The sequence below is a fragment of the Mobula birostris genome, chromosome 19, assembly GCF_030028105.1.
Source record: "Mobula birostris isolate sMobBir1 chromosome 19, sMobBir1.hap1, whole genome shotgun sequence".
NCBI classification, from domain to species: Eukaryota; Metazoa; Chordata; class Chondrichthyes; order Myliobatiformes; family Myliobatidae; genus Mobula; species Mobula birostris.
The window spans coordinates 41,962,079-42,034,167 of record NC_092388.1 but is presented as its reverse complement, the minus strand read 5'-3'; the positions used below and the strand labels follow the sequence as shown (position 1 = coordinate 42,034,167).

Here is a 72,089-nt window from a genome sequence, read left to right as displayed (position 1 = left end):
GGTTAACCTCCAGGTTGAGTCAGTGGTGAAGGCGGCATTCATTTCTAGAGGTATAGAATATAAGAGTGGAGATGTGATGTTGAGGCTCTGTAAGGCACTGGTGAGACCACACCTGGAGTATTGTGTGCAGATTTGGGTTCCTTATTATAGAAAGGATATACCGACATTGGAGAGGGTTCAGAGAAGATTCACGAGAATGATTCCAGGACTGAAGAGGTTACCATAAGGAATGTCTGGCAGCTCTTGGACTGTATTCCCTGGAGTTCAGGAGAATTGGGGGGCGGGGAGATCTCATCGAAATATTTAAAATGTTAAAAGGCCTGAACAGATTAGATATGGCACTCTTCCTTCAGTTAGTCCTGACGAAGGGTCTCGGCCTGAAATGTCGACTGCATCTCTTCCTACAGATGCTGCCTGGCCTGCTGCGTTCACCAGCAACTTTGATGTGTGTTGCTAGATATGGCAAAGTTATTTCCCATGGTAAGGGAGTCCGGGACAAGAGGGCACGACTTCAGGATTGAAGGACATCCATTTAGAACAGAGATGCAGACAAATTACTTTAGTCAGAGAGTGGTAAGTCTGTGGAATTTGTTGACATGAGCGGCTGTGGAAGCGAAGTCATTGGGTGCATTTAAGGCAGAGATAGATGGGTTCTTGATTAGCCAGGGCATCAAAGGGTATGGGGAGAAGGCAGGGGAGTGGGGATGACTGGAAGAATTGGACCAGCCCATGATTGAATGGTGGAGCAGACTCGATGGGCCAAATGACCTACTTCTGCTCTGATGTCTTATGGTCTTAAATATTTAATTAAACGTACATTCCAAATAGTGAGGGATGATAACCACTTTGTTTTCATGCAAAAGCACATGACCCAAGGTTGCAACCTGCTTGACTTCTGATTTAGTGCAATGGGACAGAATGGCTGAAAAGAGTAACATAATACTGGAGGAATTCAGCAGGTCAGGCAGCATATATAGAAAAGAATAAAGAGTTAATGTTTCATATCCTGATGAAAAGTCTTGGCTTGAGAGGTCAGTTGTTTATTTCTTTCTATAGAAGCTGTCTGTCCCGCTGAATTCCTCCAACATTTTGTATGTGTTGCTCTGGATTTCCACCACCTACAGAATCTCTTGTATTTATGGCTGTTAAGGCACTGCAGAATCAGTTTCATCTTACTTGATGACTTTTTCTTTAGAGCAGAGACAATTAAAAAAATCAAGTTTAATGAAGCTTTGGAAATTGCCAGACTTTCAGCATTCTCAGATTGTACTTCTATAATCTGAAGAAGTATATAAATCATGAGGATTTCCTGATAACCCAGTAACTGTTTCCACTGGACTGCTATATTGCATAGACTCACCTGTTACAAAATTATTAGACTTGCAGTTACTAAAGATAATTGCAAAGTAGATGGTGGAGATGAAAAATTCGGGAGAGAGGAAATGAATACAAATACCTTGTAAAACATGAGACCAAGCAGGACACTGCCAACTTTTTCCAATGTGGAAGCTGCCTTCATCAGCAAGATCCTTTATCAATTAAACCTTTTCATCTTTTTATTGTATTTACAATAATTTGTTATATTTTCAACATTCTCATGAAAGTATTTACAAACCTTTTAAAAATAAGACTGAATTGACAAAAATGTGTATAATTAAATCCAGTTTTAAAATTTTACAGCTGAATCAAATCATATGGTTCCATTGTTGACCTTAATCTCCTATCCACTCTGTTAGTGCACCTATTGGCCCATATAATCTTAGTAAAGTACAGAAATATATTTATTCATTTATTTCCCCACCACACCTGGTTTCACCTATCATCTGCCAGCCCCTGTCTCACTCCTCCCTCTTACTTCTTTAGGCTAGCTATCTTCCCTCTCCTAGGCCTGATGCAGAATGTTAATCTGAAACATCAAAATCTCTTTGCTTCCACAGATGCTGTTTACCTGGTGAGTTGCTCTAGCATTTTGTTTCTTACTCCAGATTCCAGCATCTGTAACCTGTTCCAAGGCTAACATTTGTTTCCCATTGGTAATTGCCCTTGAGAAGGTGGTGTTGAAATTTTATTTTTAATCACTGTAGTCCTTTCAGTGAAGATACTCCACTGTGCCCATGAGTGGGGATTGCCAGGATTTGTACACTGTGATGATAAAGTACTGGTCTTTTAGCTTGCATTGGCTCGCACTCTTCTATATTAATTCTGTTGGTAGCAGACACCAGCAGAATCAACAAACTCATTCGTAAGGCCAGTGATGTTGTGGGGATGGAACTGGACTCTCTGACGGTGGTGTCTGAAAAGAGGATGCTGTCTAAGTTGCATGCCATTTTGGACAATGTCTCCCATCCACTACATAATGTACTGGTTGGGCACAGGAGTACATTCAGCCAGAGACTCATTCCACCGAGATGCAGCACAGAGCATCATAGGAAGTCATTACTGCCTGTGGCCATCAAACTTCACAACTCCTCCCTTGGAGGGTCAGACACCCTGAGCCAATAGGCTGGTCCTGGACTTATTTCCTGGCATAATTTACATATTACTATTTAACTATTTATGGTTTTATTACTATTTATTATTTATGGTGCAACTGTAACGAAAACCAGTTTCCCCCGGGATCAATAAAGTATTACTATGACTATTTCTCATCCCTCTTAGTTGAGGATGATTGCGCAGAACAAATTTTTTGTTTGCTAGTTAAAGATGAATTATGAAAACTTTCTGGGATTTGCAGACTCTGGAAAAACTTGTACATATATCTTCAAGTCGGCTCAATGAGCCTGGATTGCTCACTGATATATGAGATTTTTGCGTTCATATGTTTCTGTCTGATTTTGCCACATGACTTCAAAGTGTCAATTCTTGGAACAGACTTTCAGTCTGTCTTCAGATGTCCTGTGTAATAGTTCCCCGAAGTTGATTTCTAAGTTTGTACTTCTTCAAGTTAGACCTGAGGATGTGTGTAAAACACTTCCTTTTCCCTTTATTTAAGGGGATTCCCCGACTAATATAGGAGAAAAGGAACTTGATCTATGTATGACATGGCTGCTGAACAAAGAATGCTTTGTTGATGATTTCATTTCAGAAAAGGTGCTGGTAGGACTTGTTTTTTTTATTGATCAATGAATGATTACATTGATGCTGATAGGTTCTCACTGATGAGAGAAACAGTAAGTTTAATTTCCACTCCTTAAGTCCCACTCGCTTCACTAGTGGACTGATTAAATGGATCAAATAACATCAAGTTTTATTAAATAAAAATGAAGGTCTTCTAGACTGTTAAATGTTATTGAAAACTTTGGCATCTATGAGGAAGGCAAAGAAATTTAACATGTATTATTTTACGAGTTTATCGAAAGATCAATTGAATGATAGCAAGAGGTCTTTCTAGCTGTTAGGATAGCAGCAAACAAATAAAGCTCACAATCCTCTGTGCTCCATTCCATAATCAAAATGAAACTAGACGGCATCCTTCAATTTTTTTCTGTTTTCAACAATATCTATGGGAAGACCTTCCAGAAGTTACAGAAATTCCTGCTTAATACTGAAAGGTGTAAAGCAGGCAATTTATCTGTCTTTAACAATCTTTAGCTTCTATTTTAACAGGATACAGTAGATGCTGTGAGAATTATACCCCTGGTGGGATCAACAAACAAAATCAGAGTCATAGTCTCAGAACAAAGAATCACCATTTTAATGTCACATTTCTGAAGAGGAATTTTGTTTTTTGGAGCATCATGAATATTTGGAATGCTCTTCCCAGTGGGCTAGATACTGAGTCTTTAAGCAAGTTCAAATTGAGGTTATATGGACCATAAGGAAATCAAGAATTTTCAGATTAGGCAGGAATATGGAACATGATGAATGGTAGAATAAGGGACAGTGCACTGATTTCTTATGTACTTGTATTCTTGTGAAAATTTGTTAAGGGTTAGCACTAATGTGACCTTCACCTCTTGCAGGTAATATTTCAGGTAATGTGATATGAGACGGTGGGGCAATAAAGGACAAAATAGAGTTTACCCATGTGACAGACTGTTTTATACTGTTGTAGTCCTGTATATTGTAGTTCTGTTATACTTTCAGCATCTACATTGACTCACCACACTTCATTTTTCTTGCCTAGCATGGCAAAGTTTTGAAAATATTTTTGGAAATTAATTAGTTGTATATGGGATCATGAGGATCATTATGATCACTTCCCTCCCAAATGGGAGCATATCTTTATCAGGTAGTTGGAAGCCATGGGAACATTCCCATAGTGCTTCTTGCAACACTATATTTTCATTGCACCTCTGAGAATCAATATAATGCATTGATCCTGCACACAATGAGATCATAGTGCTCCTTCTGTCATTACCTTTTTGTATCCGAGTACAGTTTCTGCTTTTCTTCTTTTCATCACTTTTTCTCCATTTTAATCTTCCCTTTGATCTCCTGACTGAAATTTCAGCATTCTTTCAACTAACCGTGGAAACGTGCAGGAGTGGCATTTTCTTGGAAGTCCTGTACCTTGAATATTGAATGAGAATTTTGCCCCATTGGTAAAATGTTGAACTGGTGCACCAATTTAAGATGAGGTGTATTCAAGCCTTATGGCGAGGATTCCACAAGTGGGCAATCTTGTTAGAACACAGCATTTAAGATAGTGTCTCACACTTCAGTATTGCTTATTTTGTAGCTGTAAATGAACTCAAGACTTATGAATACCTCATATTAAGTTTTTTTAAAAGGCAATTTAGCTTTACAGTTAGTGACATTATCTTGTAGAGTTAAAATCTTGAATAGATTACAAGAATATCATCTATAACTATTCAGGTTCACTTTGCTAAAGAATGAATGTTTGGAAATTGGTCCACAAGAAGAAATAAATTGCCTGCTACAGAAACTTGCAGTATTTCACCATTTTACAGCAAGTTCTATACCTTCTGCTGAAGTAAGTACTGAACCACAAGCCTCAAAGTAAGGCATGTAGTTTCTTTATCAGAACAGTGAGGTGTATTGCACCTATATTACGCTGCATGATAGTTATTTTTAGTTTTAACTGATCTAAATTTAGAAATTAAATAAATCCAAAACAATTGCATTTGAACCTTAAATTATCTGTAGTTTTGGATTTCATTTTAACGTTGATATTCTGCATCACCTGTGGCTCATTCAGTAGCACTTTTTCCTGCAAAATCAGGGTGGTAAGACATGATCCAGAGGCAAAGCACAGAGGTCTATGATGTTATTCTAGTGTGCATTGACTTGCACAATTGCATATTGTGTAATTGCAGCTGCTGTTTTTCTAATTATTTTAAACTCTAGAATCTGCCCGCCAACTCAAATGAATGACAGAGATCATGTTACACTAGTTTGAAAGACAGAACATATTCTAGTGAATAGTTAATATTTATCAATCAACATCAATCAAGCATAATGGTTGAATCTGTTGAGCCACCGACTTCCATGCAGCAGCAGCAGGGCTTTAGGCTGAATGAAATTCCATGTATAAGACTACAGCTGTATTATGTTTGACTGTTCAAAGATGCTATCTGGTAGTCTAAGTGCATTACAAGTATTTCATTGCATGTACTTCGGTGGTTGGCTTATCCTCACATTGGGGCTCTGGAGCAGAAGCTGTGTACAATTCTGCCACCTTGGGAGTTGATGCCTAAATTATCCATTGCTGATGCTTGAGAGACTTTTAAATCAACAGAACTGAAATGTTAATATCTGAGCTCAAATATGGTGACAGATTGTGACAAGTATTAACATAGGGTGAAAGACACAAGTGTGTTACGGTGAAAGGAATGAGGGAAAGTGAGAGTTGCATTTTATATCATCTGCTGCTTGTATTCAAGAGATTAAGATAAACATAATGGAATAGGAAAGATTCAGTTGTCAAATATTAGGTTTGAACTCTGACAGATTATTGGTAGGTGGTAGTGTGGTTTGGGGGACAGAATGCAGTGTACTGAACAGTGTATGAGGCTAGTGTTACAGCTGTTAGTAAGGGACTATGAAAATAATATATTAATTGATCTTCACCACACATTTGCAATTAGAGAATTTCTTTTGGCATTGAACTTATGGTATTGCATTCCCATCACTGATGTCAATCTGCTATGATTTGTTGTGGGCTTAAAGGGCTTCATAGCCTCTTGAAGGTGTAGAGCTCCCTCCTTTCTTCTTCCCCCACCCCTCTTCCAAGCCTCTAGTATTGCATCAGATATTTTACCAAAATTTCTGGGAAGGTTTTCAATGAGTGGTTCTAATCACAAAGTCTCTCTTTTATAGGTGTAGGTTGCCTTGTTCAGTAGTTAACTTGAATTGCTGCTAGCTATTCATGAAATACAATACTATAGCAATATGCTGCCACAATAAACACTGGCTATTGTTGACATTGTGAATGACCAGCATTCATTTTTATTATCTCCTAAATAATGTTAATTGGGTACAGGGTAATCACACAATGATTCCAGTATCTGTTATGCCAATGCTATCCAGTTTAGTGCTGTCTTCATTTTTGAGATTTCTTTCATTTGCACATTATTTTTGTCAGCCTGATTATAGATTTGTGATCTAGTTCTGAACAGAAATTACTTATGTAAGTATTAGAAGTCTTATCACGTGGTGTAACATTTTTGGTACTTAAATTTTTATCAGAACATTGATGGTATTTAACTAGTGCAACTTTAGAAATGTATTATATGTATACACTCATTGACATTAGATAGATACAATGCAATGTGAATGGCCTCAACATAGGAGCAAGCTTTAAATGGAAGCTTGAAGCCTGCTTTCACTGGTTTAATATCACGGACTCCAAATTGATGTTTATTTTCTGGGTGGACTCGTCCTGAGTTGTTTTTTTTTAATGTTCACTCTCATTCATCTCACAATCTTTTTTATCCCACTGTCTCCATCCTCAGTATCTCCAATCATGTCTCTGCTAGAATCCCAGTCACTTGGCCACCAGACACTCGATTGCTGATTGTCTAATTGATCCCAATTCTTGTTCAATAATTATTTAATCTCATTTGCTAATTTCTGATCACTTGTCTAGATGATTGCTCTTTAAAAACGTATCTCACTAACTCTTACGTCCAACCCAGGCCCAATGATTCCTGTATGATTGCAGCATGCATCACGGGTCAAACGTGCTCTACCTCCTCTGATTCTTTCTGCCACACATCTATTTATTTCCATTTACTTTTAATAACATCCCAATTGGAATCCATTATAAATTTATATACAGTATTAGAATGTATTTGGTTAAAATAAAAACAGAATCCACAAATTTAAAGTGTCTGCATTGTAATTGTTTGAATATATTTTGTTTTAAATTTAAAACATTGCATTTTGCCTTTCAGGAAAAATTGTGTCTTTTGGCAGTCTCACTTCCAGCAGACCAGCTCCTTAGACTCCCTGTTCAGGATGCTCTGCTCTTCGTTGTGGGAAGTATTTTCAAGTGCTCTTCAAAACATGTGAAGCAGTGGTTCCAATATAGGAAACTACACTTTTCACTTATGTGCAAGAATCAGTAAAGAACAAACTTTTGTCAGTTAAAGTAAAAGATGTTTTTTTCAGGTAGAAACATGTCTATTAAAGTACATTTTTCACGTACAAGAGACTGCTGCCACACAGGCATTATCATTATCAAACTATTACTCTTAAGTCCACACAGAAGACCAAGCAGTCTTAGGAGCATAAGTTGATGCTAAAGGATTAGAACAAAGTATGGAGTGTTTTATTGATCACCGGCAAATGCAAATAGTTCATAGCTGACCCATGTTGCTACTCAGGTATCAACGAGTCCATGTAGCACATCATCACCCTCGTGTGGCAATGTCGGGAAGTTCAACTCTGCAAAAATTAACCTGCACAAGTACGTTTTTACAGGCTGGCTGTCATTTATTTCTCATCCCAAAGTGCACCAAAAAGTAATTTACTGCCACTTAATGTAAGAATCACACACACACACAGCTTTATGCAACAAAGCAGAAAAATCAGGTGTATTAAAATAAGCCATTTTCAATTTCTTTTGAAACCTTTTGTTTACTAATCAAATCAATTTGAAACTGAAGACCATTCAAGAGAAAATATTTTGCTTCACATCTGCCCTAAGTAGGCAATTCCCTATTTTTAATTATCTCTAGTTCTAGATTCTCTAGGAGGAAACATTAACACCCTCCCCTTCAAAGCAGCTCATGTTTTGCATCAGTCTCCTCTTGGTTTTCTAAACCCCTGTGTTTACAAGCCTAGTGTTCTCCATAGGAAAACACACCTAGTTCAAGTACTAGTCTTGCAGACTCTGAATATGAAAAGCAAAACTGTACAATGTACTCAGATATGGTCTCACTTGGGTTCCATATAACTGAAGCAAGATATCCCCATTTTTGTATTCAAGTCATTAGCAGTAAGAAATAATAGTCCGCTTTCGCACTTGCATGTTGTACCTATATACTAGCCTTTTCTTCTTGGATATCCGTAATCTTCTGCAAAGTCTCTTACTTTATATTTTTCCAGCACATTTATTCCTATTCTCTGCTTTGATGTGCAAGTACTGTAGGAAATTAATCCCACTGCTGTTTGTGATATATATCAACAACTTGGATGAAAATATAAAATGGATGAATTAGCAAGTTTGAGGGTGACACCAAGATTTATTGCAGCAGGATAATTACATCTAGTCCTGATGTAGGTCTCTGCCTGAAACATTGATTGCTTATCGTTTCCATAGATGCTGCCTGGCCTGCTGAGTTCTTCCCAGTATTTTATGTGTACAGGATATACAGCCGATCAGTTAAGAGATATGGGCAAAGAAATGACAAATGGAGTTTAATATAGTCAAGTGTGAGCTGTACTTTGGGAGGACAAATGAAAGGAAAAAGTATAGAGTTAATGGTAGGCCCCTTAATAGCATTAAAATACAGAGGGATCTTGGTGTCTAGCTCCACTTTCACTGAAAGTAGCTATGCAAATTGGTAAGATGGTAAAGGCAGCTTGTGGAATGCTTCCCTTCTTTTGTAATGGTGTTGAGTAAGGGAATAATGCTGTAGCTATACAGGTCTCAAGTCTGATTGCATTTAAGGTATTGGATGCAGTTCTAGTTACCCCATTATAGGATGGATGCAGAGACTATGTGAAGAGTGCAAAAGTGGTTTATCAGGATGCTACCTCAAATACAGAGTATATAACCTACAAAGCAAAAGATGGAAAAGTTCTCCCTAGAGTGTCAGAGGTTGCAGGGAGACCTGTTAAGAGATTTTTTTTTAAACAGAGGCATAAATAGGATAGACAGAACTTTTTCCCCAGGGTGACAATGTCAAACACCACAGAACATGCTTTAAGGTTAGAGGGGGAAGTTTAAAGGTGATGAGGTTTGTTTTTCAAAATACATTCAAAGTGGTAGGTGCCTGGAATAGATTACAGGGATAATAGTGGCAGCAGGCAGTTTGATGGAGTGTAAGAGGCTTTTAAAAAGACACACGAATGTGAAAGGAATGGAGGAAGTGGATGATACACAGGAGGGCATTTAGTATTTATTAGCTTCAAGATCAGCAGAACAGAGTGGGCAGCATGTCTGGACCAGTGCTGTACTGTTCTATAGATTCTATCAATGGATAACTTGGTGAGATTTAGCGTACTGCCAACAAAGTTTTGGATGACCTCAGGTTTATCTGATGTAGATTGAAGGAGGCCAGTCAAATGCAAATCGGAAATATTCATGTGTAGCAGAAGCTTGGGTGTGAATTTCTGTAACAAGAAAAGCATAATGCAAGAGAGAGTCAGATGGTTTAGAAACTGGCAGCCACTTTCCTCCAGGCCTCTTGATGATTAATTAGTGAGTGACATCTGCAGCCTCAGACACAGTTACTTAATCACCACGATCCCACATTATTTATCTCCATCTCATTGCCCTCTGTAATTCAAATATTAACACTCCCCTCTTAGGTAGACAATTGCAGATTTATGCCTCCATTTAGAGTGTCAACATATTGGTACATTTTTCCAAGACTGGCAGTTCTATATGATTGAAACCGCAGTCTTTTGGATGAGACACTAAAACATGGCTCTTGTCTGCCTTCTCAAGTGGTCCCAGAAGATTCCATACCATTAGTTCAAAGTAGTACAGAGGAGTTATTCATTGTCCCATGAAACCAGTTATTTCTCAACCAATATAAGAAAAACATTATTTGGTCAACAACACAATGCTACTTTGAAGTTTTACAAAATTAATGTGATATATTCATGATTCTGTTAATTTAGTGCTTCTCTTCCATGCACCTTTGCCCACCATAGTACCTAGGTAAGATGCTTCTCAATGGCCACAACATAGCTGGAGAGATGTTAACTTTAAGCAAAAGAGCTCAGAGCCAAAAGCCTAGTTTCATATCATACTGGCACTTACAACATGCTTATATTTTTAAGGACCAGGTATTGCTTGTGCTCTGTGGGTCGTGGAAGTTGCAAGTATTCTGAAACTAGTAGTGGATAAAAATTAGGTAAAAACAAGTTGATTTTATTTTTCCAAGTAAAACCACCCCAACCCTTCCATGGTACATATCATACCACTTCTTCTTGCAGCAAAAGTCCTGCTGCAACTATCCACTGTCTTCTAACCACAAGTCTACAGTAGGGCTGCTAACATATTTCAACAAACAAGCTTAAGGTGGGAAGTGGTAACTGGAAGAGAAGTCGATGATGCTGTCAGACTGGAGACTACCAAGACAAAATAGGATGTGTTGCTCCTCCAATCTGCACCTAACTTCAATATGGAATTAGAGGAGACTGTGGCCGGACATGTCAAAATGGGAAGTGTTATTAAAATGGCTGGCTACTGGGGCAATCCTAGCTATAAGGGGCTCCTCCACCACCCCTTGCATTTTCCACCTGCCATCCACCAGCTCATACTCAACCCCTGCCCTTTTATTTGGGCTCTGCTCTTCCAGTCCTTATAAAGGGTCTTGGCCCAAAATATTGACGCTATATTTCCCTCCATACTTGGTGCCTGACCTGCTGATTTCCTCTAGCAGTTTGTGTTGCTGTAGATTTCCAGCATCTGTAGAATCCTTTGTCTTCTACTTAACTCACTTATCTCCTTTGTGCTTTCCCCTTGCCACCTTAAAGCTAAGTTCTCTAGCAGTTAACATCTTAACTGGGGGGGGGGGGGGTGGAAGGACCACCTACCCTATCTACGCCTTTCATAATTCTATCTAGTCTCCCGTCAGTCCCTCACACCTCACGCTCAAGGGAAAACAATAGATGGTCATCTAATTTCTTCTTATGGGTAATATACTTCAATCCTGGTGACATCTTAGGGGAACCTTTTCACCCCCTCCTACCACGGTGACAAGAACTGCACACAATACTCCAAATCTGTCCTAAATAAAGCTTTATAAAACTGCAGTATGACTTCCTGACTTTTATACTCATTGCTCCAGCTAATGAAGGCAAGTTTGCCCTACTATCACCCTAGCTACTTGTGTTATTACTTCCTTAGTTATGGACTTGCATCCCAAATACAGTTGTACATGAATGTTCCTGCCATTTACTGTATATTTTCCTCTTGCATTTGATCTCCCATAATACATCACCTCATTAAGAAAAGATGTTAAGCGTCTAGATTTTGAAAAAGAAAATGCTACAACTAGTCTGTAAGCAACATGGAAGCAGAAATATTTTAGAAAAAAATGGGAGAAAGCAGAGACCTCAATATAAATCACCAAGGGAATTTACCAGAGAACATGTTCAATCTTGAGATCAATTATCAACAAAAAGCAACAATCATTGGAATACATGAACAAGTGGCTTTTGTTTTTGAACTACACTAGTGGCTACTTTATTAGGTATCCCTTGTACTTAATAAAGTGCTACTGAGTGTATGCTCGTGGTCTCGTGGATGTGGCCCATCCACTTCACTGTTCAATGTATTGTGTGTTTAAGAGATGCTCTTCTGCATATCACTATTGCAACATATCGTTATTTGAGTTGCTTTCCTGTCACCTTGAATCACTCCTACCATTCTACTCTGACTGCTGTCATTAACAAGGTGTTGTCACCCACAGAACTACCTCTGTTATTATGTTTGGTATGAACAACTGAACCCCTTGACCATATTTGCATGTTTTTATGCATAGAGTTGCTGCCACATGATTTAGCCGATTAGTTATTTGTATTAATATATAGGTGTAACTAATAAAGTGGTCACTGAGTTTTTTTTTAAATCACATTTGAACAATCTGAACAAGATTTAAGAAAATCTTGTACGCACTTTTTTGACAACCAGGCATGGTACAGGCCAGTTACCAGACCTATTAGTAAATAGTCGACATCTTGGAAGCTCATTCAAGGAGAATTCCTTCAGAACAAAAATCAAACTTTTTTTAAACGAGGGAAAATTTTCAATTTCCATTGATTCTACTTGAAACAAACATTCCTGTTTAGATTATTGCACAGCAGATTTGAAAATATTTCCAGCTTCCTGACATTACCTGTTTTTAAATATTTATAATGTAACCAATATATCATGAAAGCAAAACAGGACATACAGCTTTTTAGCCAGAGACAGCAAACTGTATTTGTTGTTTAAAGAGCCATGTACACAATTCAATAAGTCCAGGATGTTGGACATTTACACAGATCTGAGATATTATTAGAATGGAATTTAATTTGAACCAACTGAAAAATACAAAAACTAATGAAAAGCACTACCAACCAAATTATATAATTTATAAAAGTGATTGAGAAGTTGCATATTCACTTTGTTAAATGGTCTCCTTTAAAAATTCAAAGTACCGGGAGGAGGGGTGGGTGGGAAACGGGGTACAAACTGAAGGGGTCACAAAAAAACAGATCAAAAACCTGATCAAAACCTTTGGATATGTATCTTTGCTGACACTGATGTATTCTACATGCATCTCATGAATTTGGATAGTACTTTAGAACAATATCAACATCAAGCCTCAAAATGTGGAAAACTTTAAGAAATCAACAAAATCAGGCTTAGCAATAAATCCCGCTTTCATAATACACAAAGAACTAAAGCAGGTCAGTCAATAGTTTTTCAAAATTTACTTAAAACATTAAAGTAAACATTTCCTTGAATTTAAATGGTGGTGACACAGAGCCTATTTCTTTCAACACAATCTTAGAATATGTTTGTGTTAATATATCAAATGCCATAATGAGAGGTAATGGGGGAGCTTCTTACAAGAATTCAAATCAAATATTTAAAAGTTTCCCCTATTAAAAATACTTAACCTGTCCAGGAAATTAGCAAGTTAGTATTTGGACAAAAGTATCTTTAAAATTTGTGCTTTCTGTGCACAAAATTAATCTCTCTCATAAGATGAAAGCGATGTATTTTTTCCTCTTTGGGGCAAATAATGCAGTCTTGGCAACAGCTAGGCAGTATAAAATTCAAAGAATGACCTTGCTTGTACTCTGAAAACGTCTGAATGCAAGACAATCCTACCCCTCACCAAACAATTCCCATTCATTTGCAACTCCAAACTCTCAAGACGTCAAACTGATTTCAGAATTTGCAGTCGGCCAGTTCCCCTGGTTGCATTACTAGGTATTTATCTGAGTACTTCTCTCCCCTAACCTTCTAGCCCACCTAGCACAGGGGGAATGAACATTGCATTAACTGACAAGTTAATGAAAGACTAACTTTCATTAAAGTTAATGAAATGCTTTGAAAGATTACAATATTTCAAAAAGTGGCATCATCCTTTACCATGGGTTCCTCCTTGGAAAGTGCAATAAATGCTTACAAAAAGAAAGTGCTGCTAGCAGCAATCGTTGTGTTCTGTGTAGTGCATCTCTGTAAACGTCTTTCAAACTGTACAGAAAAAAAATCTATAAAACAAAATTCAGGCGCTTTGGATTTCTTTCCCCATTCTGAAGAAAATAAAAGTAGCTTTCCTCCGAAGTCCCGGGATGTGCATTTACTTTCTTCAGACCTGACACGGTGAGCCTTCTGTAGAGGGACTGTCCAACTCCTGGGCACCTGATGGCATCATAGTGTTCTGCTGTGAAATTTCAACTGTTGGACTAGGAGTATATGGTGGAGGAGCATCACTCAAACTGCAAGCATCATACCCCTCTGGTACAGACAAAGCACGAGCCTCTTCAATACTGCCGGTAGCATGTTCTGTGTATGGCGGTGGTTTTAAGTCATCTGTAGGGGCAAATTGTACACAAAAATTATGTATTAAAATGTCTCAGTAAACAATATCACAGCATATTTGTAAAACATGATGGTACAGTCACTTGGTCCCATCTACCTCCATCCTTCCCTTATCCGTTTACATTTATCACTTAATAAGGTCTGCTTCTACTGTTCCTACTTCAACCCCCAGTTCCACCACTCCCCCAAGTCCTTACATGTTGCCACCTATCAACAACCAAGTCTTTATCTCCATACTCCCCCAACTCCCCAGCTTCATTTACCTATTCTCCCCCAATTTACCTGGTTCTACCCTATCTTACTTCTAAACACCAGCCGCCTCCCTGCCATATTCTCCATGGTGATACACGGTCTCAGCCCATAATGTCACCCAACCCTTTGTGTCCACAGATGCTGCTTGATCCAGAGTTCTTCAAGTATTTTTTTTCCAATTATTGCTCCAAATTTCAACATCTACAGGCCATCATGTATGCATTGACAGTACTGTTGTAGGAACAGAGCACACCATAAAATCTCCAAACCTCACAATAACTAACCCACATGTTGTTGATTACAAAAAGTACAATGCCTTCTGAACAAAATGTACTGTCTGCAAAACTGTTGGAATTCCTGAATTAAAAATTAACATGTACCTGTCTGACCTCTTGGCACTGCTTCATATGGAGGTGGCACTTCTAACTGGCTGTAAGAAGGAGCATGTGGCAGGGATCCAGAAGGTTCCCCAACTGAGGCATCATCCTGGCCACCATACCAACTATACCACATGGGACTCTGTAACAAAATTAAGAAGGATGACTTTAATCTTATAGGGAAGAAATAAAATGCATGTATATTCAATGTTTTTTTAAAATGTTTTAGTACAAAACTCACATTTTTATACGATAAACGTTCCAATAACCTATTATTCCCATCTGTAAAAACTGGACTATACAACTTCAAAATCATTTATAACCTTTCAACTGTAAGAGCCAAATTTCAAAGCATGTTACATTGTATTCAGATCAAATCTCGCAATGCTATTAAAGCAGAATAATCCATCTCCAGGTTTATGTTGCTCCCACTTTCAATGTTTACCTGTACATGCATACCGAAGAATAATGACACAATTAAGTATCTTGTTAGTGGCACAATCAAGATACAGTATGTCAAAGCCTATATCATAGCATGATTTAGCTAATCTGAAATAACTTGGCCTCAAATGGCCAGTCAATTTTAGTTTGCATACTGAAAAAGGACACCTTGAGAAAACAAGCTATTTTAGATCTTGCAATGAGCAATGAGAAAGATTAATTAATTCCCTTGTAGAGAAGGAGTTCATGTGAAAGAGGACAGTAAGATGTTTGAATTTGACTGTTCTGGTCTAATACTAAAATTGAATCAAAACCACAAAGGGAGAACTGTATAGTCCCAGTCTGGTAGACTGGGACAAACATTTTTCGTGTTTGTTCACTGTAACATTTAAAAGTTACCTGGTGCGTAATGAATATACTCTCAGTGGCCATATTGTTAGGTGCACCTGCTCGTTAATACAAATATCTTATCTGCCAGCAATGTCACAGCAACTCAATGTATAAAAGCATGCAGACATGGTCAAGAGGTTCAGTTACTGTTCAGACCAGACATCACAATAGGGAAGAAACATGATCTAAGTGACCGACCGTGGAATGATAGTTGGTGCCAGATGGGTGGTTTGAGTGTCTCAGAAACTACTGATTTCCTTGGATTCTCACACACAACAGTATCTAGAGTTTGCAGAGAATGGTGCAAAAACAACAACAACAAAAAGCATAGATGAGAGGCAGTTCTGTGGGCGAAAACAGCTTGTTAATGGGAGAGGTCAGGGGAGACCAGACTGGTTCAAGCTGACAGGAAGCTGACAGTAACTCAAATAACCACGTGTTATAACAGTGACGTGCAGAAGAGCATCACTGAGCATCATTTCTGGTCAAGGTAACACCTGCATACAACACTCACACAGTTGACACCCTCTGGATAGACCACAAAACTATTTATTTCACTTCTCTTAAGCCTATTACGTATGTTTTTCCACCTTAAATGTGTTTCAGGAACTGTTGTCGCCTATGATTTGCAGTTTGGAGATCACTTGGGTAATCCAGCACTTGTTTTACTTTGTGCAAAGGAGGGGTATCTGGGGCTTGATGTTCTTGAGGCACTTTGTGCAGGGGGGAGGGTATTTTGGGTGTGGGGGGGGTCAATGTTCCTGTTCCATTTTTGTGTGTGGGAGAGGGTGGATTTGGGGGTCGATGTTCTTAAGGCATTTGGTGCGTGGGGTGGAGGGGGTTTGGGTGGGGGATTGATGTTCCTGTTCAGTTTTTGTTTGTTTTTTTGTGTGGGGGAGAGGGGGGATTTGGGGGCTGGAGATCACGTTGCTATTCTTTATTTTTTTCTTTGTTTCGTGGCTGGAAAAGAAGAATAGTACAACTATGGCTGACGTGAGAAGTCAAAGCTAATGTAAAAGCAAAGAGAGCATACAACAAAGCAAAAGTTAGTGGGAAGACAAGATTGGGAAACTTTTAAAAACCTACAGACAGCAACTAAAAGAATAATTAGGAGGGAAAGATGAAATATGAAAGCTAGCAAGCAAACTATTAAAGTGGATAATAAAAGCTTTTTCAAGTATGTAAAAAATAAAAGAGAATGAGAGTGGATATAGGACTGCTGAAAATGAGGCTGGAGAATACTGGAGGACAAGGAGATGGCAGATGAACTAAATGAATATATTGCATCAGTCTTCACTATGGAAGACACTTGCAGTGTGCCAGATGTTTAAGGGTGTATGGGAAGAGAAATGAGTGCAGTTACTATTACAAGGGAGAAGGTACTTAAAAGGCTGAAAGACCGAAGAATACACAAGTCACCCGGACCGCCCCAGGATTCTGAAAGAGGTAGTGGTACAGATTGTGGAGGTATTAGTAAAGATCTTTCAAAAATCATTGGACTCAGACACGGTGCCAGAGGACTGGAAAATTGCAAATATCGCTCTACTCTTGAAGGAGGAAGGCAGCTGAAAGGAAATTATAGACCAGTTAGCCTGACATTAGTGGTTGTGAAGATGTTGGAGTCAATTGTTAAAGATGCGGCTTTGGAGTACTTGCTGGCATAGGACAAGATAGGACAAAGTCAGCATAGTTCATTTAAGGGAAAATCTTGCCTGACAAACCTGTTGGAATTCTTTGAGGAGATTACAAGTAGGATAGGTAAAGGGGATGCAGAGGATGTTATATATTTGGACTTTCAGAAGGCCTTTGACAAGGTACCACACATGAGGCTGCTTACCAAGTTAAGAGGCCATCGTATTACAGGAAAGTTACTAACATGGTTCAGGCATTGGCCGATTGGTAGGAGGCAGTGAGTGGGAATAAAAGATCCTTACCTGGTTGGCTGTCAGTGACTAGTGGTGTTTCGCAGGAATCAGTGTTGGGACTGCTTCTTTTTATGCTGTATAAAAATGATTTAGATGATGGAATAGATGGCTTTGTTGCCAAGTTTGTAGAAGATACGAAGATTGGTGGAGGAGCAGCAAGTGTTGAGGAAACAGGTAGACTGCAGAAGGACTTAGGCAGATTAGGAGAATGGGCAAGAAAGTGGCAAATGAAATACAATGTTGGAAAATGCACGGTTATGCATTTTGGAAGTAGAAATAAATGTGTAGACTATTTTCTAAACAGGGAGAAAATCCAAAAATCTGAGATGGAAAGGGACTTGGGAGTCCGTGTGCAGAACACCCTAAAGGTTAACTTGCAGGTAGAGTCAGTGGTGAGGAAGGCAAATACAATGTTAGCATTCATTTGAAGACGTCTAGAACACAAGAGCAAGGATGTGATGCAGAGGCTTTAAGGCACTGGTGGGGCCTCACCTTGAGTATTGTGAACAGTTTTGGGCTCCTCATCTAAGAAAAGATGTGTTCGCATTGGAAAGGGTTCAGAAGAGGTTCACAAGGATGATTCCAGGAATGGAAGGGTTATCATACAAGGATTGTTTGATAGTTCTGGGTCTGTACATGGTTGAATTTAGAAGGATGAGGGGGGGGATCTCTCTGAAACCTTTCGAAACCTGTTGAAAGCCCAAGACAGAGTAAATGTAGAAAGGACATTTCCCCATTGTGGGGGAGACTAGGATAAGAGGGGACAGCCTCGGGATAGAAGGGTGTCCATTTAAAACAGATGTGGAGAAATTTCTTTAGCCAGAGGCTGGTGAGTTTGTGGAACTTATTACTACAGGAGGCTTTGGAGGCCGGGTCATTGGGTGTGTTTCAGGCAGAGCTTGATAGGTTCTTAATTGAACCCAGCATCAAAGGGTACGAGGAGAAAACCAGGAAATGGGGTTGAGGAGGGAGGGGAAAAAAAAATCAGCCATGATTGAATGGTGGAGCAGACTCTATGGGCCAAATGGACAAATTCTGCTCTTAATTTCAGAGTATTATACTTTTATAACAAAAAACCTTTGAACTCAGAAAATGTTGAATCTTGAAGTGGATAGGTTACAGCAACAGAAAACCACAAATATACTCAGTGGCCACTTTATTCAGAGGATTACAGTATATACCTAATAAAGTTGCCACTGAGTATATATTCCTTTATTTCAGGAGCCACTTCTCAAAGACAGTCATTCACAACAAAATCATTATCACCTCAGTACAGCCTTTGGCCATGTGGTATCTCAAACCCAGCATATGGTGATCTCTGCTCTCCTGTTCACTTATGATACATGGAATACCCATAGCAGGTACTTCAAAATAACATGAGATCACAAGATATAGGAGCAGAATTTGGTGAGTTGGCCCATTGAGTCTGCTCCACCATTCAATCATGGCTGATTTATTTTTCATCTCAACCCCATTCTCCTGCCTTCTTCCCAAACCTTTGATGACCCATCAACCTCTGCTTTTAAAATACCCAATGATATGGACTCCACAACTGACTGTGGCAACGGATATACCATAGATTCACCTCCCTCTGGCTAAAGAAAATTGTTTTCATCTGTTATAAAGGGACCTCCTTCTATTCTGAGGCTGTGTTCTCTGGTCCTGGACTCTCCCACTATTGGAAACATCCTTTCTACATCTACTCTATTTAGGCCTTTCAATTGTCAGTAAGTTTCAATCCAAAGAGATACACCGACTCTACCACGCTGCCTCCGCAAAATCCTCCAGATTCATTTATTAGGATAACAAACCCATGTTAGCGCCATCCATCCATGCCAACATCTCCAAATGAAATCAGCCAGCTTCGAATGTCAGTCTGGTGTCAGGCGCACAAGACTTCAAAACAGACTCTCTATACTCGTATCTCTGAGATGGCAAGAAATTACTAGGTGGATCAAGGTAAAGATTCAAAGATGTTCTCACAGCCTCCTTGAAAAAGAGCAAAGTCCCCACTGACTCCTGGGTATCCCCTCTCCGGGGTTGTTCAAAATGAAAAGCAGGGATGGGGTTGAGGATGGTACTGAAAAATCACTTCAATTTGAAAGGAACATCTCAAAGTGCTGTGGAAAGAAAACGCTGCCTTTCAAACTACCTACCTACCCATCCCATCAAGTACCTGCTGTCTTATCTCTGACAGAGGTTGCTGACCCCATATTGGTCTCATCAGTCACCTCAATAATTAGAATATAGATTGTTATTGTATAATATCATTAAACATTGGCTAGATCACAAAGTACTAGGTGTATAAATGTACTGGAATAGGTGCAGGGGAGGCTCACAATGAAATGTCATATTCTCAACGGTTGTAACAAGGTAAATGCTTGAAGGATAATGTAACCAATATTGAAATAATAATAAAATGGCTGACATACTCAGGTCACACAGCAGCCACAGAGAGATCTTGAACTGTTGAGTATTTCCTGCAATTTTGGTTTATATTTCACATTTCTAATATCAACAAGCTTTGTTAATTTTACAATAATTGTAGCAAAACCCTCCCCCAAATTAGAAAAAAAAGTAAACATACACAATTGAGCACCAAAGCATGCTAAATCTTTGGAATTCTCTTGTTCAAACTGCAGAAATTATATACTTTAAGGTAGTGGTCGCTAATCAGTCGATCTTTGACACTTTCCCAGTCGGTCCCGAAAAAAAATGAAAATACACAAATACTGTTCTAATGTGAGCATTATAAAAATAAGTAATACTAATTAGGATAATGGTAATATAGCAATACTTCTGCTACTGAAAGCTGTTTGTAAAGAGAGATTGTTTCTGGGTTGCGGTGTTTTAGTTCCGTTCTTTCTGCCCAGTGCGCATGTGTGTGGCTCCCCCGCCATGCACTGTGATAGAAAAAACCCTGCAACCCAGAAATACTATAATTAGTATTACTAATTTTTATAATGCTCACATAACACATTTAATTCTGTTTCACTATTTAATTTTATTTCAACACTAAAAATAAATGAATAAAAACTGACTGTTGCACTCAGTGTGATGACTGGGGCTGAATACTTTCTGCTAGTTCCCTGAAATTTGGCTCATAATTACAGACAGCCAGTTTGAGACAGTCTGTGAGGTATCTGTCAGTAAGTAGGGTTGCCAACTGTCCCGTATTAGCCAGGACATCCCATATATTGGGCTAAATTGGTTTGTTCCATACAGGACCGCCCTTTCCCGTATTTCCCCCGCTAAGATAGAGCACCCCTGTGAAAACGTTTGTAAGCTGAAATGGCATAAAGTGAAAAAGCAATTACCATTAATTTATATGGGAAAAATTTTTGAGTGTTCCCAGACCCAAAAAATAACCTACCAAATAACACATAAAACCTAAAATAACACTAACATATAGTAAAAGCAGGAATGATATGATAAATACACAGCCTATATAAAGTAGAAATAATGTATGTAGTGTAGTTTCAGTTAACAGAATCAAGAAGATTAAGCCAAAACCGATTTGTAGGGAAAAAAAAAAAAAAAAAAAAATCGGCACGTACATGCATGCACACGTCACGCATGCGCACACAGGTGCCTGCGCAAGGTTTGATGGCCATGGTAGTCTTTCTCGGGGTAAACACAAGTGTCCCGTATTTGATTGCTACTTTTGTCCCTTATTTGGGAGTGAGAAAGTTGGCAACCCTATCAGTAAGACAGCTCCTGCACTTAGATTTCATAATTTTCATCTGTTGCAGCACAGCGCCCTCGCGAACCGCCTGACAGACTGAATATTTGAATGGACAGTTTCCTTTGTTAGACTGAATGTTGAATCTGCCACGTTTTTCAGGTACTTTGTATTGGTAAACTGTTACTGAGACACTAGTATGTTTCAGAGGTACGCAAGATAATGACACCACTATTTTTTGTTTCCCAGTTCTTTTACATTTGGGGAATGTTGGAATTTAAAGGGGGAGAAGTGTCCTAATGTGAGCATTATAAAGATAAGTTAATACCAATTAGGATAATGGTAATATAGCAATACTCCCGCTACGGAAAGTTGTTTGTAAACAGAGGTTGTTTCCGGGGTTGCGGGGTTTTGCTTCCGGTCTTTTCTGCGCATGCGTGTATAAGCCCCTCCACCGCTTTAGTTTTGCCGTCCCAGATAAAGTTGTTCCTTTGGACATGAAGTTGTCCAGTGGTCCTTTTTCCAAAGCAGAAGTTACTACAAAAGGTATGAAGTATTGCAGACATCCCACCTCTCCCGGAAGTTCCGGGAGTCTCCCGCATATCGATAGTGGCTCCCTGACGCCCAGAAATTATATACAATATCCTGGAAATAGATTTTTTTTTTTTTTTTTGAGAGGGAGAGCAAGCATCCTGATTGGTCTCTCTTCGTGCTAAGAGTGGTCCCCAACCACCGGGCCGCGAGGAAACAATATGATTTGGTGATATGAAATGATATGAGTCAGCTGCACCTTTCCTCATTCCCTGTTACGCACTGTTGAATTTTAACGCACGCGAGGTCATCAGTGACCCAAGACATGCAAAGAAATGGGTCAGTGACCCATTTGTGAATGTCCCCAGTGCATCATCCATGTCAGCGTGGGAAAAAGATCAACTCCTCCAGCTTGCAAATGACGGCAGGCTGGAAAGTATGTTTGACATAACGTCTCTGCCAGCATTCTGGCTCAAAGTCAAGGCTGAATATCCTGAGATAGCCACAAAAGCACTGAAAACGTTGCTTCCATTTCCAACATATTTCTGCGAAGCGGAGTTTTCTGCAATGAATGCAAAGAAAACTAAATTGCAGAATAGACTGGACATGAGGAACTCCCTTCGAGTATCGCTGTCTCCCATCACCCCTCGATAGGACTGTGTTGTTGCAGGAAAACAAGCCCAGGGCTCCCACTGATTCAGCAATATTGGTGCGTTGCAATGATTTTATATGTTCATACGAGGAAATTATGCGGTGTGTTTAATATCCAAACGTTACTTAAAATATTATGATGCTATTGACTTATAAGTGACTTATAATTCAGTGGTCCCCAAACTCCGGGCCGCGAAGAATACAGCGGTGGCCGGAACACACCCAGCACATCTTTAAGAAAAAAACCGATGTAAACAAGCTAATTTAAATGTCAGTCCAGATCAGAGGCGATTGTCGATTGCGTCGTCTCTGATCTGGGCCGATATTTACGTGCCGGGCGGTACCCAATGAATTAGCTTGTTTATTTCAGCTTTTTTCTTAAAGGTGTGTTGGGTGCGTTCTGGCCATCACTGTACCACTGCATTCTTTGCAGCCCAGAGGTTTGGGACCACTGTTATAATTGACTTACCACTACATTCATGCGAGGAAAATATGTGCTGTGTGTTTAATATTAAATTCATTAGATAAACCCCTTTAGAAACAAAATTGAGTGTATTAGCCACTTACAAGTGACTTATAGTTGACTTATCACCTATATTCTGGTTGTGTTTAACAACCCCGCCCCCCCCAACCCGGTCGGCCAGTTCGCAAGAATATTGTCAATATTAAACCGGTCCACCGTGCAAAAAAGGTTGGGGACCCCTGATTTAAACTAGCTGGCTAGCTGCCAAGGAGCTACGCTATTGATGTCCTACGTGATGAGGCCAAACTCCCTGTAGACTTGCTTAAAGTTGTAATAGAATAAACATGATAATATAAGTACATATTTTAATGTCACATTTGCTGCATATACCCAACTTGGTTTACAGATTAGACAAAATCACTAAACAAAGTATTACATACACCCTTGGAGGTCGATGGGGGGGGGGGGGTGTACCTCCCTGAAATGAGTTTTTGCAGGGTGGGATGTCTGGTATTGTAATATTCTTAAAGAAAGACAGCTATGGCCTGTTTGATATGCTAGTTACAATTTTTTCTTGGTTGAATTAGTTTGAAAGTTTGACAAAAGCATTTTATGTAATTCACATACAATTAGCCCAAATAAAAGGCCTGAAGTTGAAAGTACGATCCGAGTTGTTTTTTCTCTAAACGATTTAGTGGGTAGATCTTGCGTTTCACTAAGGCCGAGGTAAGGGATCTTGGGCTTAAAAAGGTTGGCGACCACTACTTTAGGGTGTCAAGAGAAAAAAAAAAGACTTGGGAAAAATGTCTGAAACTTTATTTGGTGTGGATCAGATATGATAATGAGTGTCAAGAGCAGGCTAAGAAAGGTCTGTTTTTATTCCATATGTTCCCTAAATGAGCCCCACAGTTACTTTGAAGCTGTGCTAAAATCAAGGGTATTACACCCTTGAAGGAGAGATACAAAAGGAAGAATCTAATAAAACACTATACGTTCCATTCTAGAGACTGTTTTAATAAGATCCATTGCAACAGTTGCTTTGTGCATGAAGAGATCACATAAATTCAGAGGAAAAATTAGCCTTATAAAATAGTGTAATATCAGTTCAACTGTTGCAGTTGTTCGTCACAAATAAAGAGTTATTATTGAATTACAAGCTTAACTTGATTGCTGGATACCGAAGATATGCTGTTATATTTTGCATTCCCCACATTTCCTGCAATTATTCAATTAAAATTTCCACATCAAGCCTCCTTCCAGCTCACGCCAAGAATGTTGATATAGCTGTACTGAGATCAGTATGTCAGGCTGTTTCAAGGCACCTAGAGCATTTTAACTAGGTTTCAAGTTTTCAATCGCACACTGAACATTCTCCCATCTTTTTCCATTTTCCTCTATACATTATGGATCTCCTATGGGGTTCTTTCAGACTTTTGTTTGTAAAGGTTCTGCTGGATTTACAACACCAGATGAAAGACAGATTCCGTGCTCTGCTCATTCCCTTCAGCAGTTCAACATCAGATTTTAAAGCAATAGATCTGCCACTTACTTTCAGACATTTAGATTTAAAACACAGCAGTTCGCTCTAATAATTGGCTTGCACCATTAATTGTATTCAGGGACACGTGACAATTTGACTTGACCATCTAACTTTTCCCCTTCCCTGTTAAAATAACCAAATAGGGTAGGCTGGAATACTGTATTAGATTTTCCAAACTACCAAATTCCTATCTCATGACGCATATTCAGGAAGCCTGTGGGGAATTTACCCTGCCTTGCAACATTTTCAGAATGCTGGCTCATAATACAACACAAAACTACAGCCAAGACTCCATTCAGTGAAAGCCACTACAGACCACAAAGCGGACCAAATGGCTTCCTCTGTGCTGCAAATTTCAATAAGGATTCTTTTGCTTCATTCCACTGCCTCCCGCACATCCTTAGGTTGTGCTGGTTGTTAATGCAAATGACACATTTCAGAATCGGAATCATTGTCGTATGTTGTGCTATTTGTTATTTATCAAGAGCAGTACAGTGCAATTCATTATAATAATAAATATTCTTATTGTAATTATAGTTATGGAAAAATAGTACAAATAGAGAGCAAAAAGAAGGAAAAAGTAATGAGGCATGTATCATAAGCGGGTTCATTGTCAGATGGCACAGAAGAAGTTGTTCCTAAAATGTTGTGCAGTCTTTGGGCTCCCGTTCCTTCTCCTCGATGGTAGCAATGAGAAGAGAGCATTACCTAGATGATGTGGGGTCCTAAATGATGGATGCTGTCTTCTCGAGGCATCGCTCCTTGAAGGTGCCCTTGATGCTGGGTAGGCTAGTGCCTATAATAGAGGTGGCTGAGTTTACAACTTTCTGCTACTTTTTCTAATCCTATGCAGTGGCATACCAGATGGTGACATGACCAGTTAGAATACTCTCCACAGTACGTCTATTGAAATTGGCTAGTCCTTGGTGTCAGAGCAAGTCTCCTCAAACCCCCAATGAAGTATAGCCACTGTTGTGCCTTCTATGTAATTTCATCAAACTGTTTGGCCCAGGATAGATCTTCAGGGATGTTGACACCCAGGAACTTAAAACTGCTCACCGTTTCCATTACAGATCCCTCAATGAGGAATGGCATGTATTCTCACGACTCCCCCTTCCTGAAGTCCACAATCAATTTCCTGGTTTTGGTTGTGAAACTATTCAACCAGCTGATCTATCCCACTCCATCTGAAATTCTGCCAACAATAACTGTCATCAGAATTTTATAAATGGCGCTTAAGCTATGCCTAGCTGCGTGCTAGCACAGTCCTAGGCGTAGAGGGAGTGAAGCAGTGGGCTCAGCATGCATCCTTCAGCTAAGCCAGTGTTGACAGTCAGTGAATAGGAGATGTCATTTGTGATCCACTCTGACTGTCGTCTTCCAATGAAGAAGTCAAGCAACCAGTTGCAGAGGGAGGTACGGAGGCCCAGGCTTTAGAGCTTGTTGATTAGGACTAAGGTTATGTTTGTGATGAGCGCTATGCTGAATTCATTAAGCAGCAAATTGTATACACGAGAAAGTCTGAAGATTCTGGAAATCCAAGTAACACAAAATGCTGGAAGAACTCAGCAGGCCAGGCAGCATCTATGGAAAAAAAGCATAGTCAACGTTTCAGGTCGAGACCCTTCAGTGGGGCTAGAGAAAACACGATGAGGAGTAGATTTAAAAGGTGGGGAAGGGGAGAGAGAAACACAAGGTGATAAGAGAAACCGGGAGAGGGAGAAATGAAGTAAAGAGCTGGGAAGTTTAATTGATGGAGGAGATACAGGGCTGGAGAAGGGGGAGTCCAATAGGAGAGAACAGAAGGCCATGGAAGAAAGGGGGAAGGAGCACCAGAGGGAAGCAATGGACAGGCAAGGAAACAAGGTGGGAGAGGAAAAAGAAAGGGGAATGGTGAAAGGGGGAGGGGGGGTTATTACCAGAAGTTCGAGCAATCAATGTTCATGCCATCAGGTTGGAGGCTAGCCAGACAGAATACAAGATGCACAAAATGCTGGAGGAACTCAGCAGGTCAGGCAGACTATGGAAATTTGGAAGTTAAATAGTTGACATTTCAAGCTGAGACCCTACTTCAGGACTGAAGAGAGAAAGATTTCAGAATAAAAAGGTGAGAGGAGAGGAAGGAGGCTAGCTGGAAGGTGACAGGTGAAGCCAGGTGGGTGGGAAAAGTCAGGAGTTAGAGAAGGACCATAGGAGAAAAAGCAATGAAGAGGGGACCCAGGGGGAGTGTCAGGTGACAAGAGGTGAAAGGTTAGTGTGGGAAATGGGGTGGGGGGGGGGGAGGTTTAAACAGGAAAGAGAAATCAATTCATGCCATTAGGTTGCAGGCTACTCAAACAGAATATAATGTGTTGCACCTCCACCCGAGTGGCTTCATCTTGACACAAGAAGAGACCATAGGCTGACATACCAGAACAGGAATGGGAATTGGAATTAAAGTGTTTAGCTGCTGGGAAGTTCCCCATGTGGCGGATGGAGCGGAGGTGCTGAACAAAGTGGTCCCCCAATTATGACGGGTCTCACCAACGTAAACGAGGCAGCTTCGGGAGCACTGGACAACAGACGACTGCAGCACATTCAAAGAAACAGCAGCCTGACGTAGTTAATACTATTGTCCAGGTGATCCAAGTCCAACTGGACAGCCAGTGAGATTGAATCTGCTGTAGACCTTTTGTGGCCATAGGCAAACTGCAGTGTGTCCAGGCTGTTGCTTAGGCATGTTAACAGCAACCAGCCAGCAGTAAAGGTTGGTTTTAATGCCTATCCATGGAGCTCAATTTCAGCAGTGGGTGCTAACAGTTTAAGCTGGCTAGAAATTTAAGCCAGCCTGGCACTGTTTAAGGGAAAAGCTGGAACTCATTCCACAACTGACAAAACAGTTCTAGAAGATTAAAGATAATATACAGTGCCTATAAAAGTATTCACCCTCCCCGCCCTTGGCAGTTTTCATGTTTGATTGTTTTACAACATTGAATGACAGTGGATTTAATTTGGCTTCTTTGACACTGATCAACACAAGACGACTTTTGTGTCAAAGTGAAAACAGATCTCTACAAAGTGATCTAAATTAATTAGAAATATAAAACACAAAACAGTTGATTGCATAAGTACTCGCACCCTACAAGTCAGTATTTAGTAGATGCAATGTTGGCAGCAATTACAGCCTCCAGTCTGTGTGGACAGGTCTCTTATCAGCTTTGCACATCTGTACACTGCAAATTTTCCCCATTGTTCTTTACAAAACTACTCAAGCTGTCAGATTGCATGAAGATTGTGAGTGAACAGCCCTTTTCAAGTCCAGACACAAATTCTCAATTGGATTTAGGTCTGTATCCTGACTTAGCCACTCCAGGATGATAATTTTGGTGTTTTTAAGCCATTCATGTGTAGCTTTGGCTTTCTGCTTGGGGTCATGGTCTTGTTGGAAAACAAACCTCCCGAGTCACAGTCCTCTTGCAGACTGCAACAGGTTTTCCTCCAAGATTTCCCTGTATTTTGGTGCATTCATTTTACCCTCTACCTTCACAAGCCTTCCAGGGCCTGCTGCAGTGAAGCATCCCCACAGCACGATGCAGCCACCACAGTAGGCTGTCAGGATGGTGTGTTTTTGATGATGTGCGGTATTTGGCTTACGCCAAACATAGCATTTAGCTTGATGACCAAAAAGCTCAAATTTTGGTTTCATCAGACTATAGAATCTTCTTCCAGCTGACTTCAGAGTCTTCCATATGCCTTCTGGAAAACTCTAGCTGAAATTTCATGTGAGCCTTTTTCAAAAGTGCCTTTCTTTTTGCCACTCTCCCATAAAGCTGCAACTGGTGAAGCATCTGGGCAATAGTAGCTGTATGTTCAGTCTCTCCCATCTCAGCCACTGAAGCTTGTAACTCCTCCAGAGTTGTCATGGTCTCTTGATGGCCTCCCTCACTCATCCCCTTTTTGCATGGTCACTCCGTTTTTGACGTTGACTTGCTCTAGACAGATTTAGAGCTGTGCCATATTCTTTCCATTTCGTGATGATTGACTTAACTGCAACTCCAAGAGCACAGTAACCTGGAAATTTTCTTGTATCCAACTTTTCATTTGTGCTTTTCAATAACCTTTTCGTTGCTTGGAGTGTTCTTTTGTCTTCATGGTGTAGTCTTTGCCAGGATACTGACTCACCAGCAGTTGCACCTTCCAGATACAGATATATTTTTACTACAATCAGTTGAAACACCTTGACTGCACTCAGGTTGATATATAGCTAGGACACCTTAACTTGTGACTTCTAAAACCAATTGGCTACACGAGTGATGATTTGGTGTATCAAATTAAAAGGGGTGAATACTTATACAATTATTTTGTGTTTTATAATTGCAATTAATTTTGATCATTTTGTAGCAATCTGTTTTCATTGACACAACAGCCTTTTTCTGTTGATCAGTGTTGAAAACAGCCAAATTAAATCCACTATGATTCAATGTTGTAAAACAATAAAACATGAAAACTCCAAGGGGGGAGGGATGAATGCTTCTTATAGGCATGAAAACAGCAAGCAAGCACCCAACTGTCAGATGCCACTGACATTAGCAGACATGTTGTGGGGGGAGAGGAGGAAACAAAACTGGAGGTTTAAAGAATTGTATCCTTCCTCCATCTCCTTTGTTCCAAAGAAAGCAACCCCAGTTTAGTCAGATTCTCCTGGTCCCAAGACCAGAAAGATATGGCAATCAATCGTAAGCCACAAGGCCCACATTTCAAATAAGTCACAAACAGGAACTTAGTTTAATTGCACCTTACTGTGAAGCACTGCAAGATCTCACCAGAAGCATTGTTAGAGGATAATAACACTCTGCTCAATTATTGTGACAGCTGACAGCACTGCTTCTCTTGTACACCAATTCTGTAATGAAATCCAAATGTAGGCCAATGTAGGATATGTTATGTCCTGATCATTCACCTGGTGGGCTTGTACAAAAGAGGACTTAACAGGGCACCACTGGGTAGGTGTCATAATTACATGCCAGGAATCTGGCATTAATCAGCAAGATTTGTGTAAGGAAGTGAAAGCTTTTGCAGTGAAAGTACATTTCTGGAATTTTATACAGCATGTTCATCAGTCATTTGCTCCCTACACCAGTGGGGAAGTCCACAATCCAGGCAAACCCTAACCCCTGCTCCTCTCAAAGCTGACTCTTACCCTTCTCGGACTGAAATAATTAATGGGTCTCTCCTCCAACAGACCCCTATGATTTCTTCACTGCAGCAGCTTATTACCAGTGGACAATACTGCTCACGCAGTTTGGGAAGAAAACGTTGCCAAAAAAAAAACCACACACAAAAGTAACAACAGCAGCAGCTACAGCCAAAATCATTAGAACAGCAACATCATTCCAACCTTGCACTCCTGCCTGCGGCAGATTCTGGTCAGTGCTTCCTTGCTGAAGCCAACATATTTTACAAAGAGGCCTCCTGTGGGGAATCACCCTCCTCCTCTCTTCCAGCAGATTTGCTGGTTCTGTGCATTCCTTGCTGTGGCGCATGTGTTGCTACAGCAAATAACCAAATGTAGATCTAGCTGCCAGCCTCCATACTGCCCAAAGACAAACCCAGCTCTCCTGCCAATTTATTACCAACAAATAAAGAGTACAAAAAAACTATGGGATTACATCTACAATTAGATTCCAGGATTTTCGTATTTAACAAAGGGTGTTAGCTGTATTGTTACAAGCCAAATGAGTAATGCTGATCAAATCAGTGTAGCATGATCAATGTATTCTCAGAAAAGAGACAATCTGCCTGTTTTGCTTGAAGCCAAATTTTTGCTGCCACAGAAAGATTTTGAGAAATCAAACTTATTCACTAATCATAGCACAGGAAGTTAATTTAATCATCAAACCTGGTATTGCAGCATGCTTCTGGGTCTCACAACATTTATAATTGAACACATTTCTAGTAAACTGAGAAATGCGAGTTCCTTCTCAGCCATGATTCTGTATCCTCTTGTGATTCCTGATACGATCAGCATGACACTGCACAAGCTAGAACGTTGTGGTTTCAGTTATTTTTAAGACATTTTAGTGACATTCTAAGTAACATTCTTAGCTCAAGGTTAAACTGCTTTAATTTGCCTTTGCAGTTTCAAAAGGAAGCAAAGATCAATGTCCACTTACACTTTGTTGCTCACAGAGTTGATGCAGATAGGCTCTTCCCCCAACAATCACAATCTGTGCGTTTCGTGGATTGCTCAGATAAGCATCCAGTTGTCGCTGCCGTGAGCGATACCAGCAGATGTAGAAGAAGATTTTGACAATAATAAATATAATCACTATTCTGTTGGAAATAGAAGAACATTGATTACAAAAACATCCAGTCTGTAGCAACAAAAACTTTGGATTATTAAGATCTCTTCTGGGACAAAGATAACTTATACTAGAGGGACTGGTTACACCTGATCTAGTGGGAGACCAATCTCCTGGCGAGCAGATTTGCTGGTGCAAATTGGGAGGGGTTAAACTACATTTGCAGCGATGGGATCCAAAGTAGCAGTGAGTCAGATAGGAGGCTGGAAGTTGACACAGAATTAAATGGGAACCAGAGCACCAGGTCAGAAAGGGGAGGGATTGAAGGGCAGGTAGGCACATTGTACAGGGGAACGTCGACTCAGCATGTCTGAATTGAACTGACTTTATTCCTTACTTCCTTCACATACATCAGTGAAAATCTTTACGTTATGTCTCCGTCTAAATTGCAATCACTGGCACGCAGGAGCAAGGTAACATATATAATGAGACAGAAGGGTTAAGATGTGTTTATTTTAATGCAAGGACTAATGGAGATAAGGGAGATGAACATGGATCAATACACCACAACTATGATGTTCTTGCTGTTGGAGTCTTGGTTGAGAGAGGGACGGGGCTGGCTGCTTATTGTTCTTGGGGTTTGATGTTTTAGAAGAGAGAATTTGAGAAAAACAAATTGAGAAGGTGAGGAGGTGGGTGCAAATCGCACCACTAAATCGGGGGCATATCAATGCTGCAATCAGAGGGGACATAATGGAGGATTCATCCTCTAAGTATATGTGAGAAACTAAAAAAAAACTGTACTGATGGGATACTGCAGATCCCCAATAGCCACCAAGATATTGAGGAACAAACAGCTATGCAAGCAGATTAGGGAAAGATGCCAAAACAACAGACTTGCTATAGTGGGTGATGTTATGCTCTGTATATACAAAACATTGAAAATAGTTGAAAGGAAAACAAGGGAGCTGAGAGACACAAGCCTTAGTTCGTTTTTACTTTAAGCAAGGCTTGCACAGGTCACATAGTAGCATGATGACATACAGTATGCTATGTACTTCTACATGCAACCCCAATGCATTATGTAGAGAATGCTTTCATTAACAATATTGCTCAAATATTACTGAAATATTAAATACAACACTCCTCCCTGCTTAGCTATAAACTCCAACTCAATGTAGAATGCATCTCAACTATATACACAGCATTCTATATAATACAACTATTATATAGATATCCACAGCATAGTAAATTTTTTAAATTGTCCCATTTAGTCCTAAATTTAATTGCAATGGAGGCTTTATTACTCGTGGGATAACGTCTTTCCTGATAAGGAATTCTTCTGCTTGGGATGTGAGACTTGTGACTCTGAAACAACCTTAGTTTCTGGGGCCTCCTCCGTGGCTTTTGTAGGAGTTGTCTCTGGGACTGTATGGAGTGGTCTGACAGCTCTGGACACTCTTCTTCCCCTTCTCTTGGCTATTCTCTCTGGATCTACTCCCCTTTTCAAATTCTTTCTTCTTCTCACCTTCCCTTTTCTTCTTCTAGTTTCTAGTGATTATCTCTGAATTTGCTAATTTCCTCGAGAAATTAGGTCTCATTTATCCACTTCCACTTCCATAGCAGTTAGGTCATCCTCCTCTTTTCCTTTTTCTTCTTTCTAGTTGGGCATCTTGATCTTGGGAAAGTGAATTTAGTTCACTGGAGTATTCTCTTAATGATCCTTGTATTGCTCCCTTGAAGACCTCATCTCCCATCTTGCTTTCCTCATTCACAACACCATACGGCAAATCCTTTGTTTTCATATCTCCATTGACTCTTTTGGCCTTCCATTCATCCAGCTGGGCTATTGTCTTTGCATCTACTTTTACAAGCAACTTTTTGTCTCTGAACTCTCTTCCAGCTTAAAATCACGCCGCATTTCGGAAGTAACTGCCTGATTAACATACAAGAAGCTTTTTCAGACACGTTGCCCACAAAACGCTTGTAGTCGGGCAACTGCTTTCGTCAATGCACGATTCCTCTCAGCAGCATGGTCCTTCCCTTGTCCAGTGTTTTCCAACCAGAGACACAAAGATTGGCACCAACACCTGTTTGCTTTCTGTTGGACAACAGTTCATGGTGGACAGCATGGAGACAGTTGTATCACCATTCAGTACCTTATTTAATTCACTTTCAGTTGGCTCCATTGCAGGGGATCTGGCATGCAAATGGTGGATGGATCTGCAATCAAGTTGTAGTTGACTCAGCCACACATGTCACCACAATACCAGGCCCGCTGTTTTTAACCACATACAAGCCAAATGTGGCTTGTTGGTTGTTGTATTTCACTGCTATGAATGTCATTCCTACAGGAGTTATCTTTTCCCTAGTATAATAAGTTCTTAGTTGGATATCTGTAGGTTTCAGTTCAGTATTTATGAAATGTCAAACTCATTTTGTTGAATGATTGAAACAGCTGAGCCAGAGTCCCATTCCATTTTAATTATTTGTTGTTTACTTCAGGTGCAAGCCATGATGCCTATTTATTGTTATACAGTGGGGTACAGCTCAGTTGCAGATATGGGTGGAGTTTAATCCAGTCAAGTGTTTGATGTTGCATCTTGGGAGATCAAATGTAAAGGAGAAGTACACAGTCGCTATCAGGACCCTCAACAGCTTTGATGTTCAGAGGGATCTTGGGGCCCCCAAGTCCATTGTTTCCTGAAATTAGCCACTCAAGCTGATAGGGTGGTAAAAAGGCAAATGGCATGCTTGCCTTCAATAGTTGAGGTACTGAGGTCCAGAGTCGGTAAAGCTGAATCTTTACAAAGCTCTGGCGAGACCACATCTGGAATGATGTATTCAATTGTGGTCACCCCCTTATAGGAAGGGTGTGATGGCTTTGGGAAGGGTTCAGACGAGGTTTAGCTTAGATTAAAGGGCATGTGACAGAGATTAATTATATATATATTCATTTATTTTATGTACACACATAAATAAAAACAGGGCTATTTTCTCTGCAGCAAGTCTGAATAAGCTAGGGTTCTTTCCTCACGAGCAGCAGAAACTGAGGGGAGACTGGATAGAAGTTTATAAAAATTATGTTAGGCATAGACGGCAGGTACTTTTCACCCCAGAGATGAAATATCCAACACTAGAAAGCGTACCTTTAAGATAAACAGGGGGAAAAAAAGGTGTGGAACAAGTTTTGAAAACAGAGTGGTAGGTACCCGGAATGTTCTGCCAGGAAGAGGTGGTGGAGACAGATGTGACAGGGTCTTAGATAGGCACTACAATATAGAAACATAGAAAATAGGTGCAGGAGTAGGCCTTTCGGCCCCTCGAGCCTGCACCGCCATTCAGTGTGATCATGGCTGATCATCCAACTCAGAACCCTGCACCAGCCTTCCCTCCATACCCCCTGATCCCTTTAGCCACAAGGGCCATATCTAACTCCCTCTTAAATATAGCCAATGAACTGGCCTCAACTGTTTCCTGTGGCAGAGAATTCCACAGATTCCCCACTCTCTGTGTGAAGAAGTTTTTCCTAATCTCGGTCCTAAAAGGCTTCCCCTTTATCCTCAAACTGTGACCCCTCGTTCTGGACTTCCCCAACATCGGGAACAATCTTCCTGCACCTAGCCTGTCCAATCCCTTTAGGATTTTATATGTTTCAATAAGATCCCCCCTCAATCTTCTAAATTCCAATGAGTATAAGCCTAGTCGATCCAGTCTTCCATCATATGAAAGTCCTGCCATCCCAGGAATCAATCTGGTGAACCTTCTTTGTACTCCCTCTATGGCAAGGATGTCTTTCCTCAGATTAGGGGACCAAAACTGCACACAATACTCCAGGTGTGGTCTCACCAAGGCCTCGTACAACTGCAGTAGTACCTCCCTGCTCCTGTACTTGAATCCTCTTGTTATGAATGCCAGCATACCATTCGCCTTTTTCACCACCTGCTGTACCTGCATGCCCACTTTCAATGACTGATGTATAATGACACCCAGGCCTCATTGCACCTCCCCTTTTCCTAATAGGCCACCATTCAGATAATAATCTGTTTTTCTGTTTTTGCCACCAAAGTGGATAACCTCACATTTATCCACATTAAATTGCATCTGCCATGAATTTGCCCACTCACCTAACCTATCCAAGTCACCCTGCATCCTCCTCACAGCTAACACTGCCGCCCAGCTTCGTGTCATCCGCAAACTTGGAGATGCTGCATTTAATTCCCTCATCTAAGTCATTAATATATATTGTAAACAACTGGGGTCCCAGCACTGAGCCTTGTGGCACCCCACTAGTCACTGCCTGCCATTCTGAAAAGGTCCTGTTTATTCCCACTCTTTGCTTCCTGTCTGCCAACCAATTCTCTATCCACATCAATACCTTACCCCCAATACCGTGTGCTTTAAGTTTGCACACTAATCTCCTGTGTGGGACTTTGTCAAAAGCCTTCTGAAAATCCAAATATACCACATCCACTGGTTCTCCCCTATCCACTCTACTAGTTACATCCTCAAAAAATTCTATGAGATTTGTCAGACATGATTTTCCTTTCACAAACCCATGCTGACTTTGTCCGATGATTTCACCGCTTTCCAAATGTGCTGTTATCACATCTTTGATAACTGACTCTAGCATTTTCCCCACCACTGATGTCAGGCTAACTGGTCTATAATTCCCCGGTTTCTCTCTCCCTCCTTTTTTTTTTTAAAAATAAAAGTGGAGTTACATTAGCCACCCTCCAATCCTCAGGAACTAGTCCAGAATCTAAAGAGTTTTGAAAAGTTATCACAAATGCATCCACTATTTCTTGGGCTACTTCCTTAAGCACTCTGGGATGCAGACCATCTGGCCCTGGGGATTTATCTGCCTTTAATCCCTTCAATTTACCTAACACCACTTCCCTACTAACATGTATTTCCCTCAGTTCCTCCATCTCACTGAACCCTCTGTCCCCTATTTCCGGAAGATTATTTATGTCCTCCTTAGTGAAGACAGAACCAAAGTAGTTATTCAATTGGTCTGCCATGTCCTTGCTCCCCATAATCAATTCACCTGTTTCTGTCTGTAGGGGACCTATATTTGTCTTAACCAATCTTTTTCTTTTCACATATCTATAAAAGCTCTTACAGTCAGTTTTTATGTTCCCTGCCAGTTTTCTCTCATAATCTTTTTCCCCTTCCTAATTAAGCCCTTTGTCCTCCTCTGCTGGACTCTGAATTTCTCCCAGTCCTCAGGTGAGCCACTTTTTCTGGCTAATTTGTATGCTTCTTCTTTGGAATTGATACTATCCCTAATTTCCCTTGTCAGCCATGGGTGCACTACCTTCCTTGATTTATTCTTTTGCCAAACTGGGATGAACAATTGTTGTAGTTCATCCATACGATCTTTAAATGCTTGCCATTGCGTATCCACCGTCAACCCTTTAAGTGTCATTTGCCATTTGCCAGCCTATCTTAGCTAATTCACATCTCATACCTTCAAAGTTACCCTTCTTTAAGTTCAGAATCTTTGTTTCTGAATTAACTATGTCACTCTCCATCTTAATAAAGAATTCCACCATATTATGGTCACTTTTACCCAAGGGGCCTCTCACGACAAGATTGCTAATTAACCCTTCCTCATTGCTCAATACCCAGTCTAGAATGGCCTGCTCTCTAGTTGGTTCCTCGACATGTTGGTTCAAAAAACCATCCCACATACATTCCAAGAAATCCTCTTCCTCAGCACCCTTACCAATATGTAGGGAAAGGAAAGAATAAGGACATATTCAGGGAGAAGGGATTAATTAGGCATCGCTAGCTTAATTCATCACACATTGTAGGCCAAAGTGTCCGTTGCTGTGCTATTGTTTGCTCTGTCCTATGTTTACCCCTATAAATTACAAGATATACTGTAAAAATAAATGACTGGCTCCATAAAGTCCAGAAATATGTTACAACACTACTCTTTGCTGATGTCTGCAAGCTAATGTGCTAGGTGGGATTCAGTGGTCGAATTCGCAGGCAGTCAGAAACATGTGAGTTCATGCCCCATCCAGGGCTTTAACATAATCACTAGGCTGGCCTGTCTGTAATGAGCGAGTGCTATACCAGATGTTCTTCCTTCAAATTCATCAGGAGTCAAAATTTCACATCACCATTTCATTTTCCTCTATGTACATATGCATCTGAGCATGAAGATAAAAGTTTTGGTCCTGCATTACCTGTTTTCTCAAATCTTGCTAAGCACAAACAGACCAACACTTTTGTAGAGAATACTCAGTTGGTTATAAAGGTACTTTAAAACATCTAATACAATGAAAGGATAAAGTAAAATGTAACTGTTGATGATTAAAAAAGGCTTTTCACTACTGGTAGACTGTGGGCAAAGTGGACAATGAACAAATAATTAATTTTATCCTCCTAATAGCTTCTCAGAGGACAAAACAGATGATCTTCTTACAGAACATTATGGTTTGTGACTAAATATTTCAGCTAATTTTATTGGAAGATGTAAATTAGATACCCTCAGGTGTTAAACAGAAGCATAGTCACCCTTCATTACTAAGCAAAAGATGTTATGCCCCAGGTTAGAAAGAGAGAAGCTCGACTAACGAGATAATTTTTCACAAGAACAGTGAATAGCAGGAGGATCAAAATAGCATTTGCAATCGGTTTCAAGCCTGTAAATATGTTTAAAAAATTTTCAGGTATGAAACAATGGATTTGTATTTTTTTTAAAAAAAGCTTCAAGCATATTAAAAATGAGAAGAAATGTAGTATTAAAAAGTTAAGTTCAATAAACTAGTTTAACAATATAGGAAGATCCATATAAAATAGCCATGCTTGGAAGGTGAAGACTTGATAAATTAAGGGAGACCAAGATGCAATTGATTAATGAGATTCAGTTACATCCTCAGTCACTTACATCATTAGATGTATTTAAGGATTGCAATCTAAGTAATCCAAGAACACAGATTAGATCATTAATCAGTAAATACCAATTTTGCAATCAATGTCAAGAACAAATGTTAAAATAAAAACGGCGTCAGAGAACTAGTCATTCAGAATAGTAGGACATCGAATCTTAATTTTCTTTTGCCAAGATACTTTATAATTAATTTTAGAGCAACCAAAGAAACACAAAATAAAATAAAAATGATTTTAAATATTTTAAATCATGTCTTCATCTACATAAAGAATTATTTTCAAAGCATAAACCCAACCCATACATGGTTGCACGGCAGTAAAATTTAATTTGGCAAGACTACAGTACTTACATGTACCAATAGAGTTCCATTGTGTCTTTACATTAGCTGTCTTTTCATTACCACATGTAGAGTCCAGATGCTGCAAAAATCAGAGTGCATAGGAGGTTCAGAAAACAATATTTGAATGTTGTGGTGAAGACTGTTGCTCTTCATATCATAGATCATAAGGGCAATTGGGGTACCTCATATGGCCACCATTTTACTTCAGTGTATTCACTCAGCATCCCTAGACTAAGAATGTCAGAAGTCTGACTGACTGCAGAGAAATGGAAGTCTAGCAACAATCACTCTCTTGGGTTGCAAATTAACAATGATCATTTGGGCACAAGTTACCCAGAAGACATATCCCAGGCAAATTCAGTTCAACTAGAATGAGGAGGCCAGTTCAAAATTAAATGAAGAACATAAATCTGATTGCAGAACCATAAATGATAAAATTAACACGGGAATTGTAATTGTGAAATCAAATCCCCAACTGCGATCCTCAGCTTCTAAAAATGGAATCCATGAATTAACAAGTCTCCTCAGACAGGGGCTGCTCCTTGCAACCCACTCACTCTGAAAAGTTTTTGAACAGTTTGTGGAATTGGGAAGATAATGATAAGAAAGACCAGATAAGATACAAGCAGTAAGATGAATCATAAACTTAAACCACAAATGACTAGTGCCTTTGGTCTATGATCAGTCTTGGAAGTAATGTGGCTTTTGCTTGCCATCACCTTTCTCTTCCCCTCAGCCACTTGGCAGATGCCACACTCAAGCCAGCCATGCACAAAGACAGTTCTTGCACAGATAACCGATTACCCTGCAACAATTCCCATATGAACTGACGTCAATTCACACCTCACCATTCCACCCAATTTAGAAAGATCAATTGCATGGGCGCAAAAACAAATTATACCATGATGCAGTAACAAGCCTTTACTCTTTCTCCTCTTTGATTTATTGTACAGTGCAATTTTACTGCTGCAGCTTCTTTGATCCCTGCTCTGGATGCTGTGACACTTGTGGCTGGAATGATTTGGGTTAGGAACCCTCAGCAACATTGGTGAGTCAGTGGGGAGAGGTACAGCAAATACAAGTAGCAGTGCTTACATGAGCCCTTCCATTCTGCCCTGTTGCCAATGAACTGTTATGTTGTGGATAACCTGATTCACCTTAATGCTGAGCTGACTCCACGACCTACTGACTCACTTTCAAGGACTCTACAAGTCTCCTTCCCAGCATCGTTCGTTTACTTTATTTATCATTGGCATGATTTGTCCTCTTTTACACATTGGATGTTTGTCAGTCTTTGTCATGTGTTGTTTTTCATAAACTATTGCCTTTCTTTATTTTCCTGTAAATACCTACAAGAAAATGCATCACAAGGAAGTAAATGGTGACAAAGATGTACTTTGATAATAAATTTACTTGGAACTTTGAGATAGCCGTCCTTGAATAGCTAAGCTAACTCATGTATTCGGTCCACATGTATTTGTTTAAATTTGCATTCTACACATATAATTATATCTCCTTGGATACACATGCTCTCGATGACTCCTCCAATCTCTCTGCCAGTGTGTAGATTGGCTAGGAAACTGCCAGCACATCACAAACCATTTCTTGCTGCTTCACAGGTTCCAGCTAGGTCTTTACAGGCTAGATATAGAAGGAATTATTTTCTAAACTGGGAGAACCTAGAATCGTGTGCAAGTAGCTGTCAAAAATTAAGATTTCATGCACTTATGACTGAACGTGATCAAATGATCTTCTCTGAGAGCAAAGAGTCATGCTTCTCCTCAAAGGGCAGTAGAAAAGAGTTTCTGAATATTTTTAAAGCATTTGTAGCTAGATTTTTGATAAACACGACGGTGTACAATTCCGGTTTAAGATGGCGCTGGTGAATCTCAGCATCTTCTGGCTGGTGGTCAATGAACTAAATGCTTGTTCATCACTCTCCTTCTGATCATCGAAAACAACAGTTGACAACTTCCCTTTGGACTTGGAGGCAATTCAATGTGACAGAAATGAGGTGAGGCAGCAGTCCCATTGACAAGAGCAAGGAACACCTGAGGTTTGGTTGATTTAGGTGCCAGACCGTATTGGAAAGGTTGGGTATAGGCCAAATCAAGGTGGCAGGGTCCAGGCCCCAGAGCATATCAAAGTGACTGAAAACAAATGTTTGATCAATGGTTTAGGCACCTCAACAGATTGAAAAGGTCAGGGTGTCAGAGCCCCAAGGCGAGGGGCGGGCAGGTTCAGTTGGCTGCTCTGCTCTGAACTAAGGGTCTGTGGTCAGACTCTCTTTGTGTACTTCAGTTCTGAACACTATTTCCTTGTGTTTATTGTTTTGCAGGATTCCCCACCCCCATCCCCACCCCCACAAATTGAGTGCTTGACAGTCTACTTTTTTTAAAAAGATGGTTCTTTTGGGGTTTCTTTGTTTTGTGGCTGCCTGTTAGGAGATGAATCTCAAGGTTGTATAATGCATATGTTGACAATAAATGTACTTTGCACAAGGGCATTTGGGAATGCAGAGCTAACATTACACAGTAAGACCAGCTATGATGTTATTAAATGCAGTAGTAGACTTGAGAAGCCAAGTGACCTGTCCTGGCTCCAAAGTTTCCACTCAGAGGAGCTCAAGTACCACACTGCTCAACACCAGTGATACCATTTCTATTACAGAGCACACAGTTCGGGGGATCATAAATTGAAAATCCAGTCACCTTTCTCACCAAAGCTTAAGAGTAAAGAATCAAGTTGGTGCATGTGTGAATTATCAGCTAAGGCAGTGTTACTGACGTCCTGGTCATTTACATGTTTTTCAGTTGATTTCAATGAAATCAATTCTCCAGTTGCTTTTACGTGGGTCTTCCTTGCACAGTTGCACTTTCCTTGGTGCAGATGATTGAATAGTGCTGCTGAGTAGAGAGTTCCAGTATACTTAAGACCACCAACAATGCAAGAGCAACAGATTTTCCAAAAAAAATTAGTTCCTGTATTTCAAAAAGACACCCACTGTACTTAGTTCACTGAGCAAATGAATTGGATGCCAGTCAAATGAACGTGGAGTGCACAACTTTAGCCACCCACGCACTGCTCCTTCATGAGAGTTTTGCAGTATTCACAATCTTCAACATTTAAGAGAAAGTTACTTCAAAGAATGTGCATCTTTAGAAGAGTGCTTGAAGTAAGAAGCAAGAGAGTTGGCAGAAGAAAAGTCCTCCAAAATTTGCAAAACCACTGGAATTCTGAACTAGAAATGACCAGCTCAGCCTTCAGGAACTTCAAATGCTTGGCTACAGGGAAAACAGCAACACAAATTGCTCTTAAAATGACCCAAAAAATGACATAAAAGCATGCCTCAATCTTAGCTGACCAGGCAACAGTACAAAAATTAGTCTGTTGTCAATTATGTGTCAGTGCAGTACTCTGCAGCTAAGAGGAAAATGATGCAGCAGTACATTTAATCACAGCAATAAACTCCTTGTGATAATTCAGCTCAAATTCATTTTTATTGGGCAAATTTCATCAATACATTTTTAACCCTTCATAGACATTTTGCCTGAATGTTTTGAGTGAAGAATTTACACTGTATTTGATAAACCCTAGTGTTTGCATTGCAGAAAAGGAGATTATTTGCTGCTTTAGCCTGTTGCCTTGTGCAAGAACTACATGGTAGCATGGCAGGCTCCAGAACGGAAACAAAAATGTCCCTCCTTAATGTACAAAATGTGCAACATAGGCTTGAGTAGTAACAACAATCAAGAATACAATTCCCACAAGTTAAAAGTTTCAACCTGGAAACACGTCAGCAACAAATTATTCCAATCCAGTAACAGTGAAATCAAATAGTTAGCAAATTCGTGTTTCCTTTTCCTCCCCACAAAGCAGAATTCTGCAAGTTGAACCTGGAGGCTAAACTTCAGTAAATAGATAAGCAAACACTATTCTGTATTATTGTAAATCAGACACATAAATTATTTGAATAAGGAAATGTCATTAAAGGGGAACAGCCACTTATCTCTGAAGGCAAGTATGAATATACTGTATATTTACAAATACATTATTTCTTGTGTTTTCACACTGTCTTAAAGATATGTAAAAGTTAAATCAAAAATCTGATCACTTGATACCAACAGGACGAGATTTCTGACATGGAACTTTGAGACGTAATAATTAGCAGTTTTCTTACAATTGTAATTATGCCATATTTAACATACTCTCCTTACAAAATAGCACATCTATTTCATTGCAGACATCACTGTTTATCATATTAATAGAGGAAAAAAAATGATTGGGATACAGGCACTGCCAACAAAGCCAGAAGTTCTTCATCCCAGGTTGCTGCTGCTACTTCTTGACCTGAATAGCTAGTGGAAGTGCAAGAGAAGACTTACTGGAATATTTCTGGGGGGGGGGGGGGAAGAATGAGGAAATTCAGCTACAAGGTTAGAATGAAGAATTGGACTACTCACCATGAGCCAACATTTAATATATATATATGCTCCCATCATAACGTTTGGCAGGTAGCTCTTCCGATTTAATCCAAATCAAGGTGACATTGCATCTTGGAGAGGAAACTGTACACCAACTAGATCAAGCGTTCAATACATAATGGAGTGTCATCACCTACTATAGTAATTTGGTCTCTTCCTCACTAGATTCAGTCACATGAGAAATAAGATCTCACATTTCTAAAGACATGCCACAATTCCCCAAGAATTTGCTGATTTTACTGAAGATTTTATAGAAATCCTTTAATGGTAGATTTCACATTAATAACAGGACATATTTTCCGCAGTACGATCTTGTAATATATTTAAAGCCAAAATCCTCAAGATGCTTCGAATTTGAAATATAAACAAAGAACTGGATACAAATCAGAATGGCCATTAATCTGAAATGTTCACTCATTTTATCTTTTCACAGCTGCGCCTGATCTGCTGAGTATTTTCAGCATTTAATGACTTTGTCGTACACATCCATGAGATAGATTGCCAGAATCGCAAGTTATGACGAGAAGCCTAGCTTTCTACCGTAATGGAATATCCTCTCAAGACATTTTCATATTTATATTGCATGCATACTTACCAAGTTCTCTTTAAACCATATTTCTCAATTTAATAAACTAGAGACTACACAGATGTAAAACTGTGCAGTACTTGTTAATAACACCCAACTTTAGAGTCAGAAAGTTGCACAACATAGAAACGTCGTTCAGTCTACCACATCACTTCGACCCCTTTCCCTATTTACAGCAGACCCATTGCCCGTAATAAGTCAATATCCCCCAATGTATTGCACATTCAAGTGAACATCTCAAATGTTCACAATATCAATGACTCTGCAAAACTTTTCACCTCATATCCCCTTTCAGATTCCAGTTGGTAACTTTAAATGTAAGCTCACTTTTAACCTACTAATCTACTATGTGGGACTTCATCAAATGCCTTCTTAACATTCATATAGTTAACTTCTACCCCCCTGCCTTTATCAATCTTCTTAGATAGCTCCAAGTTCTCAATCAAATATTCAGTTAGGATTCTACATCCACCTCCCCCCACATTTCCCCTCCCACACAGAAGTTGTCAGGCTATATCTGATCAGCCCCTTCCTTTCCAAATGTACATAAATCTGTTTAGGATTGTCATCTAATTCAGGCAAATTACCAACACTGCCCCAATACCATTGTGCTTCAGATTATACATGTGCCCATCCCTAAACTCAAGTTCTTCCAATTTCATCACAGTTGTAAACAAATGAGAAATACTCATTTAGGAATATTTCAATCACTTGGCTCCAATAAGATTACCCCTTTGGTCCCCAAAATGACTCGCTTTTCCCCTGACTACATTATTAACCCTCATAGAATGCCTTGGGATTCTCCTGAATCTTGCTCCCCAAGAATATTTCATGGGCCTTTGTGTCCTCTTAATTCTTGAAGTTCTTTCCTATACACTCTATATTCCTAGAAACTCCCGACTCCAATTGCCTATACTGCCATACGCTTCCTTTAACTGAACAAGTCTTCAATATCCTTTTGTCATCCAAGCTCCAGTAATCTTGCCATCTTTGCCTTTGCCCCTTACCAGAACTTGCTGGTCCTGAACTCTTGCAAACACTTAAAAAGGCTCTCACGTGTCAGATGCTGTTTTACATTCAGGATCTGTTCCTACTCTCACCAAGAACTCTCTTACATTATCACAAATCAGCTGTCCTCCCATTTATAATATTAACCTGTGGACCAACCTTTTTTCAAACCATAACTACCTAGAAACTTACAGAATTATGGTCACCATTCATACCAAGACTTCCACAACCTGTCTAGTTTCATTTTCTAAGTAGAACATAGTCCTATCTCCAGTAGGTCCATCTACGTGTTGACTTAACTCCAAATCACTCAACTTCAATAATATAATGCAGAAGTAACAAAGGATGTCAGCAAACAAATTTAACAAAATTTTCAAATGACAAGAACTCACAACAAACAAAACATTTGAATTGAATTCGATTTGGCTTTATTTCTTACATCCTTCACATACATGAGGAGTAAAAATTTTTGTTATGTCTGTATTTAAATGTGCCATGTACAATTATAGTAATTTATAATAAATAGAACAGTCAATGTAATACAGAGTACACTCAAATCAGCATGAGTTCATCAGTCTGATGGCTTGGTGGAAGAAACTATCCCGGAGCCTGTTGGTCCTGGCTTTTGTGCTGCAGTATCACTTCCCGGATGGTAGCAGCTGGAATAGATTGTGGTTGGGATGACTTGGGTCCCCAATGATCCTACGGGCCCTTTTTACAGAGAGCTCAGTATTTGGGAGCAATTTCTGTACTTCCATCCTTAAATCTCTCTACTCCTCTGAAACCAACTCACCATTTGAAAAATAGTTAAGTAGGTCTTTTTTTCTGGTACCTCAAAGCTAATGACTTCACAAATATTGAACTTCATCACAGTTTTGCCAACGTATACTAAGGTAACGGACACAAAAACTGTAAATTACTTAACAGATTAGATTATAGGATGTGGTTACTACCCGTAATTCCCCATTCGTAACAGCCCTGAGAAGGTACCTAGGATGATTTCAGAAAAGGTGTCGACTGGATAGATACAGGAAAACTAGATTGTTGAAAATCCAAGACAAGGGCCAGAACCAGATTTAGCACTATGATATTCAGGGAACACTTCTGGAAAGTGTTGGTCCTTCCAGTCCCAAAAGAGGCGGTTGAAAAATTAAAAATGAAGATGTTAAGCAAGAATATTACAAGTTACGGAACCAAGGGAATTCATGGAATTACAATATATATCAACCAACATTTAAATAAATGCTTTCAAATGTTTAAAACTCGAAAACAAACCAGAAGATTAAATCTAACATTAAGTTTTTGGTTTTGAATGAATCTGAGAAATTAAGAACTAACAATTTGACCATTCTACCCACAGAGATGTGACTCAGCTGATCCCTAAATCTTGTCCTTTTTCCTCACAGGGCTAGTAATCTAACCCTCCCACCCCCACCAACACCACCAGATGGTATGCTTCTAACAAAATGATGCCTTTTTATACAGAAGGCTGGAGGCTCTGAAGGATGTGTGAGGAAGAAACAAAAGTTCAACTTTTGTTTAAAAAGAGGTCAGTGCTGGGCACTCTAATTATTAATGTCAATGGCACTCAAGATGAAGTAACAAGATGCAGGAATCTCATGCTTGCTCTCAACTTTAATTGCTTTAAAATCAATTTAATCCAGATACCAAACTTTATGCTCAATCTTAATTAGAAACAGTAAGTCATATATTATGATACCAAAAACTTTGGAACAAATTTCATTTAAAAAAAACACATTGGTGAAGCTCTCCTGACTGGCTACATATTCAACTAGAACTATACAAGATAATTATAAATGGCAATTTTAGTTAAACATTGCTGTGAATTTGTATTTTTGTCTATAGCATTCTTTCATTAGAGAAGAATACAGATGTACTTGACTGAACAATAAAATTTGAGTGAAACTATAACTCTAATGTATAAACACCATTAAATACAGCATGGTCAAAACATGTACTGCCCTATTGTTTTTAAAGCTTGTGACAGAAAATCTTTAAGCATACTATTTGAATGTGTTTTCACTTACATTATATTAGCACATACACACACACAATTTTGTCAACTATTGTGAAAATAATTTGAGAATTATTTAATTTAGGTGAGATGGGGGCGTGTTCGATCGTGCAGGCTTTCACGGGGTCAGTCAAAAGCGTTATTGTCCTTTCTAAATGCATTTTTTTATGATTACAAGATCCTGCCGGATATTAAGAATTTAAAGTACTGCAGGTCTGCCCCATCAGCGAGCTGCTCATTGGCGGAGAAACTGAAGGAGCTGGACTTGGCGTGGATCGTGCAGCTGCCTGCATCAGAGAGCTGTCCGCGTGCGGTCTAACAGCGACTGATCGTCTCTGTCACTGATCGCAAGACCCTGTTGGACATTGTTAATGTGGAGTGCTGCAAGTCCAATTCACTGGTTTATTGGCGGACAGCAGAGGAGCTGTGTGGCGTTGGTCGTGGTGAGGACTAGGCCACAAGCCTTGGTGTGGCGCAGCATACAAGCTGGAATCTGCACTCCTCCCCCCCTCCACCCCTGTCCACTGGGCAGAAGTGAATACAATATACAACTGCATTTTGTTCGCTTGCAGGTTCCAGCAAATTCATGGACTCAGGGTCTTGAACTTTTTTTTTTGTGTGCCTGTATTTTATTGATATTTCAAATGTGCTTGCTATCTTATATGTGCCCTATGCTGTGTGTGACTGTTGGTACTGTGTTTTGCACCTTAGCCCTGGAGTAACACTGTTTTGTTTGGCTGTGTTCATGTATAGTTGAATGACAATTAAATTTGAACTTACTTGCACTAGAATTCACAAAGAACTTTCTAATTAGATCTAAATGACCCAAAAATCTGTTCTACAGAATGACTCCACTAAAGACAGATGATGGCTTTGAAATCTAAAAACAATCCAAAGCAGCCAGCTCCAAATTAATTCCACTGTTAAAATAATGCCACTGCCAAATAATGGTTCACTTTAAGTAATAATGAACTAGTATTATTCTTCAGATAATTGAATGGATTGTGCAATACTTCATGATTTGAATATTTCCACCCAATGAGATTGAGAATTAAATTTGGCATTTAAATTTTTTTTTTTTTTTTTTATAAAATAAAAAAAATTCTGTAGTTAATCAAGGAGCATACTTAGCAGAAGGAAGCTGTGGCCTTCTTGACGTTGGCAGGCCTGCTGAAGATTAAAAATGTCGGTGGGTGGGTATACCATTCTCCAGAAGCATTTGGCAGCAATACATGTTTGTTCCAAAGATCATGTCTGTTCCAAAGATCAGTTTCCACCACTGATTTCATGAAGAAACTAAGAGTAAATTCGTTAATAACTGTTAAGTGAAAATTTGCACAAATACTTCTGTAGAAGTCCAGGAAGTAAAACCCGATCGTCAGCTGCAAGTTAAGACACTGACCAGCAAATGCTGCATTTAAAGCAAAATGGTGGAAACTACAAGAAAGGAGCAAATAGGAAGACTCCAGTTAGTTCCAGATAGATGGTGATATCTGTCCATTAATGTTTTCAGGGAAAGGAATCTAGAATGTCTTTTTAAACTACAAGGTTCTAATACCACGCAAATATTAAACTCCACGGCCAAATAGTTACATTGAAGGAGATGCTCATCCAGGGGAGGGAAAATGTCGAGATGCACCAAGGTCACAAAATGAGACCTCCATTGCAGCACAGTACATCATTGCTTTGATTTCCCTTGATACAGGCACAGAATGGAGAAGTGAAACATACCATATGTAGCCAATTTCAAGAACAGCCCTTGGAAAAAGCTTTCTCAATGAATTCCTGGACATTCTCCTGGAATCCCCCACCCACAACAGGTGTGCTAATTAAATCAACAGATGTCAGCTGATTACCCTCAAAAACTGATCTGATTGCTTGGAAAGTACCTAAGGCTAGGATCATCATCAGGCTACCAATTCTGGAGACCCAAGATTGGACAGCAGTTATTTCATGAAATTGAAAGGTTATTTTTTTTAAAAAAAATCTGAAATATTGATCATCCCACTTCCTGAACACTTCAAAACTATTGCAAATTCTGAGTGTGCTGAACTGTCTATCCAACAAGTAACCAAATATGTACGCAGGTATAGCTGTGGACCATTATCTTAAAGCATTGAGAACATGCATTCCCATTGAGAACAGGAATTAAACCAGGCTTGTACTGCATCTTATAGTGCTGATCTTATAGGCAATTCATAAATGTTAATGATTAAAAAACTGGATCAGAGCTTCATCAAATAGATTTTTCCATCCAAAAACCATAGATTTTTTTGGGGTCAGGGTAATATGGCGCCACTAGCAAGGCCAGCATTTTTCCTTTATTGCTCCTGAGAAGGTGTTGGTGAGCTGCCCACTGGTGTAGGTACTCAGTGCTGTTGGATAGACTGTTCTCAGATTTAGACCCAATGGAGACAAAGGACTGGCTTGTGGGAATGGGGAGCCAGGCAGTGGTGGTGGTATTCCAATGTTCTTGCTGTATTTGGTGATGGGAGGTCATGGGTTTGGGAGACACTACCAGAAGAAGTGCAGTGCATTTTGTAGATGCTGCACACTGGAGTTTTTGTACACTGTTGGTAGAGAAAATGAAGATCTGCAGAACTCACGAGTGCCAACTCAGCCAGTTAGTGTGTCCTGAATGACGCTGAGCTCCCTGGATGTTACTGGAGGGGTAGTCATCCAAGCAAATTGCATGTGTTCCATTACAATCCTGACCGGTTTTGTACAAAGCAGAGAGGTTCTGGGGGTGCGGGATTGAGGGTGATGTTCAGGATTGAGTCACTGCACGATACCCAGCCTTCGACTTGCTCTTGTTGTTCTGCTCTGCAAGTGACTGATCCACTTGTACTTCTGATCAATGGTGATACTATGATATTAATGGTGATGGATGCCGACATAATATTGCCGACGAATGCCATATGCAGGCTGTCAAATGTAGATAAATGCTTGGATAGTGTCAAAATGAAAGATCCAACGATCAAGGGATCATTAGCGTAACTAAGTACCATCAAGCCCTTCATATATTGCACTACATCTCAAATTTGGGCAAGCACAAACTACACCATCTTATACTCTGTGCAAGAGGTTCCTATGGAGAGAGCCATGAAGAAGAAAACACCTGTGCACTTTCCTATATAATGTCTTTTGACCAGTGGAGATACAAGAGACTACAGATGATGGAGCAAAGGACAACCTGCGGCAGGAATTCAGTGGGCCAAGCAGTATCTGTGGGGGAGGCGAAAGAATTGTTAATAATTTGGGCCAAAACATGAACCTACAGATGCTGCTTGACTTGCTGAGATCCTTCAGCAGATTATCTTCTGCCCAGTGTTCAGAGATCTCTAATAAAAGATAATAAATACTCATCATAATAGATGCTTAAATAATTCACGTTTTTGCGCAAGTTTTACCTATAATTCACTTGTTAACTTTTCTCCCATGAAGTGAGCCCAAGCCCTGCACTTACTCTGGCATCAGTGGTGGAGGAGGAATGCACAGTCAGAAGCTGAAATTACTATTTTCAGTTGGATTAAAGAACACATGAGCAAACTGGTTCTCAAATAAGACTTGCGCAGAACATTATAAAATTAAAACTAACTGCGGGGATTGCTTGAGCATTCTCTGTAGTCCTTACAGACAGTAAATAAAAATGTGTTCGACATTGCTCTATAAAATAAATTATGCATCAGCATATTTTATTCCATTGTGGTTTTACTGACCTTCAACAACTTACAAGGGGATGCAAGACAATAGCCTGCTCCCTAGAAGTAGCCGACAGATTAAAATATGTTTGCTACTTTAATCTTCACCCTCAAGATATTTCTTCCTCTTGGGGAGGAGGAACATTACTGTGAAATATTTTGATGTAATGCCCATTCACTCTGCAAATTTTATTCTAACTCTCCTTATTCCTGTTGAGTATTATAAACTGATAATGGCTTTCGTGTAATTAATAGCACTGATTCCACAGGATGTCCATAAAACCATAAGACATAGGAGCAGAATTAGGCCATTCAGCCCATCAAGTCCGCTCCAGCATTCTGTCATGGCTGATCCTGGATCCCAATCAACTCCATACACCTGCCTTCTTGCCATATCCTTTGATGCCCTGACCGATCAGGGAACTATCAATTCCCCAGATTCTCTACCCTCTGGCTAAAAAAATTCCCCCTTTACATCTATTCTAAAAGGTCACCTCTCAATTTTGAGGCTGTGCCCTCTAGTTCAGGATACCCCCACCACAGCAAACACCTTATCCAGTCCTTTCAACATTTGGTAGGTTTCACTGAGATTCCACCTCCCCCCCCCCCACCAGCATTCTCCTAAATTCTAGTGAGTACAGGCCTAATGCTGCCAGATGCTATGTTAACCCCTTCATTCCCAGAATCATCCTCTTGAACCTCTTGTGGGCTCTCCCCAATGACAGCACATCCTTTCTGAGATATGGGGCCCAAAACTGTTGACAATACTCCAAGTGCAACCTGACTAGGGTCTTATAAAACCTGAACATTATCTCCTTGTTTTTATATTCTAGTCCCCTTGAAATAAATACCAATATTGCATTTGCCTTCTTTACCACAGACTCAACCTGCAAATTAACCTTCTGTGAGTCCTCCTGCACTTCTGATGTTTGAACCTTCTCCCCATTTAGATAATAATCCGCAGTATTGTTCCCTTTACCAAAATGCATTATCGTACATTTCCCAACACAGTATTCCATCTGCTACTTTTTTACCCATTCTTCCAATTTGTCTAAGTCCTGCTGCAATTACATTGCTTCCTCAACACTACCTACCTCTCCACTTACCTTAGTATCATCTGCAAACTTTGCCACAAAGCCATCAATTCCATTATCCAAATCACTGACAAACAATGTGAAAAGTAGTGGTCCCAAATACTAACCCTGAGGAACATCATGAGTCACTGGCAGTTAACCAGAAAAGGCCCCTTTTATTCCCACTCACTGCCTCTTGCCTGTCAGCCATTCCTCTTTCCATGCCAGTATATTTCCTGTAATACCATAGGATTTTATCTTGTTAAGCAGTCTCATGTGTGGAACCTTATTGAATGCCTTCTGAAAATTCAAGTAAATGACATCCACTGCCTCTCCTTTGTCCACCCTGCTTGTTACGTCCTCAAAGAACTCTTACAGAGTTGTCAAGCAAGATTTCCCTTCACAGAAACCATGCTGATTTTGACTTATTTTATCATTAGTCTCCAAGTACCTTGAAACTTTACCCTTAATGATAGACTCCACCACTTTCCCAACCACTGAGGTTAGGCTAACTGGCCTACAATTGCCTTACTCATTTCTTAAAGGGTGGAGTGACATTTACTATCTTCCAGTCCTCCGAGACCATGCCAGTCAAGTGATTCTTGAAAGATCATGACCAATGCATCCATTATCTCTTCAGCAACCTCTCTCAGGACTGTGGGCTGTAGTCCACGCGGGTCTAGGTGACTTATTCACCTTAAGACTTTTGAGTTTGCCTAGCACTTTTTCCTTTGTAATAACAATGACACTCACTCCTGCTCCCTGACAGTCATGGACCTCTGGCATACAGCTAATGTTTTCCACAGTAAAGACTGAAGCAAAGTACTTAAGTTCATCTCCCATTTCTTTGTCCCCCATTACTATCGCACCAGCATCATTTTCCAGCAGTGCAATATCAACTCTCACCTTCCTTTTACTCTTTATATAACTGAAAAAAACTTTTGGTATCCTACTTTATATTACTGGCTAGTTTGCCCTCATATTTCACCTTTTCCCTTACTACAGCTTTTTAAAATTCCTTTAGTTTGATTTTAAAAGATGCCCAATCATCCAACTTCTCACTCTATTTTCCACCTTATATGCCCTTTCCTTGGCTTTTATACAGTCTTTAACTTCCTTTGTTAGCCATGGAGCTGTTTCATACTACCTTATCTCTACTAGGAAACATCCTTTTTTCAGTATAACCAGCCCTCAGGTATCCTGTTTCCTATAATGAAACCTGGCTGGGTGCCCTAAACAAAATAATATCCGTTCCTTACAGAAACCATCTTCAACAGATTATTTGTTATTAGTTTATTCCCATCTCTGCAACTTCTGATCCCTTCAGAAGTTTTATTTTTTTTTTTAAAAAGCACAATATAGAGAACAGTAACATTGGAATTTGCCAATAATATTCAAGAGCAGCTACAAAAAGGCAAGCTGAACAGGTCAATGATCACACAAATGCCTAGTAACAGTATAGCACAAATTGGGGATGACATTTAGGGCAATGGTTTCAAGAATTACAAGCAATACGAATGTTTCTGCCAAGTTACAAACCGAATACATCAGCACCACAACAAAAGCGACTCCAATGGCCAGCCACAGGAAATAAGAGGAGCAATGAAATCCTGCTTTTTAAACAAAAAAATGTTTGGAATTTCAGCAATCACAAAACTGTACACCGTCCAAAATGAATTTAGTGCCAGCAGCTACTAAAATTATTTCAGAAAGGTCTGCATATTACTGCTGCCACAGAACAACAAATCTCACAACTAACATCAGGGACAATAAACCTGATTCTGAGCTAATAAACCAGATTAAAATAATACTTCCCATCTTTGTGAAGATTGTGACACATTCTATAGAAGGAGTTTAGTTCTAAGTTTACCTCAATCAAAATCTTTTATCTTAGCCCACTTTTTTTGGGATACGGGTGTTATTTGTAAGAGCAGCATTTACAGCGCATCTCCAAATGCTCCCAGTGGAAATGAACAAAAAAAAACAACGAACAGGTAATTAGCAAGCTGCCTTTTTATTCCACTAAGGTCTGGAAAATACTCATACAGTGTTACTGGGTACGAAATTCTAGAATTCAGACCCAGTGTCAGTGACACATACTTGAATTAGAAGGACAAGATATCCTTACCCTTCTTGGTTGCAAAGGACAGGGGTTTGGCAAGTGCCATCATTGTGTCCACAGTACATATTGTAGATGGTACACACTGCAAATGGCATGTGAAGTAATGGAGGGAATTTATATTTAAGGTAGTGAATGGGCTAATCAAATAGGCTGCTTGACACCAGATCGGTAGAATACTGTATTAAAAACCCAAACACTAGAAAGTCTGCTGGAAATCCAAAGCAACACTCAAATTGCTGGATGAACTCAGCAGGTCAGGCAGCATATATGGAAATGAATAAATAATCAATGTTTTGGGCCAAGACCCTTCATCAGGCAATGGCAGTATTAAAACCTGGCAAGACCAATTGAGACTTGACTTGTGCCAGAGAACTTCTAGGATTTCCCATTCCATATTATTACCAGAAATGTAACAGCTTCAAACAAGTTATTCACAAAGAGCAAGAAAACTTATCCCAAGCTGGAGAAGAACAAAGCCAAGCCAGCGTAGTGAAGCCTGACCACGACCCAAACATGACAGAACATTGGGCTCAGGTCAGTTAAGGAGGTATTGATATCAACACAACGTCAGGGTTAGGCAAGGTAAAGTGAAAGAATAACAAAAGGTGTTGTTAAAAAGGAGAGGAAAGCTTGAAATCGAGCACCAAAGAAAGGAATTTGAAACTTTTGTGCCTGGGGAAGAAAGGGACTCTGGGAGTTGGTGAGGGTCATGGCAACAGTAGTTTTGGTGCATGTTGGAATGTCAAACCTTGGATTATCTTAATTTTATGAAAGGTGATTGATGCAAGACTGTTAAAGGATTGCTGGACTAAGCAAATTTCAAACTAGACCAAGGTACGATTTGGGGCGTCAACTGCAGATGCAATGAGGCAAAAGATTAGGAAGCCAGTTGACAGGATTGAACTAGATACGTTTGTCCAGGGGAGGCAAGAACTCATCTTGGGGTAAAAAGGATGTTAAACAAGACCTCTCATGACATTAACAAGGAAAGGTGACAGATTACGTGGCTGGGATACTAAATTTATATAGCAGGTCTGATCTTTCCAGCTGGTCCCAGGAGCAAAGTACAGCTCAGATACCATATCAGTCAAACAGATTGATACAAAAGACTGTCGAGGAACCAAGAGTTGTGACATTTACTGCAGCTGAGCATTAGTACTCATATGGAAACTAACCACAGGCAAATGACACAGCTAATAAAATTCAGAAACAACACATGAAGGAAGGAGCAGAAATAGGTCACATGGTCCTTTAAGCCTATCCTGCCGATCAATACAATGGATGATCTTCCCAGCCTTAACCCTTCTTCTGTGCCACTTCCTCATCACCCTCACTTCTGTGATCTATCAAAAACAACTCTTTCTTAAATACCTCCAGTGATCCAGCCTCCTCAACCCTGAAGGGTAAAAAATTTGAGGTGATCCACCATCTCCTCAAAAAAAAGAAGTGCCGATGAAAGTGACTTTGCTGTAGCTGGGTCACTGGGGAGTGTCCAGGATGGAAAAAGGAGCCATTACAGGGGACACGCTGACAACAATGAAATCAGTAAAACTGAGACAAGTGACATTGAGCTCAAAACAATCCCAAAGCACCAGAAAAATGACATTTTTGAAAGGAAGCAATGATTCAAACAAGCAACAACTGATGAAGATTGAAGTTGGCTTTCAACAGCAGAGGAAAAATTGCATTTGAGACACGATTTACAGTACTGTGCAAGTTCTGTAAAGTGAAAATGCTTTCAAAAATAATGAAATTAAAAGTTTCCAAAATATCAAAAACACTGCAATATAAAGAATAGTAAACAGGAAAAAATTAAATCAAAATATGGTGTGACCACCCTTTGCCTTTAGAAGTGCCATTGATTCTCTTAGGTACACTGTTGTACATTTCTGTAAGAAAACCATCTGGAAGGTTATTCCAAGCACCTTGGAGTAATTGCCATAGTTCTGCAGACTTTGGCTGTCTCACTTGCTTCTGTCTCTCCAGGTAATTTCAGACAGCCTCAATGACGTGGAGTTTAGGGCTCACTTGTTGCAGAACTTCTTGTTCATCTTTTCACTGAAGATGGTTCTTTATAGCCTTGTCTGTGTGTTTGGGATCATTGTCCTGCTGTAGAATGAAGTTGGGACCAATCATCCCTGATGGTATTGCGTGATGGATGAGAATCTGCTCCTACTTCTCAGCATTAAGGATTCCATTAATTCTGACCAGATCACCAACTCCAGTTGCAGTAATGGCAGCCACAAACCTGCAGGTAATCTCCGCCATGCTTCACTGTTGGCTGCAGACACTAATCCATGTCGCACTCTCCACTTCTATGTACAAACTGCTTCCTGTTCGAGCTAAAAATTTCAAATTTTGACTCATCAGTCCAGAGCACACTTGCTGCCACTGTTCAGCACCAATCCTTTGTTTTTGTGCATACGTGAGTCCCTTGGCTTTGTTTTCACTTCACAGGAATGGCTTTTTGGAAGCAACTTTTCCATGAAGACCTCTTCTGACAAGACTTCTCCGGACTGCAGAGGAATGTACTTGGGTTCCAGTGGCTCCTGAGAGTTCAGAGCTGATAGCAGTGTTGGACTTCCGATTTAGAAGGGAGGTCAGTTTGATGTCTCTCTCATCTGCCACACTCAGTTTCCGTGTCTGACCGCTGCGTTTCTGGTCCTCAACCTTGCCCATTTCTTTCTGCTTCTTGAGAAAAGCGTGGACAGCACCTCTTGAAATCTCTCTGCTGCAAAATTTCTGCTTGGTAATAACCTTGCTGATGCAGGATGACCATTTTGTGTCTTGTTGCAATGCTCATTCTTGCCAAGGTGTAAGAGTCGGTGATATGAATGTTAATCTGTCATATCTGCCACACCCTCACCTTTTAGTTTTGTTGCTCTTTGCCCATTGTTTCCTTCTGCACTTGTTTCTGTTCCAGTTCATGAGTTTAGTTCATTCAACTCATTAGGTTATTGATCATTAGTCTCTGTTTATTGTTTTTGTTTAATCATGCACGGGGCTAGATACCTACAAAGTAATCAAGTTTTTATTTGAAGAATGGTCTATTACTTAATGTTACTTTCTTTACTGAAATACAAAGATTTATCTGTAACATTTAATTTTTTTGGAAAATGAATGTTTGGAAATCTAAAATTTGTTCATTTCCACTGACACATTAATGCACAAGACAAAAAACGAACATCAAAAGCAAAATTTATAATTAAAAAAGAGGGTTATACGATTTTACACAGTACTGTATTTTGAACTTTGATCTGGTAAAGATGGTAAAGTGCCAGATCACAAAATAAGGGTGCAATAACCAATGGTGCAGAAACACAGGTTTCACAACATTAAGTCTAGCCATTTAAATTAATGAAACTTATTAATTGTGGGTTGCCATAATAAAAGTGGTAATAGAACTGCAAGGCTACTATACAAATATAATCGCTAGACCACTGTCCTGAGGGAATGACTGTGACTTGGTGCTAGTCCAGACTGAGAACATCACAGCAACAGGCCCTTCAGTCAACAGTGTTTGTGCTGAGCACGATGTCAAACTAAATCCCTTTCTGCCTGCACATTATTCATATCCCTCCATATTCAAGTATCTATCCAAATCCTCTTGAATACCACTATCGTATTTCCTTCCACTAGTACCCGTGGCAGCCCATTCTACGACACCTATTACTCTGTGTAAAAGAAACTTTGCCTGCATATTTCCCTTAAACTTAATCCCTCTCACCTAAAATGCATGTTGTCTACTATTTGACATTTCTACCCTGGGAAGCAGATTCTGTCCATTTACCATATCTACATCTTTGATCTTTTTTAAATTAATTTCTATCAAGGTTTCTCTTCTGCCTCCAACACATCACACAGTTAGTTCTTGGCCAAGTGGTACAAGCTGAAAGAGACCAAGAGAGAAATGAAGGTAAGCTTCACCACCATACTGAGTACAACACTATCAAATACCTTTTTAAACTAATACGATAGGTCCCTCCCTCTTGTGAAGATACAAGATCCTAAGTTGCACAATTTAGGTAACTGTGCAGAGCTATTATTCCAACAAGTAATATTCAAAAAAATTATCCGTTTATTATTTCAGCTGTTTGCGGAAGCTTCTTGTACTTGCATACTGTAATAGCAACCAGACCTAAATATTACTGGATTGTCAAGCATTTGGAGCATCAAGAGCACATGAAAAAATTACTATGGGTAGAAGACCATTTAATGTATTCAAAGCAGATAAAAATTAGGAGCAAGGTCCAACTCAGCTTCAGGGTGATTGCTCAGTTATTTGCAGAAACCAAAGTTCATAAACTCCAGATAATGACTTCCTCTTTTCAGATACTGCCCATCATATGTTTTACAGGAATATTTTGGTCAGCTTCCCTGCAAGCTGCTCATTCAGTTTTGTTACTGAATTTAAACATCAGGGAGACCACTCTTAGCAAGTTGATTCTTTCAGCTGAAATAGCCCCCAGCTTCCAGGAAGAATTCTATTCTCACTTTGATCTTGAGACACTTCAAAAGAAACTGATGCTCACTTTATGGAGGCAGATTCCATTTTGCTGTGCAGTTTATCTTCATTGCATGACAGGTTTATAATTTCATAATTAGCAAAGTTATCCCCAATAACCCTCGCTAATGCAAAGTTTCAGCTTTATTCATTCACTCACAAGAGCTCCACTGCATCAGAAGATGTTCTTAAGAATATATAAACGTTAAAATATGACATGTGCATCCACTTTTCATTTGGTTATTTCCAGCTCTCACAATTTATCACAATGTTGTGGCTCTATTAAAAACAATGCCAGCCCTGATGAAGAATCTTGATCTGAAGCATCGACCATTCATTCCCCTCCATTGATGCTGCCTGACTGTGTTTCTTCAGCTCCACAATATTGCAGAAATTTTTCACATCAAGATCCTTTTATAAACTGCATACATACAGTGCCTTGTAAAAGTATTCAGCCCCAACCCTTAGTTAACATAATGGGAGTATTACAATTAGGGATTTTGATTAATTTAACTGAGAACTTTTATTTGTGAATTACATGCTCCTTTGTTTTTGCAGTAGACCCCAAAAAACAGGGAAGATTGTAAAGCATGAAAAATTAAAAGCTCAAAAACTAAATGTCAGCACTTCAGAAGTATTCATCCCCTTTTGCTCAGTACTTGATTGAAACACCAGTAGTCTTTTTGGATAAGCCTCTATTAGCTTTGCTCAATGTGATGGACCAATATTTACCCATTCCTTCTTGCAAAATTGCTCAAGCTGTGCCAAGTTAGTTAGGGAGCGGTGGTGAATGGCAATCTTGACGCCTTGGCAGAGATGCCTGATCAGAACACTGACTAGGCGTTCAAGGACATCAATTTTCTTCATTAGAAGCCACTCCATGGTTGTTCTGGCAGTGTGCTTTGGGTTGTTGTCCTGCTAAAAGACAAATTTCCTCCCCAGCTTAAGCTTTCAGGCAGAGGCTAGCAGTTTCTATCCAGGATCTCTCTGTATTTAGTAGCATTCATCTTCCCATCAATCCTGACCAGATTTCCAGTCCCTGCTACTAAAAAGCATCCCCATAGCATAATGCTCCCTCCACAATACTTTACAGTAGGTATGGTGTTACCTGGCCAAAAAATGCAGAATTAGTCTTACACCACACGTACCACTTAGTGTTATACCAAAAAGTTCCATTTACGTCTGATCCAACCCTAACCGTGTTTTTTTTTTAAAAAAAAAGAGGTTCTTCCTTGCCATTCTTCCATAAAAACCCTACTAGTGCAAGGCCTTAGAGGTTGTGGTGCCATGACTTTCATCTCCAGTTGCTGCCACTATCTTCTGCAGTTCACTTCGAGTGACTGTTGGCTTCAGCGCAGCCTCTCTTACAAGTGCTATTCTTCTTTGGCAACTAAGTATAGAGGGGAGTAGAGGGCAGCCTGATCTAGGCAGTGTGGCTGTGTTTCACATTTTTTCCACGTTTTCACGATGGACTGCACTGAGCTCAAGAGATTTGCTCAGTGCCTTGAAGATGGTCTTGTACCCTGCCCCAGATTTGTGCTTCTCCATTATCATTTCCCTGACTTGTCTTGTATACTTTGTCTTCACTTTGGTTTGGTCTGTTGCAAGTCCAGCACACTGTCGGACCTAAAAGTGAGAGGGGGTATTTATTCTTACGAATTTATTGAAAATAGGTGATCGTCCAAATTCTACATCAAGAAATTGAGTGAGCTGGTATGGTAATACAATATTGCACTGAGGAAAGGTAACAAAGCTATTACCAAGGGGATGAATACTTTTTCAGCGGAATAATTTAAAAACCCAAATTTTTAAATAAATTGTTGACAGGTTTTGGAATTTTTCTTTTGACTTGACATGATACACAATGTTTTGTAGATAATACAGCTCAAAAACAATCCTACTTCAAATTTTTTTAAATTTAGAAAATGAGACAGTAAAATGTGAAAATAGCTGTGGGGGCTGAATACTTTTTCAATGCGCTATAAGTGTATCCTATTTTCTATGAGATTTTGTTGTCACCCTACCTTCCCAACAATCTAATTATAATGGTTTTGTATGGTTGTCTCCATGTTCCTAGGAATTTTGCTTTAGTCCTTTAAGATTGAAAAGGACTAGCCCACATATCTTAATGTTTTGGTAACAAACTGAGTTATTTAGGAAAATAGCAACGTTATTTAAGCAGCCGGTTATTAGCCACTTAGTCATAAGAATACAAGTAAATTGAAACTGGAGTAGGCCACTCAGTCTGACAAATCTGTCCCATCATCCAATACCATTGTAACTTTGCCCCAGGTTTCAATTCCTCTTCTCTGCCAGATCTCCATTGCCCCACAATACCCTTATCTACTCTTTAAAAAAAAAATCCCCACGATCTAGCCGCCACAAGCTTCAAAGACACACTACACCCTATGAGGAAAAAAAATGTTCCTACACCCTTCAGTTTTAAAGATTCAAGATTCATCTAGTACAGGAAACACTGATATCCACCCTGTTATGCTTACATTCTATTCTTGTACACTTCTCTTTAAAATAAAACACACAGTACAGCAGACACATTTAACTTAAATTCCAGATCATATGTGTGGCCACTTTATTGGGCACAAATGTTTATTAATACAAATATATAAAATCAGCCAATCATGTGGCAGCAACCCAAAAGGTTCGGTTGATGTTCAGGCTAAACATCAGAATGGGGAAGAAATGTGATCCAAGTGACTGACTGTGGAATGACAGCTGGTGCCAGATGGGGTGGCTTGAGTATCTCAGAACCTGCTGATCTCCTGGGATTTTCACACACAACTGTCTCTAGAGTTTACAGAGAATGGTCAAAAGATAAATCAATCAGTGAACAGCAGTTCTGTGGGGGGAAAATGCCTTTTTAATGGGAGAAGTCAGAGGAGACTGGTTCAAGCCAACAGTAAGGCGACAGTTATTCAAATAACTATTTGTTATAAAAGTGGTGTGCAGAAGAGCATCGTTAAACACACAATACGCCAGAGAACCACACCGAGTTCCACTCCTGTGCCTGATAAAGTGGTCACTGAGTGTATATTGCTGGCATCTTCAATATATGCATATTTTGAGAAGTGCATAAAATAACTTTCCCATTTTAAAAAAAAAGTCGAGTTTACTATCATATGCACAAGTACATATATACGATGAAATTCCTACCTGCAGCAGCAAAGGCACATAGCATCACATAAGAAGCACAAGATAAACAAATTATTCACAATTTTTACAAGAAACCGCAATTAAAACGAAGTGACCAAGATGGTCACAGTTTTGCTAAACTGCAGAGATTAGGGTTGTGTCAGCTAGTTCAAGAACCAAATGGCTGAAGGAATTAGCTGTTCTTGAACTTGGTGTGGGATTTCGCGCTTCCCTATCTCTTACCTGGAGAAAGCTGTAAAAGAAAATAAGTGGCATCGCCCTGATGGTGGAGATCTTTGGTTATAGTTGTTGCCTTCCTGAGGCAGGACATCATGTAGGTACTACCAATTGTGGAGGGGGAACGTACTTGTGATGTGCTCAGCAGAGCCCACAACTCTCTAGCTTACGTTCCCGCACGTGCAAATTGCCATCCCAGACCATGATACAACCAGTACGGACAACTTTCAACTGCACATCTGTACAAGATTGTTAGAGTGGTCGATGACAAGCTGATCCTCCTTGGGCTCCTAAGAAAGTAAAGACACTGGTGCTCTTTCCTTAAGGTTGCATCTGTGTGTTATGCCCAAGACAGGTTATCTAATATGTTAATACCCAGGAACTTATACTGTTGACTCTCCCCACTACTGTTTCTCCAATCCATACAGGCACACATTTGCCTCCCTTCACCTTCCTGATGTCAACAATCAGCTCTTTAGTTTTGATGACACTAAGCAAGAGATTTTGGTCCAACTAACATGCAAAGGATGTTGTTACATCACAGGAACAAGAGTAGGTCATTTAATCCTTTGATTTTTTCCCCCACGCATGATCTGTTGATTGGCAAGCTCAAAATTAAAATTCATAACTGATGAGAAAATTTCTATCTGCTAAGTGATAAACACTGCTCAGCTTATCACAGCTCTTCAGTTCCTTCCATCCAGTCCATCATCTTCATGGTGCATCGCTTCATGACAGCTCATGTCGGCAAGAATGCAGGTCACCCTGGCCATTTTCTTTTCTCTCTTTTACCTTCACAGATACGATAAAGGAGCTTGAAAGCTCAACAACCAGACTCAGGAACAGCTTCTTCACTTCCGAACCATCAGAACCTTCACAATCAGATTTCTGAACCATTCATCTCTTTCCACATGCTCTTCTGGGGCAGATGCCATATTCTCTGTCTCCTAATTCTACCTTTTCTTGCTTGTTCCGTTAGTGTCACTTTAGCATTACTTTTTACACTTATCTCTGCACCATTGTGTTCTGTGCTTGCTGACTTAATTTTTTTTTTACGATGTATACTGTTCATTCTGAGAGTTCCATGCAAGCAAGGATTTTTGTAGAGGTTAATAAACGAAATCTGAATTTTGCATACAGAATTATTTCCTAATTTCACCCTTGAAAGATGTGGTGCTAATTTGAAGGCTCTGGTCACTGATTTTAGAGTCCTCAACCAGCAGAAATAGTTTCCTTTTATCTATTGGCTCCTTTGATATTTGGAAAATATTTTGATCAAAACAAGCCCAACCTTCAACAACCAACCTTCACAATTTAACCCTTTTAGCCCCAGTATCATTCTGAAGCTAGAAGAATTAAATGCTCAAAAATTGGTATGTACCACGTAGCCACCATCTGTCCTTTACAAGTCCAGTCATCTGGTTACGAGCCCAGCTTTTCATTAGCCTTCTTGAAGCCATCCATGGAATTCCAATGATTTACAATCATGTTGCTTCATCTATTAATATATCATTGTCACTTTGAAAGAGAATTAGAAACACATTTAAATCAATGATATACATTAAACATTTTATAAATTTCCTGCAACAGGACTTTATGCACCAGACCCACCCAACTCAGCAAGTTGCAATTTCATCCCAGTTAGAAGACTGTGGGCTTCAATAATAATATTAGAAACTTTTGCACATTATTTACACCCAATATATTCTTGACAGTCATATCTAACATTTCACCTTCTGACCTGCCACTGAATTTTTTGAGGTATTGAAATGTCCAGAACCAAGTTTCAACCCCAGCCATCTATGCTTATAGACAAACATTGGCTCCTAAATAATCAGTGCCTTAATTTTTGAACTCTCATCTAGGATTTCAGATCTCACCATCATATCACATCTGCACATCGCTGATCTTACTGCTGCAGTGCTGATAATCTTAAATTTCAACTATACAGGCCTGCAGACCTGGAATTCTCTTCCAAATCTCTTCAACTCTTTTGATCAAACCTTCCATTCTGTTCAGATAGAGCTAAACAACAATTTTTGTTTAATAATATCTCTAATGTACCTGGAGGCACTTTGTAATTTAAAAGTGGAATATAAATGAATGTTTTTGCAGCACACCCTACAGAGAATGTAGCATGCACTTTTTCAGGCACACGGTTCATGATTGAAAAGGACATGGTGCAAGAATTTCTGACATTTTCCATCACATTAACAATAATCTAACAGAGAGAAAACAAAATTTGAATATGTGCACATGTAGATTTTTGGCCCAAACAGTGGAAATTACAACTGCTGGCCTTCATGCAATAAATTTAGGGACACTCAGCCCTAGAACTGGATCTGGGTGTGTGTGAGCATGTGGCAGATTATGAAAGAGGAAACAGTGAGACTATGGTCCCATTTGAAACCATGGATGAGAGTTCTAAAATTGAAGAATTAATTAGCAGCCACTGTTGGTTTTAAACACCCAGTCAAAAGCTGTTAAATCAAGAGAACATGGGTTTTGAGACATTCTTTACTACATAACACATGTCAAATAAAGGTTTCAACAAAATTTTGGATACCTGATGAAACTGAAAACTGGAGGGCTAACCTAATCCTCAGCTTTATTGAGCAAATGTTTGCTAACTGGGAAGCTCACAGAAATACTGTCATTGCAATACCAAGCAAAAAATTTATATACAGTTGAAGTCAGAAGTTTACATATACCTTAGCCAAATACATTTAAACTCAGTTTTTCACAATTCCTGACATTTAATCGTAGAAAACACTCCCTGTCTTAGGTCAGTTGGGATCACTACTTTATTTTAAGAATGTGAAATGCCAAACTGAAAAAGCGTGTGCGAGCAAGGAGGCCTACAAACCTGACTCAGTTACACCAGTTCTGTCTGGAGGAATGGAACAAAATTCCTGCAACTTACTGTGAGAAGCTTGTGGAAGGCCACCCAAAACGTTTGACCCAAGTTAAACAATTTAAAGGCAATGCTACCAAATACTAACAAAGTGTATGTAAACTTCTGACCCACTAGGAAAGTGATGAAAGAAATAAAAGCTGAAATAAATCATTCTCTCTACTATTATTCCGACATTTCACATTCTTAAAATAAAGTAGTGACCCTAACTGACTGAAGACAGGGTATGTTTTCTAGGATTAAATGTCAGGAATTGTGAAAAACTGAGTTTAAATGTATTTGGCTAAGGTGTATGTAAACTTCTGACTTCAACTGTACGTATATGTGCTCCAAAATACAACTCTCAGTATCAAGTTTATTTATGCTTTAGGCAAACAATATTTGCACTGACCACTCTAGAATTTATTCTATTTAGTAATTTTTTGAGATGCTCATCTTAGAATCAAATATAGCACGTTACACTTCCACAAACTATGAAGTGTTACAAGTTTGTTTAAAGGTCACCTCCACTCTCAACTAGGAAATAAACACTTGCTTTCTCCTACCACGTTAGTTGGTGAGTAACATCTTGACATGTGGTAAAGATGATTCAGTTAGGATTTAATGTATTTTCAGGGTGATGGGCATGTGCGAACCACAGAAAAAAAGTCATTAGGTCGGAGGACGGTGAAATACCATCAAATAGTAAAACACGTCTGACCACCTTGTGTGTATTAGAGAAAATCCGAAAATGTACTGTTGTCCTTTAAAATTTTCACACATTTCTCAGACTCTCACTCCTCCAAACTGTGATGACTGGCCACTATGACATTCTAACAATCTCCACGTGGGTGCATACCCTGGAAAATTAGCTTAACCTGACTCTGCCGCAGACAGCCGTTCAGCAGAAACTGGAGTTTCTCATCTCATCTTTTAAAGCCACTTAGCTTGTGGAAGGAGAGGCTGCGGACATTATGAAAACCAGCCTCTCCTTGCGGAACAAGTGCTACACATGCCCTTACACTTCCTCCCTTACCACCATTCAGGGCCCCAAACAGTCCTTCCAGGTGAGGCGACACCTCACCTGTGAGTCGGCTGGGTTGATATACTGTGTCCGGTGCTCCCGATGTGGCCTTTTATATATTGGCGAGACCCGACGCAGACTGGGAGACCGCTTTGCTGAACACCTATGCTCTGTCCGCCAGAGAAAGCAGGATCTCCCAGTGGCCACACATTTTAATTCCACATCCCATTCCCATTCTGACATGTCTATCCACGGCCTCCTCTACTGTAAAGATGAAGCCACACTCAGGTTGGAGGAACAACACCTTCTATTCCGTCTGGGTAGCCTCCAACCTGATGGCATGAACATCCACTTCTCTAACTTCCGCTAATGCCCCACCTTCCCCTCGTACCCATCTGTTATTTATTTTTATACACACATTCTTTCTCTCACTCTCCTTTTTCTCCCTCTGTCCCTCTGAATATACCCCTTGCCCATCCTCTGGGTTCCCCCCCCCCACCTTGTCTTTCTCCCCGGACCTCCTGTCCCATGATCCTCTCATATCCCCTTTGCCAATCACCTGTCTAGCTCTGGGCTCCATCCCTCCCCCTCCTGTCTTCTCCTATCATTTTGGATCTCCCCCTCCCCCTCCTACTTTCAAATCTCTTATTCACTCTTCCTTCAGTTAGTCCTGACGAAGGGTCTTGGCCTGAAACGTCGACTGCACCTCTTCCTAGAGATGCTGCCTGACCTGCTGCGTTCACCAGCAACTTTGATGTGTGCCTCCTCGCTGGACTTTGTTTACACTTCTTGCCGCCTCAGTAAAGCAGTCAGCATAATAAAAGACATTATCCATCCTGGACATTTTCTCTTCTTACCCTGACCATCAGGCAGCAGATACAAAAGCCCGAAAGCACGCATTACCAGCCTCAAGGACAACAGTTTCCTAGTATGGTTGGATAAAACTCTTGACCTCACTCTACCTTATTATGACCTTGCACTTTATTGTGTAATGCAGGTAGACATTCTCTGTATCAGTATCACTTTATTCTGCACTTACTGTTTTACCTTGTACCACCTCCCTGCATTGTTGTAATGAATCGATCTGTATACAAGATAGGCTTTTCATTGTATCTCAGTGCATGCGACAACAATAAGCCAATTTGCTAATTGCCATGCAGAAAGGGAAGTGAGGAGAGGGCTTAATGTTGGGGGGGGGTGGAGGGAAGAAGAGGTGGAAACAGAGTGGAACACAAGAACATAAGGATTAGGAGAAAGAGTAGGCTATTTGGCCCATGCAGCCTGCCCCGCCATTCAATAAGATCATGGCTGATTTGACCATGGACTCATCTCCACCTACCTGCCTTTTCCCCATAACCTTCATTCCCCTACTATGCAAAAATCTACTCAAACTGGTTCTAAATATATTTACTGAGGTAGCCTCCACTGCTTCACTGGGCGGAGAATTCCACAGATTCACCACTCCCTCGGAAAAGCAGTTCCCCCTCATCTCCGTCCTAAACCTATTCCCCCAAATCTTGAGGCTATGGAAAGACCAAGGCTCTCAAGAGAGATGACTATTTGTAAGCAACTCTGCAGGGAATCATAAAATATTCCCATTTAGGACTACTACAGCTGAAATCTACAATTACACTACTGCGTACTTCAGTAAGCAACATAGCCTGAAGGTGTTTAGAAAATCTACTGATCTTCAAAATAAGCAGAATCCAGACTGCACACCACCACGGTAATGAGTGCCCTTCTCCCTTTATAAAAGTAAGGCGGCTGGGCTAAGCTGCGTGTGGAACTAAAATGCAGAGCCCAGAGGCCACCCAGCTAATGTACAGTCTATGTTAAATACAACTGAAGACCTCACAGCAAGACCGCAGTACCAGAAAGATATCAGAGACTTGTGTACCTCACAGAGACATGGCTCACCCTCAGGGCTCCAGCCCAAGGGCAAAACCTGCCATCGCAAGGACTGCACAGCAGTATCAGGTAAAGGTAGAGGAGGCAGTGTTTGCTTCATGATTTACTCATCATGGTGCACAGACTTGCTCAGTTCTTTCTCAGTCCTTTTCTTCAGACCTCGACCATTTGGTAGTCAAGTGTCAAACATTTTATCTGCTGAGGGGGTTCTCTGCCATCATGCTGGTTGCAGTGTACATTCCACCCTTGGCCAACATCAGGGATGTACTGGAGGAGCTGAGCACTATGATCAACAGTCAGGAAAGAAAAGTTCCTGGTGCCTTCCTGATCATTGCAGATTACTTCAACCAAGCCAATCTGATCAACTAGTTCCAACAGATCACCTGTTCAACCACAGGAGTTAACACACTCGACCACAGCTACACCACCATCAACCGTGCCATCTCATGCCCATGATGTGGCAAGTCCGATCACCTGGCTGTACTTCCACTCCCAACATTCAGGTAGAGACTGAGGGCTGCAGCACCAGTGGTGAGGACCACAGATATTTAATTAAGGAAGGTGAAGGAGTGCCTACAGGACTGCTTTGAATTGGTGGATGGACAATTTTCAGGAATTAATCATTGGATCTAAATGAATAATAGTCATAGTAGTCATACTCTATTGATCCCGGGGGACTTCTTCAGCACCTTTGTGGATGACTGTGTGCCCTCATGGACATACCCAAACTAGAAGCTGCTAATGAACAATGAGGTTCTGGTCTGCTGAGAGCTTGATCTGTGGTGTTTTAAGACGGGTGATCCAGAATTCTACAAGAAATCCAGATACAAGCTTCTTTCAGAAGGCTGTCTTCAGAGCAATAAAAGTAATTCCAAGTGAAGTTAGAGACAAAAATCAGATGCATGGCAGTTATGGCAGGGTTTGCAGGCCATTACTTCCTACAAGGTAAAACCTAACATCATGAATATGATGCTTCACTCCCTGATGAGCTGAATGGCTATAATGCACACTTTGAAATGAATAGCAAATTTATAGCAAAGCGAATCCCTGCAGCATCTGCAGAATTACCCATCTCTGAGGCTGACGTCAGAACATCTTTCAAAAGGGTGAACCTTCATAAGGTGGGAGGCCCCAATGGTGTACGTGGCAGGGCACTGAAAACTTGTGCCAAACAAGTGGCTGGATCATTCAAGAACATCTTCAGTCAGTCTCCCACTGCTAAGGGCGGAAGTTCTCACTTGCTTCAGAAGGAGATCAATCAGCCAGTGCCCAAGAACAGGGTGAGCTGCCTCAATGACTATCACCCAGTGGCACTCACATCTACAGCAATGGAGTGCTTTGAGAAGTTGATCATGGCAAGAATTAACTCCAGCCTGAGCAAGGATCTGGGCCTGTTACAATTTGCCTACCACGAGTCTACAGCAGATGCAACCTCACTGGATCTCCTTCTGGCCTTGGACCACCTAGACAATAGCAATACCCACATCAGGTTGCCGTTTATTGATCACAGCTCAGCATTCAAATCACAAAACTTCAGAACCTGGGCCTTTGTACCTCCCTCTGCAACTGGATTCTTGACTTCCTCACTGGGAGACCAGTCAGCACAGATTGAAAACAACATCTCCTCCTCACTGACAATCAACACACATACCTCAAGGATGCACATTTAGCTCACTGCTCTGCTCTTTCTACACTCATGACTGCACGGTTAGGCAAAGCGCAAATGCCATCTATAAATTTGCCGATGACACATCTATGAATTTCAGATGGTGATGAGGGGGTGTAAAAGGGTGAGTGGTGCAACAATGACCTTGTCCTCAATCAGGCCAAGGAACTGATTGTGGATTTTAGGAAGGAGAAATCGGGAGAACACACTGCAGTTCTCATTGAAGGGTTAACAGTGGAAAAGGTGAGCAGTTTCATGTTCTTAGTAACCAACATCTATGAAGATTCATCCTGGGCCCAATACATTGATGAAGGGGGCCCACTAGGATTTCGAGGAGACTTCTCATGTCACCAACGGTTCTAGCAAGTTTCTACAGATGTACCGTGGAGCATATTCTGATTGGTTGCATCACCACCTGGTACAGAGGGGCCACTGCACAGGATTGGAAAAAGCTGTAAACTCAGCCCACTCCATCATAGCACCGTCAAGCACACCTTCAAAAGGCAATGCCTCAAGACAGCGGCATCTGTCCTGAAGCACCCCTCACCATCCAGGACCTGCCCTCATCTCATTACCACCAGCAAGGAGGTGGTACAGGAGCTTGAAGACACGCACTCAATGTTTTAGGAACAGCTTCTCCTCCTCTGCCATCAGATTTTTGAACAGTCCATGAACCCTATCTCACTATTTTGGTCTTTTTTACAATATTTTTAAAAATATATTCTTATATTATTCAACTTATAGTAATGTTTATGCATTGCATGGCTGCAGCCAAACAAATTTTATAACATATGTCAATCACAATACACCAGATTCTGAAGCAACAGTTACTCCTGTCAGCACAATTTCAGCTCTCTGGATATGATCTTGACTTCTGACGCTGTCTATGTAGTTTAAAGTTCTTGCCTGTGACTGCATGGGTTTTGTTGTTTGCTCCAGTTTCCAAACATGCTGGTTGTGAAGTCAACTGGTGATTATAACTTGTCCTTAGTGTAGGTGGATTGCAGTAATATAGGATGGGGGATCTTAATGGGCAATAGAGCGTGACCAAGCGAGTAGCCTGGCAAGGAGATTAAAATGAGACCAATGGGAACACTCTGACACCAAACTAAGCCTCCAAAGTGACCTCCTTTGTTGCGAGAGATATGGAAACAATTTCCAAGGAGTTGCCACAGAAAGCACAATAGACCAAACAACAATTTCTGTGCTTTGGGATCCTAAACCTATTCTACAATTTAAATTTCAGCCTTGCAGATTTAATTACTGATTTACACCCTCCCCCTCCCCCCCCCCACACACACATTCAAAAAGACCCACACGGCTTGACTCATGTCATACAGGAAGAGCCCAAATAAGTAATTGTTGGATGGAAACCCCGCGATAGGAAAGCCCATCAGGGTCAGCGGGCGTAACAAAACTAGAAAAAAGAAAAAAAGTACACACACACATAAATAGGACAAAACCTTTTATCAGGTACCTTCCCATTAGCTGTAATTACTTAAATAGAAAAACACATCATTGTGCATTACAGGGACAGTCCACTTTACAGTGTAATTTCGAAACTGATGCGGAAAAATCACTTTCACTTTTTTTAAAAAGTCTTTCAAACGTTATCCAAAGTCAGAACTACGGTAATGTTTGATCCGTTTGACTCTAGAATGTTTTACTTCTCTTTACCCAAAACATTACAACGCAAAATAATCAGAGTTATTATTCTCTTCCAACTAAATCGCACAAATTGTATGACGTGGTGAATCAAATAGATTTAAAGTAGTATTTTAAATTTCTACCAATGAGATGAAAAAATGTAACATTACTATTTTGTAAGCAATAGTTTCAAGTCAGGGAAAATGTAACTACACAGCTTTAAGAATAAGGCGGCAGACTGGTCAACTGACCCTCTCAATTTCCAGGCGTTTCAGGAAGAAAATTTAATACCGATACATTTATTTATGTACGATTGTGGATACACTCCTTAAGTGGAAACTAGCCCAATCTCTCGATTCTACAATGGAATAGTCTTCTCTCGGAGGACAATGGGCTACGTTCCTCCCTCTCTTTCCCCATTAAGATAACAAAGGAAAGAATTATATGTTGCAAAGGAAACACAGGAATTCCATTTTCCCCTTCTTACACTTACATTAAAGTCGGATCCGCCCTCAAATTTCGTCTCTCCTATGTGACTTTTCTCCCCGATCACATTAGTCGTGTTGACGAACCAATCTCATTTGCCAGCTTTCTTTGTCTTGCCTCCTCCTGATGGAAAGTCAGAAAGCCAATGCAGTATTGTTCAAAAGAAATCTGACGACATTTTCTAGCTCAACCCCCTTATAGTACGTTGCCGCCTCTCCTCATAACCACGTCTTACGCACGAAGAGCTTCATAAATCTGAAATTGAGCAGAGCGAAGGGAGGAGCGATGAAAACGCAGCGAACAACTAAGCCTCCAAACCGTGCTGCCGCTCCTGGATTGGCGCAGCCGAACAGCAAGTCTATCCACCCCGTGGATCGCCCGAAGACATCGTTGCTTATATACACACGCCAGTGAAGTACTTTATAATTAAAATTATTCGTGTATTGTAAAATGTAATTTACGTTATTAAAATGACCACCAAACAGGTCATACATTTGCCAAGTTTCTCCTTTCTTTTAAATGCCACCTCCGTTTTCGATTAGAAATAGATACAAGACCTTGACCATGACAAGTCTTAAATTATTTTTCTTATACTAGCATTTCAAACCTTCCAACAGGACAACATGTATGTTCTGGAAGAGCTTTCTTTGGGCCTCACGATTTGCTTATCCTGGTTTGTTTTAACCTTGTTTCAGCCGCTTGTCTGTACAATTCCTTCCATACGACTGCAGGCACGTTCACCCAGGTTGTTCCATAGAGACAAAATCCATTGAGGGACATAGTTTCTAATATTTTGGTACATAAAATAGTTAAACATTATTGAATTGACTATTACTTACATCCTTCATATACATTGGGAGCAAAAATCTTTACGTCTCCGTCTAAATGTGCAATGTGCAATTTATAATAAATAGTATGTACAAAAGGACAGTCAATATAACATAGAAATACAATTGTATCAGCGTGAATTAATCAGTCTGATGGCCTGGTGGAAGAAGCTGTCCCGGAGCCTGTTGGTCCTGGCTTTCATGCTGTGGTACTGTTTCCCGGATGGTAGCAGCTGGAGCATTTTGTGGTTGGGATGACTCAGGTCCCCAATGATCCTTCGGGCCTTTTTTACACATCTGTCTTTGTAAATGTCCTGAATAGTGGGAAGTTCACATCTACAGGTGCGCTGGGCTGTCCGTACCACTCTCTGCAGAGTCCTGCGATTGAGGGAAGTACAGTTCCCATACCAGGCAGTGATGCAGCCAGTCAGGATGCTCTCAATTGTGCCCCTGTAGAAAGTTCTTAGGATTTCGGGGCCCATACCAAACCTCTTCAACCGTCTGAAGTGAAAGAGGCGCTGTTGTGCTTTCTTCACCGCACGGCTAGTATGTACCCCGTGAAATCCTTGATGATGTGTATGCCGAAGAATTTAAAGTTATCCACCCTCTCAACCCCAGATCCATTGAAGTCAATAGGGGCTAGCCTGTTTCCATTCCTCCTGTAGTCCACAGCCAGCTTCTTTGTTTTTGCGACATTGAGGGAGAGGTTGTTTCCTTGACATCACTGTGTCAAAGTGATGACTTCTTCTCTGTAAGCTGCTTTGTTATTATTTGAG

General features: G+C 40.1%; 1 protein-coding gene across 1 annotated transcript; it reads right to left on the bottom strand.

The window, feature by feature from the left end:
- Positions 1-12,444: 12,444 nt before the first annotated feature.
- On the bottom strand, positions 12,445-70,729 carry LOC140212551 (uncharacterized). Its single transcript, XM_072283511.1, has 5 exons — positions 70,494-70,729; positions 37,972-38,041; positions 30,587-30,746; positions 14,815-14,953; positions 12,445-14,173 (listed from the first exon to the last, which is right to left on the bottom strand). Exons 2-5 carry the CDS (start codon positions 37,989-37,991, stop codon positions 13,950-13,952), a joined length of 543 nt encoding a protein of 180 aa, XP_072139612.1. The 5' UTR covers positions 37,992-38,041; positions 70,494-70,729; the 3' UTR covers positions 12,445-13,949.
- Positions 70,730-72,089: the final 1,360 nt, after the last annotated feature.

Excerpts from the sequence above, each read along its gene's own strand:
- LOC140212551 (XM_072283511.1), bottom strand. The coding sequence starts at position 37,991 with ATGGAACTCTATTGGTACAT. Across the intron at positions 30,747-37,971 it reads ATGGAACTCTATTGGTACAT|AATAGTGATTATATTTATTA; the intron begins GTAAGTACTGTA and ends TATTTCCAACAG. Across the intron at positions 14,174-14,814 it reads AGTGCCAAGAGGTCAGACAG|ATGACTTAAAACCACCGCCA; the intron begins GTACATGTTAAT and ends TTGCCCCTACAG.